At 44.8% G+C, this 71,624-nt stretch overlaps 2 protein-coding genes across 7 annotated transcripts; both read right to left on the bottom strand.

The window, feature by feature from the left end:
- Positions 1–20,816: 20,816 nt before the first annotated feature.
- LOC133150311 (uncharacterized protein K02A2.6-like) lies at positions 20,817–27,073 on the bottom strand. Of its 4 annotated transcripts, none has more exons than XM_061272761.1 (4): positions 26,448–27,073; positions 22,454–26,383; positions 22,248–22,377; positions 20,817–21,723 (listed from the first exon to the last, which is right to left on the bottom strand). In XM_061272761.1, the coding sequence occupies exon 2, from the start codon at positions 24,486–24,488 to the stop codon at positions 23,244–23,246; it is 1,245 nt and encodes a 414-aa protein (XP_061128745.1). In that variant the 5' UTR covers positions 24,489–26,383; positions 26,448–27,073; the 3' UTR covers positions 20,817–21,723; positions 22,248–22,377; positions 22,454–23,243. The 4 variants fall into 4 exon arrangements, with proteins under 4 accessions (XP_061128745.1, XP_061128747.1, XP_061128743.1 ...); XM_061272763.1 differs by having other exon boundaries at positions 22,191–22,377; positions 22,487–26,383; XM_061272759.1 differs by having other exon boundaries at positions 22,487–26,383.
- A 10,579-nt stretch (positions 27,074–37,652) lies between these two features.
- Positions 37,653–65,730, bottom strand: LOC133145506 (neural cell adhesion molecule 2-like). 3 transcript variants are annotated; one of them, XM_061269081.1, is made up of 18 exons: positions 64,881–65,079; positions 61,689–61,763; positions 59,815–60,021; positions 57,975–58,118; positions 57,525–57,662; positions 56,755–56,872; positions 53,358–53,527; positions 50,144–50,289; positions 47,681–47,831; positions 47,292–47,479; positions 47,085–47,181; positions 46,501–46,674; positions 44,585–44,704; positions 43,933–44,054; positions 43,670–43,844; positions 42,888–43,089; positions 42,602–42,641; positions 40,153–40,348 (listed from the first exon to the last, which is right to left on the bottom strand). In XM_061269081.1, exons 1-18 carry the CDS (start codon positions 65,062–65,064, stop codon positions 40,295–40,297), a joined length of 2,505 nt encoding a protein of 834 aa, XP_061125065.1. In that variant the 5' UTR covers positions 65,065–65,079; the 3' UTR covers positions 40,153–40,294. The 3 variants fall into 3 exon arrangements, with proteins under 3 accessions (XP_061125073.1, XP_061125082.1, XP_061125065.1); XM_061269089.1 differs by lacking the exons at positions 42,602–42,641; positions 64,881–65,079 and adding an exon at positions 65,572–65,730 and having other exon boundaries at positions 37,653–40,348; XM_061269098.1 differs by lacking the exons at positions 42,602–42,641; positions 64,881–65,079 and adding an exon at positions 62,323–62,471 and having other exon boundaries at positions 37,653–40,348.
- Positions 65,731–71,624: the final 5,894 nt, after the last annotated feature.

Genomic DNA, 71,624 nt, shown 5'->3' with positions numbered 1-71,624 from the left:
ATTGTCTCACTGCAAGCGCTGCCGCGCATACTGCTTGGACACAGTCTGGCAAGGATTGAGCCACTGGATCCAATTTTTTCGAATAAAATGCAATTGGTCGTAGTTTGCTGCCATGTCTCTGCAGCAACACTGAGGTCATAAAACCATTCCTGCAGTCCGCGGTTTGTACAAAGGTTTTACTGTAGTCCGGCAAGATAAGAGATGTGGTTTCCATCAGAGCCTGTTTCAGCACTACAAAAGCATCGTCTGCTTCTGGAGTCCACATTAATTTTTCTGTCATAGCCATGGGGACTCCATGCGCAATATCTAACAGCGGTTGCGCCTTTTCCGCATAATGTGGGATCCATGCTCTGCAGTAATTGCAGAGCCCCAAAAATGACATAATTTGTTTCTTCGTCTCCGGTTTTGGTGCATCTGCAATGATTTGCTTTCTGGTCTTCTGTATCTGTCTTCCAGAAGCTGTCAACGTGTGACCTAAATAGTTCACTTCCTGTCTGACCCATTGGAGTTTGTTCTTGTTCACTTTATTCCCTGTTTTGCAGAGATAGCGTAACAATGCTACGGAGTCTTCCCTGCAAGCAGCTTCAGTCTCAGAGGCCACCAGGAGATCATCTACATAAACTAGAAGTTGGCTTTTGTTTGACATCTGAACATCAGCCAAACAGGCCATGATAGCTTGCATAAAAATAGTTGGACTATCAGCAAATCCCTGTGGCAATCTGGTGTACGTATAACTTTGCCCTTTAAAGGTGAACGCAAACCAGAACTGTGAGTCTGGGTGAATTGGCACCGAGAAAAACGCATTGCTAAGATCAATTACCGTGAAAAACTTCTGGGTAGGTTTCAAAGTGTTCAGAAGTGTGTGTGGGTCAGGCACATTAGGTGCTCTTGTCTGTACTGCATCATTCACTGCTCGTAAATCTTGTATCATTCGCCAATCAATTTTATTGGCCTTTCGAACTGGAAAAATAGGGGTGTTGCAAGGAGAATCCGAGCACTTCCTAATGATTCCCCCTGACAAAAGATCATTTATAACAGGGGCAATCCCGTTTATTGCCTCCTGTTTTAAAGGATATTGCTTAACTCTTGGACGCCACTCTGATCTTGGTTTGATCTGCACTGGCGGAATGGATGTTAACTGTCCTACATCAGATGGTCCCTTTGTCCACAGCTCGTCAGGAAGCCCAGCCAATTCCCCCTCCTCCTTTTCATTCAAACAAATGTTAACTAGACAGGGACGCGCACACGCGCCTGCCCTACCAACACCTACTTCACACACAGTTTGCTTCCACATGTCACAACTGGTACTGTAGCTCCACCCATCACCTTTATCCTCATAATCAGTGACAGAATCAACAAGTTTAATCCGGCAACCCACATCTGCCCATGTTATACTGTGAGGTTTAAACAATGGAACGTGGGGTACAGCCGTCAACTTGTATTTGTCATCCTGAGGAGCGGGCAGAAGCACAGCAGCAGCCGCAAATGACCTGCGATCAGTGTACAGAGCAGTGATTGTTAAAGATACTTCTGTGTCACTGAGAAAGCTTTCAATATAGTCATCCTGTGGATCAGTGAGGATGTTCATGGTGACATGTAAGTCATCACAAGTCATTTCCGATTCAGGTCGTGTCAATTGTTTTCGGGCTTCACTCAGCAAATCGCCTGGTAGCTTGGGATTCTGTTCAGCCGAGACGTCATAAGAACAGCAAATCCGCTCACCTGCCTGTGCAGCATATGAGTCTACATCTCTCACTCTACATGCTCGCATGCCATCCTTTACTGGAATTATTGCAATTCCAAATCTAGTCATCAGATCCCGTCCCAGAAGGTTTATGGGACATTTTGGGGATAGCACAATGGAGACTGAAGCTATGACTCCCGTTTCATCATCTCTCACTACGACTGGATTGGAGATACTCTCCTTGTGTACCTGCCCATCAGCTGATTTTACCCAAATAGTATTTTGGGAGGCCTTTAGATTTGGGACTTTAGTTTTTATTACGGTCTTACACGCTCCGGTATCACACAAAAACTCTACTTCACTTCCTCCAATGTTTAAGGTGACACATGGTTTTTCTTTCAATGCATTCAAAATGTCCCATGCTGCATGGACATCTACTACCTCTTCCTCTGTAGGAGGACAAGAGATCACAGGGGGGCAATCTAGTCATGCTGAGAATCTGGCTTTTCCTCTGCCATTTCCTCTGCCATGTCCTCCACCCTTTGATTGTTTTGCAAAACGACACGATCTTGCCAAATGTCCTCGTCTACCACAGTTCCAACAGGTCTCTGAATCTGGTGGGGGTTTTGAATTATATGGAGGCCTGCGACCTTGTTGGCCTCTACCTCTTCCTCTTGCCTGCTGGGACCCATGAAAGAAGACTGTTGTATCTTCATCTAGGTCAACATCATCATCATCGCCTAGATGAAATACATCAGAACTTTTGCCTCTTTTGATCACTTTTTCAGCATGTCTGGCCCATTGCATAGTTGTTGTCACACTTGCAACATCTACTTCCACCAAATGTTTCCTCACCCAGTTGCCGATTTCAGGGCGGAAATTAGTAAGGAGCGCATTTTTAAGCTGTTGCTGATAAGCACTCTCAGCTGCATCATTGAATGGGATGCCACTATGCACCCTGAACTCTTTTTCAAATCTTAAGCGAAAATCATCAGTATCTTCCCCAGGCTTCTGTTTAATTCCTGCCAAATGACCATAATTCGCTCGTCTTCGAAATATAGTTCTCACTCTTTGCACAAGATCATTCCATTGTGCTGCATACTCCCCTACCAATTGATTTCCCCCACCGGGATAGGGAAAAGGCCCTTGATTATTTCTACCTGTATAATGACCTCTAACCTTTGCCCAGTCTTTTCCCAAAGAAGACATTGCAGCTTCTCCTGCCTCATGTCCATTCAGTCTATAAGAATGTATGATCCCAGCCATGTCTTCTGCCCATGTATCTGGGTCTTCGGCAACAGGGGTAACCCCTTCAACTGCTTTTCTTGCTTCTTCCAAAGTCCATGGCCGAAAAACATACGTATGTGGAGGTTGGCCTTCCCCTACAATAGGGTTTGGCACCTGTATCATTGGACACACATCAACATTGTCCAAATTTTGGGAAAACCTAGCAGCAGTGGTCAAACTTCTTGTTTGTACAGGACTTCTAGCAATGTGACACTGACTTTTCTTTCTGTTATATGGGGGAGGGTGCAGGTCTGTTAAATCTGGATACAAGTTTTGCATACGAGCGGAAGATCTCTCTTGCTCCGCTTGAGCTGCATTTCCAGCTGCGGCCGGAGCCGTGGCCGGGACAGTGCGCCTGCGCACTGTGGCCTCGTTGTCTTCCGGCCTGACAAACATAGATGCAGCCTCATCACTTCTTAACTTTCTATCTTTTGTCTTTTGGATTTGTTCTCTTCTCTCTTGTGAAGCACTCAACCACATTCTAGCACAAATCAATTCTTTCTCTTTACTACTCTTTTTCAGTCCCTTTGACTTCCTTTTCACGCTCTCCTCCAAGGCATCCACCACTACCTTCCAGACTTCCACTTTCAACTTTGCTTCTACTCCAAACTTTTTCTTCCACTTTGGCATGTATTGCATACAATTACGAAATCTACTCGCCATGTACTTCTCATCTCCTTCAAGAGCTAGGGATCTACCGTTCTTATTTCCCATCTTACTTCGGTTTTCTAGGTTTATACAATTTTTTATTTCTTTTTCTTCTTTTCTTTACTTTGAGGATCCTCAATGCAGGTTTAAATTGACCTCTGACCAAATTCTCTCTGCAGTCAATTTATCCTACCAGTCGCACACTCAACCACACAACTTTCATGCAAGCAGCTTGGAAAGACAGACAAAAAAAATGAGAATCTACGTCCTTCTTCAATTAAGTAAAAGAAACTCCTTTTTCTTAGCCCGTTCCTTCCACTGGGACTAGAATCCCAGCTGTTTCATAGCTTGGAAACACCAAAGCCGTATCTCATAACTCGGACAACCCGAAGATGTATCTCATAGCTCGGACAATCCAAAGCCGTATCTCATAGCTCGGACAAACCAAAGCTGTATCTCATAGCTCGGACAAACCAAAGCCGTATCTCATAGCTCGGACAAACCAAAGCTGTATCTCATAGCTCGGACAAACCAGAGCCGTATCTCATAGCTCGGACAAACCAAAGCTGTATCTCATAGCTCGGACAAACCAAAGCCGTATCTCATAGCTCGGACAAACCAAAGCTGTATCTGCGCTTTTGTCTATGACTTACTTGTCTCCCTTGGTCCGCTGCGCTGCCGGGTTCCCGTCAATCCACTTCTGACAGACGAAGGCAGACCTATGATGCTGGCCCAGCGAAGAACTTCCTTCCCAGGTCTTTCGTTACCAGGTCCTCCAATGGACGCTGGCTTGTCGACAATGCAGCACGTCCTCCTCCGTCAGCCAGATGGCGGGTATGAGGGTCCCGGGTTTCGGCACCAAAAAATGTTAGGGTGGTGTTCACTCTAACTTATTTTGCAAGGACCACACTGGAGACAAGTTAGTCGTTTTAGACACCTGCAGGCGGAGAGTTCACTCGTCGCTGTGCTCTCAGCGATAGTCGAATGAAATCTCTCACTCAGGCCTCGTCAGGCGCTTATTTATTGAGCGAAACAAAGTGGGGTTTGCAAGTGGGGGTTTGGGAATACACAGGTTGGGCTGGAGACACCCCCCCTGCTGATCAAGGCATAGCAGGGGGCCTTTTACGACTTTCTGTAAACAAAGCACCTTTGATTGCTTCCTCTGAGTTTAGTCAATCAGTGGTAAACTAATTTGTCTAGACAGGACAAACTAATTAACTTATTACAGGTTACATTCCAACATAATCATACGATGAAGATATTCTGCAAACCCTAACAACACATGGCTGATTGGGGAAAGATTTTATTCAACCGATGTCAGAGAGAAGTGCCTCGCGCCCTCGCCAAGATGTCGAGTCCCTTTGTCTACTCTCGTCCTAAACCTTATACTCTTGCGCTTCCCTCCACGCGGGAGCGCGCAGATGGGGCTGTTGGCTGACCTATGACCCCGCAGTTGCCTCCCTACCTCTACATGGTGGTATCTTAGCAGTTGTTAATGGAAGCCAGATGTGTCTGGCGCCAATGAGTCTACCTTCCTGGACCAAGCCCCAAACAATCCCACACGAACCTGCCCCGAACATGACCCGGTCACACTTAGGCTTACTAGTGAGATAAACATTGCATGATACCAGAATAAAAATACACTACATATTCCCCCCTGACGGGGCACAACAAGTGCCCCGGCAACAACTCAACACGAAAAGACAACAGTACATCCAAAAACCTTCCTCCAACCATTTTATGGTTTTCGTCTACAATTTGGACCTATTTGTCTCATCCTAAATCATGCACAACGCATGCTACTTAAGGTTACATTAACTAGGAAAGCTCAACCTAATTTAATACCAAATTCCTCCCTGACAGCAATCTGAGGCCCCTCAGGAACCACATTTGACCAAGATCGAATCCCCCAACCCCATTAACTGATTGACGCCGTCCGCACACCCCCCTTCGGTAATACATCACCGCCATCAATTTGGAGAGGAAAAGTTTGCTGTGGCCCGTTAGAAGCCCCAAAAAGCTGCCGGACCGCCGTCGAAAAAACCTCGCCAATCTAATGACGAGGAAAAAGAGGGAGGCCCATTCTACACCCCCGGAGGCGCCCCCACCTGGCGAGAGTCAGGTGAAGGGAGCTCCGGCACACACCACATTTCACAAAGCGTAGCATGAGCCCTAAACACAGCAACAAGCAGAACCATGACCCTCAAATACAAATCGCTCAACATGCAATGTCGTATCGTAAACATGCCACAGGGTAAGCAAATGAGGTCACATAACAAAGTAAATAACATGGCAAAAAACAACGAGGTAACACAGTGAGGTATATAAAAACGAATCGTCAAAGCATGCAAGAACATTAAACCCGTCGTTGCGCTGCCCCCCTTGCATGCACAAGTGCGTGCAGATATGAAATCCAGTCCACTGAGCCGTCAGTGGGGAATAGCACTAGTAGTAGACAGCACTGTCCCGGGCCGGCTGTCCGTTCAATGTCCTCCTGTTGCTCATGGCTGTTGAATCCCGTGCAAGGTCCCGGTCAGCAGCCAGGCGACCTATGACAAGCTAAAGCTACTGTCTGTATCAAGTGACGTTAACAGTGCAAACATGTGAAGTCATAATGGCAAAGGCCGCAGCCCAGGCCGGACGTCCTTCCGGCCCCGACGGCCACCGCTGGCGGGGCAACACAACCCGATAGCTCCAGTGTTTCCAGCCCCCTCAAATAATTATTTGGCGGTGATGGGGCAACGAGGAGAAAGCTGTGTCCATCGTCTCATCGAAATCTCATCAGAACGCCCGAGGGCTCCCGACACCTACCCCGCGTTTCCAGAGGCCCACGCGGTCCCTGAAACAAACAAACAAACAAACAAACTAACAAACAAACAAACAAGCAAACAAACACTCCAGGACTCATTCCCCTCATTTCTCGTCGTGCCGACAGCGTTGCTAGATCCCCCCAGTCACAATGTAAAGTCTACCTGTTCCTGGTAGCCTTTCCTGTCGCAGGTGTCACTGTCTCAATCACACTGTCATCTTTCTGAAGTCCCGTCAGTCATGTCACTTCAACCGCTCTTTTTACCGTCCAAATACTATTTGTCACCCCCAAATTCCTTCTTCAGTCTAAAGATGTGTAGCAATCTCAAACCGGTACCCCTCACAATACTGTAGTTTCCTAGATCTGTACCTTTATGTATCCGTGCCTTATGTTTGAGCCACCTCACTGTTCAAACCAGTCATCATTCTGAAACAACGCTCACGTAATCTTTCCAAAACGGTACAGCCACTCACATCCTTTCCGTATTCGTTATGCAAACTACTCGTCCTAAAATGTATAATTAAACATTTGCCCTGTAATAGCAGCTTTAATGCAGTCACGCGTTCAGAAATTTCCCCATTCCTTGTCTCTGGCCCCGTCTTCCTCCGACGTTCAATAACCTTCCAAACTTTCGTTGTGTATTGTGCCACTGTCCATTCCCTAATCACTGTATGATTTGTCCTTCGTACTTTGTCATTGAAAAACCTTAAACCTTATTGTCACTAAATTGTTACCACGCTTCGCATCCATTCCAGGTTGTTGTTTCCCGTTAACTCCCTTTCTTTCAAGATGCTTCTTCTTCTCCTTCCATCGCTGCTAGTTGAATTCTGGCGTGTCCTGTTAAAGCTTAAAAACAAGTGAATTTGGAAAAAAACTTTGTATATCACAATTACAAATTGAACCCTACTCACCCCCTTTCTGTTTTACCACTCCCCCCCTTTTGACACATTCACTTAATGTGTCATTACGTATCAAAAGGAACCTGCAAAGCGTCCCCTCTCATCACCACACTCATTGTAGCCAGGCCCGCGGAACCTCTAGCTCCAATCTGGGCCCCGGGACCGTCACCCCAAGTCTCTGAAACTTGACTGTCCACCACACACTCGGCAACACACACAAAAATCAGCGCACTCCTGTCAATGAGCTTATAGCCCTGCTGATAGCGGACATTTGTACACACAAAAACAGACATCAAGTATCAAAACAAAAACAGTCATAAAATGAATCCTGGCGCTCGGGGATCCTGTCCTGAAAACCATGTAATCAACAAGTTCATTATAAAAACCAAAAGGGCAAGGGTTAACATATTCTTGTAAATTCAACACAAACGTTCCACGAACGCAATCGACAACCTGCAAGAACGAAAACAAGTTACGCAAACAACGCGCAATCCGCTCCTTGGCTGGTGGCCGTTGCTGCTGCTGCTGCTGCAAAAAATCAAGTCACACTGAGAAACAAAGCAGAGCTCGCTCATGTCGCAAGCAAGCTCAAGCGTCAAACATTTGGTCACTGTCCACGTAGTCCGTCACCCTGTCGGGTGAGCTCAAAGTCGTCACACGTCAAATCGTCCAAAGTCTTGATGTTCAATACTAGTTCTGTCTTGTCTGACCATATCACTGAAACGGGCCTTCTCCATCGAACCGTTTTGTTGTTGATGGTGCCCCTGATTGATCACTGAACCATGGTTCCGGTCAGAGCTCATCACTTACCAGTTCCAGTCCCTCCGATCTGTACCACCCCTTCAGGTGAGAGGAATTTTATCCTCAATGGCAAACACATCACCCCAACTTCAGACCTCTCTGGCCAATCATACTGCGCACACACAGCCGTAGATGATCACATGCGCACTCACCCATCCACACACTCACAGACACACTCATCCGTCTCTATCACTCAGCTCTCCCCCCAAACCAAGCAAAGTTAGTATGTTAGTGTGCAGGCAAATATTGACTCCTAATAGTGACTCTTCACATTCGGACATACTCGTCAACATGACCTATTGTAAAATCTCCAATTCGATTTTCCATAAACTCGCCCATCAGATTCATTGCAAATTGTCATATATGTCTATCTGAGGGACTAACTGTGGGACCCGCGTTTTGAGGGAGCCTCCATACCCTCGTATTGGTCCTACAAACTCGATCTATATTACTTATCCTAATTAAATTCAACAAAGATGGGTCAGACTATTCTCTCTGGCTTTTTACGTCATCATTTGGCTCTCCACCTTTTTTCCCGTTGTCTTGCTCAAAACTGTTTCTCAGTCTGCTTCTCTTTATTGCCCCTCTTGGCGAGTCTCACTCCCCCCTTTTTTTTTTCTTCTTCTTCTTCCTAAAACTCCTGCCTGTCACACCATCCAACACCTCTCCCTACTTCCTTGTGGTCGCCTATCACCACTCCTTTCATCCACTCACTCGCGCGGTCTGCCCCCCCCTTCTGCAAAGCTGCAGCTCCACACAGGGAGCGCCGAGCCTTCTCCCTCGAATGAGAAGTTTTTAAAGTAATTTACGTCATTGCTGTCCAGATCTTCTATCCTCAATTTCCCTTGCTGTCAATCCCTGTTAAAATGCCAAAATACTCCCGTTCCTACTTGCACTAATCTGATCTCTGACAATGGAGTTTGCCCTTATCAAACCTTCGAATATCTATGTCCTCCTATTATCTTCGCCTCCACCTCTTAGTAGTTCTTTTGACAGAATCTCCTATTGGTAACCCTACAGCGGACTGTTTATCATATAATCCCTTACTCCGCTCTCCTGCTTCTACATTGCCATGTGGGTGCAGTTGAATTTGAGCCCTATCTCAGTCATTATCTTGTTACCTGTGGCCTTGTGCGACTCCTATGCATGAATGTGTGAAAGTCAAAAATTTAACGGATCCAACTTTCTGACTACCCAACCTCCACTATGGCGCAACAAACTTCTATCGTATTGAGTAGGTACATCGAGCGTCCTAGCTTCCTCTTGACTGAATCCACTTTAGTCTAGATGTGCTATTCTAAAATTTATCTAACTCGATTTCTACTTCTGATGTCTGGTGAGCCAAAACATCAGACCTCGCTCTTGTTTCTCACCGTTTTAGCCTATTTGTTTTATTCAAATCTGTTCAATCTCTGACCATGATGCTTCTCTCTGTAGCTCTACGCATTATTCAATTTTTTTATCAAATCTCCTCAGTTCTGTCAAACCCAGTGCACAATGAAGCTCCTGTCCACTTTAACCCAAGCCCCACGAAGTTTTAGCACCGCCACGGCACGGAGTGCGATTTGGCCGTCGGACATTTCAAGTCCATATCTTTTGCCGCACCTCACCCTCTCAAGATGGTGTTCTTTTGTTGTTGCTTCAGAGCCAACCCATCCATCATTCTCGAATGAGTCCATTGTTCAAATGTCCATTTTTTCTTCAACATTGTGAGTTCCTCCACTTCTCACTGTCTTTTCTCGTCTCCGAGGATGTTGTCTTTCCTCCGGACTGTACTTGCCCCCTCCAAGCACAACAACAGTCTTTCTTTGTCCTTGCCAAAGGTCAAAGGTGCCTCAAAGCCAGGCACCGTTTTGTAGTCGTCCACGGCTGCAGGCGGAGTCTCGGGATCGAGTTTTCAGGGATCCTGGCACTGGAGAGTGACAGACTGGGACATCAAACTTGTAAGACTATCTCCAAATGTAGCTGCTGCCATCCATTCACTAGTAACGTTTGTTTACCAAAAGTCGAATTCTCCTATTAACAGCAATGTCGTCTTTTTATTGTAAGTCCTGCAACTCATCCTATTGTCGAGCTACGTTTTGTCTATAGTTCCAATTTAATGGGACATTGTGTCAAAATTAACTCAGAGGTCTGCGTTCCACATCCAGCCCTAATCTACGTCTTGATCTCTCAAACTTTAGTACCTGTGTCATGCTTGCTCAAAAATGTGACTTAGAGTATGGTGCTGTAAATTTCCAATCTCCCCAATCAAAGTGGATCCCGCTTCTCAGCTCTCCTTTCTCATGCTCCTGTTAGCCTGCAATTGTCCAACTAAAAAATGTTATTTTCTTTTAACGCTCTTTCTGTTGAACCTCTAAATCTCTCGTGTTGCTAACCTATCTACTCCAGGAAATGATTTAAAGAAAGGACCAACAAATTAATCCCAATATCTCCTCATTATTGACGAGTTAGCCCCCCTTTCTTCTCTCACTCCCTCTTTCTATCTGTCTCTGAGTTTTGACTGCATCAGCACCTTATGGCATGTCTCGTGTGAGACCTCGACCACACAACCATCAGGAGAACACTTTATGGTGCAGTTCAATCTCCGCAGGGCATCTCTGCCTAGGAGGGCAGTGGGGGTACGGTCCGATACCAAAACTGGTATGTTTGTCATTTGATCTTTCCAGCAGAGCTGTACTGGTCTTGTGGAAGGGATCAGCTGTTTTATAATCTCGAACCCTATTGCCCGTACGAAATGACCGGACATGGGGGGATGAATAGCGTCTTCAGGCCGGACGCAAGTGAAAGTCGGTCCGCTGTCAACCATTGCCGTCAACGGTTGATTGTTTACTTTCACTGTTATTGTTGCCTCTCGTTCCGGACCTGACACTACCAGCTGACATCCCCCCTTGGGCCCACCGGGCACCTCTAGAATCAAGGTTCCGGGCCCCCGAAAGGGTTCATCGGGCCCTGGGGTCTTGGGGGATGGCGGCTGAACTCCCCTCCTAGGCCTCCTCTGGTGGGCATGCTGCAGTTGCGGGCCCAGTGTCCTACTTGGCCACAGTTATAGCAAGCGTCAGACCTCTGTCCCGGACCCCCTTTGGGTTTCGACTTTCCTGCCTTTCCCCTGGCTCCACGCACTCTGGTGCCCCGGAACTGCGTTTGGTTGCGCCCCCATTGGGGTGCTAAACTGACGGGCACTGCCATGGCCACCTGCGGTGGTTGGCCAGCAGTCAGCGGGGTTGCAATAAAATTTGTTGGGGTGGGGTTTGTCCCACTACCATCACTGGCAGAATTGTGGTTGCTCGGGTTGATCCTTGCTCCCGGCCAAACGGTGTCCCTGGCATTTTGGACGGCACTTTTTTCAACTCAAGCTTGGCCACCTCTAACTTTTGCAACTGTTCCTCTAGATCCTCTTGCTCTCTTGGTTCCACGCTCCATTCTAACTCCTCCAAGCATTGTTCTTTTCTGGCTTCGATGCTCCTTAAAGCGGTCCTTCTCCAGTCCTCCATGGCAACTAGGGTGGAGCGTGCAGTAGACACAGGGCATTCGTCTCCCCAGATGTCCTTGCCGCTTCCGCCCTCCGTACCGCTTACATCTTTCCTTGCTCTTGTCTTTTTCCCTGGGGTGCGTCCTTTTTTCTCTGTTCTTCTCGAAATGCTTTTGATTACGGGGTTGTAGCCCCCCGCTGCCCCTTCTGTGTCGCTCTGGCTATCATCCTGTAGCTCCCTCTTGGTGTGCCCTTGTCTCCCCTCTGTCGCATGTCGAGTTTTATTCTGCTTATGGGTCAGGCTAGGACGCATAACAATGGTGGTTCTAGCTCTTCTGGTTTCGACAATGCCTTTGTCTTCGGTCTCCGACTGATAGCTACCTTCTTGGTTAACTATCGGGAGTTGCGGATAGCCATTACGTTTATCATTCACATCGTACGCCGGGGGACTCTTACCCGGGGCGACATGTGAGAAAGGTGTATTAACTTTTTCCATTAGCTTCCTAGCTTCTTCCACATTCTTCAGTACATCAGCTGTGATTTCCTCTTTTTTCTGTTTAAGCTCCTGATCCAAATTTTGTCCCTGTTCGTCAAATATTTTCAACAATCCCAATTCATATTCCATCCATCCATCCATCCATCCATCCATCCATCTTCTTCCGCTTATCCGGGGTCGGGTCGCGGGGGCAGCAGCTTCAGGAGGGACTCCCAGACTTCCCTCTCCCCAGCCACTTCATCTAGCTCATCCCGGGGGATCCCAAGGCGTTCCCAGGCCAGCTGAGAGACATAGTCTCTCCAGCGCGTCCTGGGTCGTCCCCGGGGTCTCCTACCGGTGGGACATGCCCGGAACACCTCCCCAGGGAGGCGTCCAGGAGGCATCCTGATGATATGCCCGAGCCACCTCATCTGGCTCCTCTCTACGTGGAGGAGCAGCGGCTCTACTCCGAGTCTCTCCCGGATGACCGAACTTCTCACCCTATCTCTAAGGGAGAGCCCGGACATCCTGCGGAGAAAACTCATTTCGGCCGCTTGTATCCGGGATCTCGTTCTTTCGGTCACGACCCATAGCTCGTGACCATAGGTGAGGGTAGGAGCGTAAATCGACCGGTAAATTGAGAGCTTTGCCTTTTGGCTCAGCTCTCTCTTTACCACGACGGACCGGTACAAAGTCCGCATTACTGCCGACGCTGCACCGATCCGCCTGTCGATCTCGCGCTCCATCCTCCCCTCACTCGTGAACAAGACCCCAAGATACTTAAACTCCTCCACTTGGGGCAGGATCTCATCCCCGATCCGGAGAGGGCATTCCACCCTTTTCCGATCGAGGACCATGGACTCGGATTTGGAGGTGCTGACCCTCATCCCGACCGCTTCACACTCGGCTGCGAACCGCTCCAGTGAGAGCTGGAGATCACGGCCTGAAGAAGCCAACAGCACCACGTCGTCTGCAAAAAGCAGAGACGCGATGCTGAGGTCCCCAAACCGGACACCCTCAACGCCTCGGCTGCGCCTAGAAATTCTGTCCATAAAAACTATGAACAGAATCGGTGACAAAGGGCAGCCTTGGCGGAGTCCAACCCTCACTGAGAACGAATCCGACTTACTGCCGGAAATGCGGACCAAACTCTGGCATCGATGATACAGGGACCGAACCGCCCTTATCAGTTGGCTCGGTACCCCGTACTCCCGAAGCACCCCCCAGAGAACCTCCCGAGGGACACGGTCGAACACCTTCTCCAAGTCCACAAAACACATGTGGACTGGTTGGGCGAACTCCCATGCACCCTCGAGGATCCTGCTGAGGGTGAAGAGCTGGTCCACTGTTCCACGGCCAGGACGAAAGCCACACTGTTCCTCCTGAATCCGAGGTTCGACCTCCCGACGGACCCTCCTCTCCAGCACCCCTGAATAGACCTTCCCAGGGAGGCTGAGGAGTGTAATTCCCCTGTAATTGGAACACACCCTCCGGTCCCCCTTCTTAAAGAGGGGAACCACCACCCCAGTCTGCCAATCCAGAGGCACTGTCCCCGATGTCCACGCGATGCTGTAGAGACGTGTCAGCCATGACAGCCCCACAACATCCAGAGCCCTTAAGAAATCCGGGCGGATCTCATCCACCCCCGGGGCCTTGCCACCGAGGAGTTTTTTAACTACCTCAGTGACTTCAACCCCAGAGATTGGAGAGTCCGCCTCAGAGTCCCCAGGCCCTGCCTCCACAATGGAAGGCGTGTCGGTGGAATTGAGGAGGTCTTCGAAGTATTCTCCCCACCGACACACGACGTCCCTAGTCGAGGTCAGCAGCACGCCATCTCCACTGTAAACAGTGTTGACGTTGCACTGCTTCCCCCTCCTGAGACGCCGGATGGTGGACCAGAATTTCCTCGAAGCCGGCTCCTCGACTCAAAAAACCATGAGAACGTTGTAGAGACGCGTTAGTGTCTTTTCCCCCCACTTGAGAAAGACGGACGGCGCCTTTCCTTCATGAGCTCTCGGCTGTATTGTGATGGACCTCATTTGAACAATCTTGAATTGGCAGATTACCCCAAACTTGAAATTGGCATGATAAAGCATGTTTGAGAAGAGCCCGGTGCTAAATGACTTGCATACGACCTGATTCTGGGTCAGGGTCTCGTAAGTAGCAGAGCAGCTACCTCGCTGCGATCTAGTGAGAGCATTGACGATGAGCTGGGATTAGACCGTCGTGAGACAGGTTAGTTTTACCCTACTGATAATGTGTCGTCGCAATAGCAATCCTGCTCAGTACGAGAGGAACCGCAGGTTCAGACATTTGGTGCGTGTGTCATGTGTGGCCCAAACAGTAATCTATATTCCTAGAAAGAGTGAAGGCGCCTGCACGGTTAGGGTGAAGGCCGTCCTTCCTCAGCAGGTCGGGGCGGCCCCAGAAGGAAGGCCAGTTATCTAAAAAATACAGTCCCTGCTTCTTACAGAACCCAGCCATCCATCGATTAAGGGAGACTAATCTACTAAACCTCTCATCAGTGCCTCTCCCAGGCAGGGGGCCAGAGACAAATACTCGATGCCGACTTTCTGGCGAGATCACAAGTCCTCGCTATGTTTCTCTTTGTGATCTCCGATTGCCTCATCCTAACATCATTGGAGCCGACGTGTATCACTATGTCCGAGTAACTAGTGTTGATGGAACTACGCTGTTGACTAGACCTATTGCGAGTCAGCTCCCTAAGATTAGCTTCTATGTCGGGTGCTCTGCCCCCAGGAATACACATTACCGTGGCTGGATTTTTAAGCGTAATATTTCGGGTAATGGAGTCACCTATGACCAAAGTGCGAGGGCCAGTAGACCGAGATGGCTTTGGACGGCTATGCGTCTTACCTGGCTCATCGCGATTAGCAAGCCGCTTGGGGCTAATGCTAACTGGGCTAGCGGGCTGACTACAGCCCGCGTCTGTACCCGCCACATCTACAGTTATCGCGCAATTCTGCTCTAACTGGCGGACACGTCCCTCTAGCAGGGACAACCTCTCTAAGAGAAGGGTGCAGTTGGTGCACGAAGCCGCACAAACCTCTTGATCCGCAGCCATACTTTGCGTCCGATGATCGACGGCAGACAAACGGCCACGAAGCCTCCGCTCTCCCAGGCAGTCCGGCTGTGAAAAACAAGTTCGACAGTGTAATAAAAGATTCAAACTTACTTTAGAGCAGTGCTTCTCAAATAGTGGGGCGCGCCCCCCTTGGGGGGCGCGGTGCTATATCTGGGGGGGCGCGTGTGACCCTGGGGAACAGGCTTTTTTTTTTGGGCAGTACTAGAATAAAGTGTAATTGCGCCTTTACTACAGCAGGGGGCAGTGGCGCTCTCATTGTTACTTCTGTCACGTTTGCGACAGTGCAACATTTTACGACTTACAAGACAATTTAGGATAGTCACGGTGGGGAGGGGGGGCGCGAATAGTTTTCTTCTTGCTAGGGGGGGGGGGCGTAACAGAAAATAATTGAGAAGCACTGCTTTAGAGTCAGGGAGACGAGTTGCACGCTGGAGGAAACAAAATCGTCCAAGCCTGAAAAGTATTGGGAGCCTGGCTGAGAAGGAAGAGGGCGTCCGGCAGAGAACCCGGAAGTGGTTCCCGCCTTCTTGTTTTTAGTTTGTGTCGTGTACTATGTCTCGTCACCGTGGGATAGTAGAAACGTCATTTCGATTTCTTTGTGTGTCTTGGCATGTGAAGAGATTGACAATAAAGCAGACTTTGACTTTTTGACTTTGACATGCATTCACTCATCATTCAAATGCTCATTTCTTAGCCCCGCCAATAATTCATGTCAATTGCAGATTTCCGAGCAGCTCGATATCGAAGCCGCCGAATGATCTCGTCGCACCAAACGCTCCGTGGGGAGGACTTGACCACGTTGACCGGGCAGCACCGCCATTTCAATCAGTGTCCAAATAATGTTAGCAAAGCCAATGTGTTTCCAGCAAATTACTGACAAGGGACTTCATTAGCAAACGCACACGCGCGCACACACACGCACACACACATTAGTTGGTTGTGCGTAAAGATCCCGTCAGCTCTCGCAGCTAACTGGGGAGCAAAATAGGTGGCCTCTCACATTGTTAAACAGCAGTAATTAAATAAACACAGCTCCAATGAATTCATCATTAGCGTGTCGGTCACAGGAACATTGCCAATTACTGCTCGGTCTCCTTTTCCACAAAATGCATCAGCCGTGACGCTTGAAAGCTAGCTCTCCGTGACAAAGTTGGAGGCAGAACCGCCATTTGGTTTCCTCTTTTAAGATGTCTTTTAACCACCACAATGATTGGCGCACCCGCACTCTGGCCAGAATTCAATTAGGAGCTCACACCGACTTTAGATTTGAGTCCATCTGACGCATACGAGAAGAAAAACGAAAATGGCACTTAGAGTTCTACTCTAAGTGCCATTTTTGTTTTTCTGCCGAGGGCCGACAACCACAAAATGGATTTTTTTCCCTCTGTTTGCATTTAGAGATGAATTGAGAAAGAACACTTTCAAACCCCTTTCCAAGTTGTTGTTTTTTTTCTTCAAATTAGCCTCTTAATTTATAGGAATACGAATACTCGAAATAAAAAGGATTTACGTACTTCATACCAGAAATTTAAGCCCAAAACAACTTTTTGCTAAACTCAAAGAAAATACCAGCTGTTGAACTCTGCAACTCATCCACAAAGTTTTCAATTGCAAGAAAGTTAGTAAATAGAGGAATTTTGCATAATCCGACTCATGCAAATCAACTGGGGAAAAGAGAACACATGAAGATACAAAGGTGATCAAAACGACACCTCCTGCCCTGACGGCTTTGCCCTCAGCAGGAGGTCATAAAATGCTCAGAGTCCAACTTTGCAATCTTCAATGGCATCGCAACATTTCAGCGCTCGCTCGGCAGTTAGTTGTCAGAATTGACACAAATGAAGGGCCTAATATGACATGCGTCACGTTACGCTCCTCTGCAATTAAATCAATTAAGTCTTGACAAAAGAAAAGCGGCTCCTGCTATTCGAATCTAGCTGGGAGAGCAATTTTCACTTTTGCAGAAGTCGGAGAGCAATTTTCATTTTCCCAGAAGTCTGAGAGCAATTTTCACTTTCGCAGAAGACGGAGAGCAATTTTCACTTTCGCAGAAGTCACGCCCACATTTCTTTTCAAGGCGATCGACAGGAGCCTGCCAGCGTGTCAGGTCAGTGAATAGGAGTGGTGCGGACAATTTCAGCGCGCCACTTTTGACTGACTGATTGGTGCTGGAGAACTTGGCCACCATTCAAAACGCATGACACTCCAGCAATTTGTCCGTCAAATCAATTGTATTGTTTCCACCTTTATGGCGCCCATATGAGAACAGTGTACAAAAGAAATTGAAACACATCTTTTTCACACTGGGTGCTCTGACTATTTACAGAACTGCAAAGTTTCTTTCGGATCCAACCCTTGGAAAAGGCATTCGAAAACTTCTAATGGCTCAGCTAATGGGCTCACCACGACAATACTTTGAAAAGTCATGGCAAAACTCTCACAAAGTGCCTCAAGCATTGCAAACGCTGACAAACATTTCTGCACTTGCTAACAAAAAAAATAATATCTATATCTATCTTCACGTTTCTTACAAATTGTCTTCATGAAGATGATTTTTGTTTTGTTGTGCCTGCCCTCACGAACCAAAGAGTGCAGCTGGAAGTTGGCCCTCGCCAGTGCTGATTGAAAGTGGCGGAGGGAGGCTAATGATACTATTATTCAGGGGCTCCAATTGAATTACTCCATCCATTGAATTTGCTTAACATTTTCCCCATGGCTAGTTTAGCACCTGGTGTCATCTCCTGCTTTGTCATGCCAGGCAGGCGCTGGCTGGCTGGGCCTGTCTGGCTGTGTGTCCGGCTGTCTGTCAGAAGGCGTCCGGAGGCTTCCTAGGAAGCTGCCGCTGCAGTGAAAGCCATGTGGCCACAAACACTTGTAAAGGGAACACAGAGCTTCGTTCACACAGCTCGCCTTCTGAAATGATTATGCTTCTATCAGGCAGGAGCAAACCCACAGCACAGGAGGTGCTCATTAAATCAAGGTCCAAAAGAGTCCGGCATCAAGGGAAACCTATTTGGAGCCATGTCATTAACATTTCCGGACTGTCATCAATGTTTATTTGTTTTTACCTAGATTGTGTAAAGTGTATTTCATTTCAGCATGACCCCATTCTGTCAAACTCTGAGTTGATGTTTTGCTTGTTTTTGCCGGCTGATACGTATATGTTGTTTTAAGACGCAACGCCTCGACACCTGTGAACGCTATTTCTATTTTTGTCTTTGTTGTCCTGCCTTAGCACACGGTCTCTGGAAACTACTCTCGATTCTCGCGCAAGTTTTCAACACTTTTCAACTTCTTTTCACACATAACACTGGGTTGGTTGACATAAATCGCTACACTCAGGAAACCATTATGACTCTGTGCCAAACAGAGCTTGATAGTGGCATCAATTGGCAAAAAAAAAGAAAACATTTATTAATTTTATATATACATATATATGACTTAAATAGAAAATAGAAAACATGACTGTGTTTCTGTACAACGGTCTCAGTCACGTAATAGCGACGCAACGCCGCAAGCTATAGCAAAAATGAACAAAAATAAGAAAGTCAATCAATTTCTATTAGAGTTATCTTCCAAATGTAAAGAACACAAATCTGTTCCCAAATAATGTAACCTTTGAGCCATTGCTCCTTTGGTGCTGCTACTGTGGCATTGAAAGCCGTCACCACCAGAATTCCTTCCTTCTCTCTTTCTCTCTTTCTGCTCCCAAATGAGCATGGCTCGTCAGCCAATCCCGAAGCAATAACGTACGTGTCCACTTGTCTCTCGTGGCTTTCTCTCTGTTGGAAAGCAGTCAGCTCATGATCCCTTTTCTAGCTTTAGACAGACAACGTCGCGTGTCCTGTTACACTTGGAGAAGACAAAAGGCGATCAAGTCCTCATTCATCTCCATAAGCATGTGCTAAAAAGATGATCCGAGAATGGTCAAGCTTCAAAAACTGTAAAGGAAGCACAGCTTTGCACGACACAACTTTACACCCACTTCACAGTGTGTTCTCAAGTCGCTGTAGCAAACAGATGCGGCTTCAAACATTGACCTGCTTTAATGACATCATGGAGCAGAACCATCTGGGATGGGGTCTGTGGCTAAATGACCCAGACTCGCTCGTGTGGCTCACGTCACACACAATGTGAAACGCGCTCTTCTACCATCATTGTAAACTAGGATTTAGAATGTTTAACAGCTGGCTGGCTGGCTGGCTGGCCCTGGCTTGCTTTCTTGCTTGCTTTCTCTCATTGCTAATGTTGACAAATTTGCAGGATCGGCTCGGATCTCAAACACATCCAATCGGCAGCTTGAATGCTAATGAAGTGATTAATAACCAGTGATGTCATTCATATGAAATAAATGGAGATAATAATAATTCAATTGAAGTAGCTGAGGTTTATTGCAGCGTATGACTGTACCACCTTTGAATTGAAGCTGGAAGGGTAAAAAAGAACCAGACATAAGACACAACAATTGTCGCCGCAAACAGAAAGGTAAGTGATAGAAACTTGGATTACAGTTGTGTTGCCTGAAAAATCACACATCCTATTTCTGCTGTGATCCTGCAGCCACCGGAAACGTACACTTATGACATACGTACGGACGGATGGACGGACGAACACACACATATACACAGAGATAAACAATAAAGCAGACTTTGACTTTGAGACGCGAGGCCTTTCAAAAAACGCTTTTCTTGGCATTCATTAAAAATCATTAACGAGGGGCAGAAAAAAAAAAAAGCGCCATCTTTGGTGTCGCTGCACTGAAGGACAAAACAAGCAATCATCGAAAGAAAGTGTAACTTACAATGTGTTGTTCATTATGTGGAACATTTCTCACTCACCTTGCATTTGCTTGGTGTTATTCTCGCCGCTCCTTTATTTGTGGCATGAATCAAAAAGTCAAGCTGCTCTCTGAATGGCAATGCATCATGGGGCAACGCTCACTCACGCTACACAAGAAAAGAATCCGATCTTCCAGCCGATATAGGCGGCACTACTTTCTCCATACGTATGCCGTGTCAACCAAAAGACTACGTGCCATTTTTTAAATGCCACATTTTGGTGACGCCCCCCCCCCAAAAAAAAAAACTCAGCACAATAAATCCCTTGAAAACTTTTCCCAACATCAACATGACCTTTAACTGTATGTGTATAACTTCATTACAAAAAATAGGTCTTTTTTTCAAGAGGGGAAGAAAAATAAAAGTGAGGAAATGTCTCCTAACACATGCCATTGAAAGTCCTGTTCAATTGGAGTCGGCATCCGCCGCCTACCTGCCACCAATCATTAAAAGTGCCTCTGATTAATCCCAAAATCAAGTTCAGATGGGAAATGACTTTTCCTGACATTTGTATGGGCACAAAATAATTGCCAAGGCATTTGATATCCAATGGAGCACAACAAAACTGTGCTCATCAGTGAGTGATCACACGAGTCAGACTCAAGGTAGCATATCACTCATTGAGACTTCAGCAGGAACTTGCGCACCTTCATCAAGCTGGAGGGGAATGAACATTTCCAAATTGCGCAAAGGCTTCAAGTTACTGCTAGAAAGATAAGAAAAGCCGACGAGAACCGCAGAACTTTACATGGGCTTAATGTCAACAACGGAGTGGAAGATGGAGCAGGGCGACCACGTGCAGCTTGGAAAAGGGTTTATTGCAGGAACTTACAGACTCGGTAAACAGACATGACTTGCAACCAAACCAACAACAGAAGCTGACCGAGATGTGAGACAAAGGGACCGGGTGACATTAGCAATGAACCGACAGGGGAGTGACACAGAGACAGGACTTAAATACAAGACTGGAAATGAGAGGCAGGTGAGAATGATCACACTGATTGAGGGAACACAGGAGGGGAGGGGCGACGCGAACAGAAACCATGGCAACCTAGCAAAACTGGGGACCAATCATGTCACTTAAGTCATTACATTTGAGTACAGATAATGGCTGGATAAGGTGTAGGGGTTCATTTCATATGCTCATTTCATTACAAAGTCTGCCATTGAAACCAGGGTGTGCAGATTTGATATACCCACTTCCCACATGTAACGGTCACTTGTGTCAATAAACTTCTATGGCCAAACAATACGCAGAACCCAGAGAAAATCATTGCAAAGGGACCCACTGTTGGAGCAGTCATTTTACTGCTGAGTGGCAGCAGAAAAAAAGGCTCACTCGCTCGCTCTCTCGCTCGCTCACTCAGACTATAAAATATCTCCAGAGAATTGCGCTCCCCTCGGAGTGGCATGTACTCCTCGGGGAGCAATCGCTCTTAGGTATCTTCGCATTTTCCATGCATCGCCCGTCAACATCAGAGGTGTTCTTCTCTCCTCCTGCCAATAATTCTGAAGCTTCATCAGCCGGAGCATCAAGTGATCACACGTGCACAATATTGACTTCCTATCCGTGTTGGGATTTACAGTCCGACTTGTGGCGTCGGTGAATCAGAAGATGTGACGTATACGTATTTCTCTCGTTGCTTCTCCCTTGCGAAATGGACATTTGTCATGGCACGAGGTGCTTGTGGAACTGATGTAAATCTGTAAAAAAATGTGCTAATAATTAAATACACACAGCTAAACAGGAAGAGCGCTTACAAAATACAAAAAAAACACATTCTGGGAAACACGATAGATTATTGTCAAGCCGCAAAATATTAGTTGGACCACACGTAGACAAAGACTTTTGACATTTGACTGTGGCTTCTCTCGCTCTCTTTCTCTCAAGTTGTGCTGAGGCAGCGCCATGCCACACAGCATCATCATACTTTTGAACCTTTATCTCACGTCACTCCCTCCCTCCTTTTCCTCCTAACACGCACGCACGCACGTCACTCCCTCCCTCCCTCCCTCCCTCTTTTTCCGTGAAGACCTCATTATCCCTTATCTGCTTTCCTTTTTCTCTCAGCGATCCCTCCTTGCCTTTTGCAGCCTAATCTTCCTCTTTGTCCTGCCTTTCTAGATTAGCCCGCCGCCACCCACCTCAAAGTTGGCAGTGTGCCCATCACCTGTGCTCGAGCAAATACTAATGTTGCAATTCCGTTCATTTTTGTGCCGTATCTCACTCTTTTCGGACGAGTAAAGACCGTCGCTGTGTGAACACCGTCCGTCATCATGGTCGCGGCGCTGCAGCTCGACGGAATGAAACCAGAGCGAACAGCATCCACTACAGCTCTTTCACTCAATAGATGGAATCTGAGAAAGAAAGAAAAAAAACCACACTCAATACATAGCAGCAGCATACAGCAACACTTGAACTGAAATGTGCCACTTTTGAATTTCTTTGCAAGAAAAAGATCCTCACTCCGGTCCAAAAAGTCAATAAACTTGGCAACAAAGTCATATGGACGCATTGGGCAGCAGAATTGCAGCCAAGTTGCTCTCGCTCTCTCTACCAATTCGATGACACCAATGTAGTGGGCCTGCATTGAAGAAGTCGGAGGGAAAAGCGACCACTCACAGCCGAGCGAGAGAGGCCGGACCTTGTGGAACAAGTACAAAGCAGCTTTTGATTAGCAGAGGGAGGGAATCCATGTTTCAGGATCATTCAAGCGTTTCCTGCTCATTTGACTTGTTGTCCATGTAAAGTTCTTATGCTCCTTAAATAAGGCTTCAGTTGAACTTTATACTAGCTTCAGCTAGTTGTTTATTTTAATCACTCACGTAGTCTCCTGCTAACATTCTTCTTCTACTCCCTGTACATACATTCCGTCATACAGAGTTCCCTTGAGGCTATACAGCCCTCTGTGGGTGATCGTCTGCAATCACATATCATTACATCCCCCTTCCAAACAGGCAAACACAACATGAACATATCGTGTAACACAAAATGTCGTTTAACCCATATACTCGATATGATGACAACATACCATTAACTTTTATGGATCAAATCCAATGAATATCAAACACTGAATTGTTCTTCACATTTACACAACTGTAAAAGTCAATAACACATTTAACATACCAAATACAGCATAAGTATGAACCTTTTTTTTTTTTTTTCTTAATGTAACAGTGCCTAGTGCCAACAACTTTCTTTCACTTTATATTAGTTGAACAGTTCACTCTTGTTCTATGAGCCTCCCAGGGGGCTTTCTAGGTCTAGTAGACCTTCTGAGTGTCACGGTCATTGAGGGAGGTGAAGGAGGCTCACTGTGGTGCACATCTGGAGTAGCACCTTCTGGCTGTTCAGCTCCAACCTCCTCAGCTCGATTCTCAATGTCCCGAGTCTTTAACAGACTCCTTCTGTTTCTCCTTAATACCTGTCCATTCTCTGTCTCGACCACAAAAGACCTGGGACCTACTTCACTGGGGACTCTGGCTTTTCTGTCCCAGGACTCAGGACCCTCAATCCTCACAACATCCCTTTCCTGAAGAGGTTCCAGTTGTGTTGCGGTTTTATCATCGTTCATTTTCTGTCTGTACTTGAGTCTCATTCGTTTGTCAGTCAGTCCATCTGTGTCTCTGTTATCATTGTGTCTTGAAATGTGTGGAAGTGTGGTGCGCAGCTTGCGATGCATGAGTAGCTCAGCAGGTGATGCACCACACTCCAGAGCTGCAGACCTGTAGCTTAGCAAAGCCAGGTAAGGGTCAGCTTTACAGTCTTTTGCTTTTTTCAACAGTCTCTTTACAATCTGCACCCCTTTTCCAGCTTGTCCATTAGCCTGTGGATACAACGGGCTAGAGGTGACATGTTGAAATCCATATACCTGTGCAAACTCACTGAATTCCCCACAGTCATATTGTGGACCATTGTCACTGACAACACATCGCGGGATTCCATGTCTGGCAAAAAACCCTTTCATGTGTGTGATGACAGACTGTGCTGATGTACTGGATAATTGTGCAACTTCTGGATAGTTAGAATAATAGTCTATCACCAGAAGATAGTCCTTGCCATGCAGATGAAACAAATCTGTTCCCACTTTTTGCCATGGTGCAGTGGGTGGGTCTACGATTAGCATCGGCTCTTTTGTTTGTTTGTAATGATGTTTGAGACACGTTTCGCACTGCTGTATCATCTCCTCAATGTCTTTGTTGATGCCCGGCCAATAAACTGCTCCTCTTGCTCTCCTTTTGCATTTCTCCACGCCCAGATGTCCTTCATGTATACGCTGAAGCATGTCCTGGCGCATGGATTGCGGAATGACAATCCTGTTTTGTCGCAGTAGCAGCCCATCCGCCACACACAAGTAGGTAAAACCCTGGGCAGACTCCTCTCGACCATCCATTCTGTAGATGGTGTGAAACTTTCTGCAGCAGAGGATCTTTTGCTGTCTCCTGAACAATTTTCTGTAGCATACCATCTGATGTTGGGAGTGAAGCAGTCACCATGTTTATGTGTGTTTCCGACTCATCAGTCACCGGGGTGACCAGCATGCCACTGTTTGGTGCCGGTGCTCGAGATAAAGCATCTGCCAGTACAATATATTTTCCAGGTGTGTAAATAAGCTCAAAGTCGTAGCGCTGCAATGCCATCATCATGCGCTGAATTCTGGGTGACATGTCGTTAAGGTTCTTTTTTCTGATTGTGATGAGCGGTTTGTGGTCGGTCTCTACTGTAAAGGTTGGCAGTCCATACACATAAGTGTGAAACTTTCCACATCCAAACACTAACCCCAAAGTCTCTTTCGCTGCTCGGTCTCTGTCATTGATCTAGACGCATATGCTACAGGTTGCCATTTGTCCTCATTCATTTGTAGCAGTGCTGCTCCCAAACCATCCTTTGAGGCATCAGTGGAGATCTTTGTGGGTTTTGATGGGTCAAAGAATGGGAGGACTGGCTCTGTAGTTACAGTTTCCTTTAATTTTTTCCACTCCCTCTCATGTCGATGAGTCCATTCAAATACTGTGTTGTGCTCTAGTAACTCCCTGAGGCATGCCGTCTTAGAGGTAAGATTAGGGATGAACTTGCCCAGGAAGTTGATCATCCCCATGGCTCTCAGGACACCTTTTTTGTCAGTGGGGGCAGGCATATCCAATATGGCTTGCACTTTTGACTGGTCAGGTTCCACACCTTCACTTGTGACTTTGTCTCCCAAAAAAGTCATCTCTTTGACACCAAAGAGACACTTGTCTCTATTCAGTTTTAGTCCATGCTTTTTGACTCTCTGAAAGAGTTTCTCCAGTCTTTCATCATGTTGTTGTTGTGTTTTCCCCCAGACGACCAAGTCATCTATGTAGACTCTGGTGCCGTCCAGACCCTCTATCATGGACTCCATTGCTCTGTGGAAGATCTCTGGCGCTGATTTAATGCCAAATGGGAGTCTTAAGAAACAGTAACGTCCAAATGGTGTGTTAAAGGTGGTGTACTTGCTGCTTTCCGGGTCAAGCCTCAGTTGCCAGAATCCGTGAGAGGCATCTAGTTTACTAAAAAAACTTAGCACCAGTCATTTCACTAAGGATCTCTTCCCGTTTTGGGATCTGATAATGCTCTCTCTTTATGTTTTCGTTTAAATCTTCGGGATCAAGGCAAACTCTTAAGGCACCTGTGTTCTTCTTTTTGACACACGTGATTGAGTTGACCCAATCTGTGGGTTCTTCCACTCGCTCAATGACCGCCATTTGAGTCATTCTTTCAAGTTCTTTTTTCAAGCCAGCTCTGAGTGGTGCTGGCACTCTCCTTGGGGCGTGCACAACAGGCTTGGCATCATCTTTGAGTTGTATTTTGTAAGTGTAAGGTAAAGTCCCATGTCCTTTGAAGACAGAAGAAAACTTCTCCACTATGTTTGCACTTCCCTCACACTGTTTTTGTTCCTGTCCTTTGTCTTGCATGACTACTTTAATGTTGTCAGTATTAATCTGATAGATCCTCTTTACTAGACCTAGATCCTCAGAGGCTTTGTCTCCTAAAAGAGACTCGTGTCCATTTGGCACAATGGTGAATAACAGGTTATGCTGTTTGCCTTTTGCCATTATTTTAAGTCTGCATCCACCTTTTGTCTTTATTGGCTGATTATTATAAGCCTTCAGGGGTGTGACTCTTTCTGTGAATTTTTTTAGGCTTCTCAGTCAGTGCATTTAAATCTTTCTCACTGATCAAATTAGCTTTAGGATTCAGTTGAACTTTATACTAGCTTCAGCTAGTTGTTTATTTAATCACTCTGGTAGTCTCATGCTAACTCTCTTCTTCCACTGCCTGTGCATACATTCCGTCCTACCGAGTTCCCTTGAGGCTATACAGCCCTCTGTCGGTGATCGTCTGCAACCACATATCAATACAGTCAACACTGAATGAAAAGTGACGTTTGTAGGAGAAAACAAACCTGGAACAATGTTGCACTCTTGCTGCTCCAAAAGCGCGCACACGCCGCGCAGTTGACCACCCGGTGCGATGACGTCAGAGAAAAGTGGCGTAGTGCATTGTGGGTCTTGTAGTCTGTGCGTCCTCATTTAGTAAACAATGGTACGGGTTGAATCGTTCCTGTTATTAAAAACAATTTTCTATCTTAAATGGACGGAAAGGTCAACAAACAAAGATAAATTTTTTCCTTTGTCCTTTTAATAAGGACTTTTCTAGATGTATTATGATGCTGGTATCCCCGCCTTGGCCACTGAGAGGCAGTATTATAATGCAAACAAACGTAAAAGAACATTGGAAAGTGAATCGGCCTCTTCTCCATAATCGATCGTTTTCCATCTTTATCGTCTTTTCTTTCTTTCACCGTCAACTGGCTTTGTAACCCCATTTGCTTAACTCTTCGGTGATCATTCTTTCTCCCCCACCCTCCCCTTTTCACTCTGAAATAAAAACTTCCCTTTTCCCTTCCATATTTTCCTCGCTGTCACTTTTATGATGATTGTTAGTCGATGTGTTTTCTCACACACTCCTTCATCCTCTTCCTCCGCCATTGCTCTCATTTCTGGCCACGTGTCCAGCCTCATGGGTCATATATTTACAAACATTTTGTAAGACTTTAATCTCTCAAATGTGATCTTGCCGCACTGACGCCAGCATTTAAGTCTTGAAGCAGAATTTGAGCTTTAAATCTCACATGCAACAACATGATGCCACCAATTATCCCACTGGAAAGAAACCTGATTGTTTACAAATAACGCTAAGAGAAACTCGGACGGAATGTAGTATTGGAAAGTGAGGGACGCTATCACAATATAGATTTTTACACCGACGTTCCACTAGGGGGTGCTACATATGAGCTTGTCAGTGCAGTGGCGTCTTTAACAGTAATGAATGAATTAAGCATGTTCTGTTTTGCATTGCAACCAATCTCATGACATCAAATCCTGCCTCGAATTCAAGTGCCATCTAAAGGGTGAGAATTTGGTGGTTGGGGAGGGGGGGCACCAAAGAAAGGTCTCTGTGTCCCTGTGCCCCCCGACCTTGTACAATTTTTTTTCCATTCCACTGATGCCATGAGTCTATCACGGGATGACTTGATAAACCTTGATGGTGTACGGTATAGAAAGAGCACCCTTGTTAGGGAGCTATTTCACACTCATTACATGCTTGTTGCCATTCATTACGTCCAAAAGGGCAAAAAGTCACTCCACAAAGCAAAAACAGGACTAACGCAAACGTTGATGAATTCATTTTGTGACATCCTCACAAAAAGCTCCACATTCCAACCCAGAACGTTTTGTGCTTTCCTGGATGGGTGACATATCTGAAAATGATCCACTAGTTACTTTTCCCTCGTTTATTCAAAGTCAAAGTCAAAGTCAGCTTTATTGTCAAATCTCTCCACATGTCACAACACACAAAGAGACCGAAATTGCGTTTTTCTCTATCCCACGGTGATGAGACACATAACACGATAGACATACAAGTACGCGACACAATATAAAAACAAGAAGGCAAAAATTCAAAGAATCAATAGTAAGAGTGATGAATACCGTTTTTTTCCGTGTATAGTGCGCAAAATTTAACTAATTTATTGTCCTAAAATCTGGGGTGCGCACTTTACATGGGTACAAAAAAAAAGTAATTTTTTTATTTGTATTTATTTTTTTAAGTCCCAATGATCGTCACACACGCAAGGAGGCAATGGGTCCCATTTTTATAGTCTTTGGTATGGTCTTAACTAGGCTGGATGTAATTTTTTTTGTTGGCGTTGATTTCTCCGACTGCCCGTAAACGCACCACCGCGCTCCGTGCGCGCACGGGACAGCAAACGAGCAGGTGATCGAGCAAGCGTCTGATACGAGAGCTAGGGATGGGCGATACCAATGATTTCGGAATTGATCCGATACCAAGTATTTCCTACCCAAAATACCCGATATTCGATCCGATATTGATACCGGAAGTGTAATTTCCCGCCAAAAAAACAATTTAAATGCAGTGGCATTCTTGCTCTTGGAGAGTCATCTATTGAATTTTGTAGAAAAAAGTATTACGTCATGTACATGAATTATTAACTGTGTGTCTCTCTGTGTGTCTCTCTGTGTGTCTCTCTGTGTGTCTCTCTCTCTCTGTGTCTCTCTCTCTCTCTGTGTCTCTCTCTCTCTGTGTCTCTGTGTCTCTCTCTCTGTGTGTCTCTCTCTCTGTGTGTCTCTCTCTCTGTGTCTCTGTGTCTCTCTCTCTGTGTCTCTCTCTCTGTGTCTCTCTCTCTCTCTCTCTCTGTGTCTCTCTGTGTGTCTCTCTCTCTCTCTGTGTCTCTCTGTGTCTCTCTCTCTCGCTCTCTCGCTCTCTCTCTGTCTCTCTCTCGCTCTCTCTCTGTCTCTCTCTCTGTCTCTCTCTCTCTCTCTGTGTCTCTCTGTGTCTCTCTCTCTCTCTGTGTCTCTCTCTGTGTCTCTCTCTCTCTGTGTCTCTCTCTCTCTGTGTCTCTCTCTCTCTGTGTCTCTCTCTCTCTGTGTCTCTCTCTCTCTCTCTCTCTCTGTCTCTCTCTCTCTCTCTGTGTCTCTCTGTGTGTCTCTCTCTGTGTCTCTCTCTCTCTCTGTGTCTCTCTCTGTGTCTCTCTCTCTCTGTGTCTCTCTCTCTCTCTCTCTCTCTCGTTGGGAAAAAGTTTTGTCTGCTAGTATAATCTAAAAAGAGACATGGCTTAATCGATTTATAACTATCAATTTATAAAGCCACTGGATACTTACATTTAATATTGTAATACTTTAGTGTTAGGAAGTGGAGTTACAAATAAAACGTATGGCTTTCGACCACAAATTGAAAAGGGGAAAACTTTATTTATAAATGACTGACTAAAGCGTAGTAATTATTGCTTCAAATAGCACATCAACCACAAATGCTTACGATTTTTGGTTAGCACCCGATACCTGGATATTAGGGGTGTAAATCGCGGGTTTTTTCACGATACGATATAATATCGATATAAAGAACTACGATACGATATTTGCCGATATCTTAAAGCCTGCTGCGATTCATTCACGATATATCGCGATATAGTGCTCTACGATCGATTTTTTTTTTTTTAATAAAAAATATAGAACAATATCCTGATTTATAACAATTCATACGCAAAATCAACAAGGTACTGCAAACTCTTTATTTAGGAAATGACAAGAGTATTGTAGTATACAAAGTGCTTATTTTAACACTGAACTTTGATGTCGTGTTTTTTCTTTAAATGTGCGGCGAGATTTGTGCTCCCTGTATATTTGATCACCGCATGGCAGGATTTACAAACTGCACGTGTCTTGTCCGTTGAGCCATCTTTTCTTTGGAATCCAAAGTGCTTCCAAACGAATGACTTGAAGCCTAAAGGGGAGCAAATTTCCTCGTCTCTTTGGACACTAGCCATAGCACCAGCCCAGGAGCCGCGTACTAGTTGTCGCCTCCCCTTTCACGTGCCTGCTCTGCTCACAACACTGCTCCCGGAAAGAGGAAGCAAGCAACAATGAACTGGATTTCAAAATAAAGTCGCCTCTAATGTCCGAGGTCAAACACGGCGATATAAATCGATGTTTACCTTTAGCATCGATGCCAATAAATCGTAGAGCATTATATCGATTAATCGATGTGTATCGATGTATTGTTACACCCCTAGTTGAGACTGCACGGGACGTCTTTGAAAAAGTCTCCCTGCCCAGTTCGAATTGATTCCCCGCAGGCTTACGCAGCATGCTAGTACCATGAACGAATGAAAAGGAAGAACAAGCGGCACTCTACTTTTTCAAAAGGTTCAAAGCTTGGCTGCAAGAAAGCAAAACCATTGTGTTCAAAAGGGCATTTTTCAAAGGAGCATTAACAACAGAATGACTGGCTGGCTGGCTGGCTGGCTGGCTGGCTGGCTTTTGAATGGTCATCCTTACAGGTTGAGGGCGACCGACCGACCGTCCAGCAAGCAGGTGGATTCAACCTGATAACAGCAACAGGCCAGATTAGAAGTTACTGCATGCTTGCTTGCTTGCTTGCTTGCATGCGCGACTTCCAAAAGTCACGGCTGTTAGCAAGGCAAACAGAAGATGTCCTAACTAGCAACCAGCAGACCTGAGGTGAAGTGTACGCTCTCTAGAAGTCGACTCTCTTTCCTTAACCTGCCGCTCCGTGCTTCTTCTTCACATCATATCGCACCGCACCACACCACCCGTGTGCGCAGTGCGCCTCAAAGCACCGTTGAGAGCGGCCGAGCTGTGGGGAAATGGACTCCGTCCGGAGGGTCAGTGGGCAAAGGAGACGAAGGGAGGGAGGGAGGTCTGGATGGGAAATCCTTCCAAGTCCTGTCTGGCCGGGCCCGGTGAGATTACTCGAGCGGTAATAGGATCGTTGGCCCTTTTCCCTAATAGAACACAGAAAGGCTGAGCTCGCAAAGAAAGAAAGAAAGAAAGAAAGAAAGAAAGAAAGAAAGAAAGAAAGAAAGAAAGAAAGAAAGAAAGAAAGAAAGAAAGAAAGAAAGAAAGAAAGAAAGAAAGAAAGAAAGAAAGAAAGAAAGAAAGACGCTTGCTCTCTCCGTCAGTCCGTCCGTCCGCCAAGGGTTGCTATGGTGACTGCATTTCATCCTACAAACACAATATGGCCAAGCCTGTCCCTGAGGAAAAAACTCTGGGCTGGAAGGAGTTTGGCAAGGCCATGGAAAACAACTGGCCGAGGGAGTAAAATGCTCTCAGGTCGGGCTCAAGGCCAACTGGAAATAAACTAACGACTGTCTGTGTGTGCGCTAGCGTGTGTGTGTGTGGCGGGGATTACGTTTGAATTTGAATTCAGCTAAGCAAAACAGAAACATTCTTAACCTCTATGTGTATCCAACAGTGGTTTGCCACTTACTAGGTCAAGGAACTAAATTTGGGCTCTTCAAAACGGACATAATTAGAATCATAAAATGACAAGTTATTTGTTAAACCCCAAGTCAAAACCATTCTCTGGGGTTTTGTCAACACGATTTTTTTTTTTTTTTTGGACTGATTGACAACTTTGATTCGGAACATTCAAATACACAAACAATAGCGAGCTTCCCCTTTGCTATCAGACAAAATCCCTCCATAAAACCAAATGAAATTGAGGAAGCAAAATAAACACTGAGAAAAGAGAGAAAATGTACAACTATGTACAACTATGACTGAAGGCCAGAAAATACAGTCTCATTTTAGTATACCGTTTTTTTCCGTGTATAGTGCGCAAAATTTAACTAATTTATTGTCCTAAAATCTGGGGTGCGCATTATACATGGGTACAAAATAAAATATATATATATATTTTTTTTAAGTCCCAATGATCGTCACACACGTAGGGAGGCAATGGGTCCCATTTTTATACATAGTCTTTGGTATGGTCTTAACTAGGCTGGATGTAATTTTTTTTGTTGGCGTTGATTTCTCCGACTGCCCGTAAACGCACCACCGCGCTCCGTGCGCACACGGGACAGCAAACGAGCAGGTGATCGAGCAAGCCTTGTCTGATACGAGAGCATTGCGGTTGCATGGAGCGTGTTTGAAGTGAACAGCAGAGAAGAAAGGAACAAGATACACCTGTCACCATTTTAAGCTTGTCTGAGAAACAACTCTGTACACATCTACTAGCTGGTAGTAGATAGATAGATAGATTTATCTAAAGAGAAAATCTGCTAGTTACTAGCAGATTTGCTCTTTGGATAAATAGATACATGGACGGACGGACAGACAAGCTAGCTCAAAAAAGATAAGCTAACTCGCTAGATCAAATAAAAAATGAATAAATGACTAGATGTGGCTCTCTTCCAACACACCTATTTGGAATGATGAGCTCATCAAATAACGAGCAACGTAAACAGGCAGAACATTGCTAGCGATAGCATCAAGGGAGCGGCTGATGGGGTGGAGGGCTGGCTACACTTGCCCGTCTTGTGTGCCGCCGACACCGCGCGTTTGATTCCCACCTTGTGAATGTGTGTGCGCGCGTGTGACAATGTCAAGTTCTGTCAATGTTTCACCCAGTTCTTGCTTCAACTTGAAAAAAGCCTGCTCTGAAGAATGCAAAGGGACAAGTCCAATCTTCATTTCGTTTTCCTTTCATTGGGTTCCAGTTTACATTCCATTTAGGTCCCAATGAAGGTTGTCATGTAGATTGTACTTCAGGTTGATAACCTTTAAACAAATAAACATTTGTCTCATTGTAATTCAAACAAAACCTACTTCAACTTTGAAACAAGTACTCAAATTTCCCATTTCAACTTCATTTGACCATTCCAATAGCTCAGGTTCCTCAACAATCGATACAAATGTCCATTTTCATACCAGTTGCGTGTTGACCGTGAGCGGAGCGGTTTGGTTGTTTGTTCCAGTGCTCCCAAACATTGTTGATTGCTCTCCATGCCATGCAGGCTACAGGAAGTATATAGATACGTAGGTAGGTAGGTAGGTAGTTTAGTTCCAGGGCTCATTGGCTTGGGCTCCTGCTTTTGGCTGACACTTTCCTCTTTCTCTGCCCCCTGCAGGTTAGGAGGTTTGGAGCTGATTGCAAGTTGCCTGTGGCTTGCACCTCTGACTTGACATGACAGACAAAAGAAAGAAAAACAAGTGACGGCATCAAGTTCTTGCTAGCTGCTGGATGCCAAGTCACTGCTAGCTGGATACCGCTGAATGTCTTGTCTTGGAGTGAGCCATTTGGGAACTAAAAAGTCGGTTCGTGTTGTTTTTTTAGCGTGCTAAAGTCAGGCCAGCGAACCGAGCGGGCCGGACACGGACCGCAGCTGGCGAGGGAGGCAGAGGAGAGCATCTGGCTCTGTCACATCACTGGTTAGCGTACGCGACCTCAGGTCCACGCGGGGGAGAGAGGCGACTGGAATACGTTGCCCTCGCACATTTGACATTCGACACAAAATCCGTACGGCCGTAAGGCATCCATCCCTGGGAACATGTGGGAACAGAGGAATTCTGCGAGCTGGAAGCTTGCTCTTTGATAGGCGTCCGCATATCCGTTAGCAGTGACATCGGGCAGAAGGTTATTATCCGTAAATGTCACTTTCGAATGAAGGAATGGTGTCGGCCGGTGGCTCCCCTTTCCTGGATAATGAGCCGAGTCAAGCTGATTGTATTCACGCTACGCTCATGTGTCCAAACATACAAGCCCCCCTTTGCCAGGATAGTTCGTTTCATCAGCCGACGAGAGCGCCGCTGGGCCTTGCCTTAGCAGCCTCCACTTTGTTTGGCCTAATGAGGGCCGCCGCGGCCGCGCGGCGCGGTCAAAAGCAAAGCCAAGTCTTGGCTGAGAGCAAAGTTGACTCACACTTTGGTAGCAATCACCTTTGACTGGTGAGGAGCTCCACACTCCGCAGAGGCAATTATGGGGGCAATTTTGAGCTGTTTAGCAAATTGATTTTGAACGCTCCCCCAGGGGCACATCCATTACTATTGGGTTGAATTTGAACAAAAATCCAATATGAATTTGCACCAAGCCGGGAGGAGTAACTCCGGCATATTTGGCTAATAGAGAAGAATACTGTGGCGCCGAATGGCCCCGCAAATAGTTTGACATTTAGCCTGCCATGCGCTCGCTCAATTATTGGGAGCCTTTTTTCTTTTGCCACAGGCTCTGTGCACTTATGCATGGTGCTTTCTGCAAATGACTGTAATCCATACAGGCTTGAAAGGACTCTGGCTGTGATGATGCATGGCTTCATAATTGCCAGCTTGCATTTCAAATGAGCGACATTGGCCACTCAACATCTGCCGCTTGTCACATCCCACCTGATACATGAATGTGGGCTTCCGTTGTGTGCCTTGAGCATTCTTTCTGCTTTACCACTAGACGGTGGGAGTGAATTCATTAGGCCTTACAAGCAATTCATTACAAGCTGCAGCAAAATGAAGTGATTACCGTGATTCTAATTGGCTGCTGCGCTGTAAAGGTCTACCGCATTATATTGTACGTACGATGAGCGTTTCAGAGTTCTTTCATTGGAAGCAACTGGAAAGTAGGATTATTCCCACCAGCGCCTTTCCGAATATGCCGGTAACGCCAAACGTTTGAATCTCAAATCCACTTTTGCCTTTAAAACGAATGAGAATGCCATCGATCGTGGAACGGATCGCAACAAAGTGTGACAGATAATGACACGTCAGTCCTACTACAGTAATTCAAATGAAGGAAAGTACCTTCGCGACGCCTTTCCGATCTCATCTGTGGTCGGCACAAATGGACTGCCTGCCAAAGAGCCTTTGGCACTTCTGACGCGGCCACATGGGAACCATGGTGTCAGGTTACCACCTGAATCTGAGGTCAAGCTCCTCCGCTCTGATTAGCGTCAACATTCAGTTGAAGCCGCTCGGATACCTTGTGTGCTTCTGGTCTGGTCTGATAATGGTCTGAATTTGTGTGCGGCTGTCACTGCGGAATTGTGCGGAGAAGTGGTGTCTTAAGTGCACGCTTGCTTTTACGCATAAGGGAGTCCAAACTTCCAACAATGGCTTGGGTGTTGTCTCAAACTTTCTTGAGTAGTTGGGATTAAGGTGCTGTCTGTCAGTATCATGGGGGACTCTGCAAAGCCTAAGATTAGGGGGAAAATATTACCTGGAGGCTTATTGTGCTCTCTTTCTTTTTCTTCCGCTTTATGACTTCCTGCCAGTCAGCTCAAAACAATGTTTGAATTGATGTGGCCCAACCAAGACAGCTGAGCATGACAAGTTGAACAACGGAGGGAGGGAGCGGCCGGCTATCCATCCGCGTGCTATCCTTTTGGATCGCCGGCTATGATTGAGGGCCAGCTCATCTCCGTCAGGCCTTTTGTTTCAGATGAGGTTCTTTCAAAAGTGCTCTAGCAATAAACCGGAGTGGAGTATTTTTACAAACTGCCATGATCTGTGCTTTTGTTGACTTTGTTTGGATGTATATTTTGTTTTCTTTCATCAGAATCAGCTTGATTGGCTTTCAGTCCACCTTTGGCCTCCGCAGCACCAAATGTTGACAAAAGCCTTTATGACTTTCCAATAGATTTCTCTGGGTCTCTGTCTGGAAACAAAAGCAGTTAAATGAGCCGCCAGTGGCATATTCATACAAGCTCCATTTATTTGCAGTCTGGATGCTTAGGGGCTCAAAAATGGAGGGAGTTTAATCAGTGCTAATAACAACCCAGAAAGATTTGGAACTGGTCATTAAATTGCTAGAGTGGTCACGTCAAGTCAAGTCAAGTCAAGTCAAGTTTATTTGTATAGCCCTAAATCACAAGCAGTCTCAAAGGGCTTCACATAGACAGAAATTGACAATTATTCTCAAAGCATCCCCTGATCTTAAGCTGGAAAATCTCCTCCACCTTCAGTGCAGGCTGGCAGAGCTTTCGAAATGAATTTGTGTGCGGCTGTCACTGCGGAATTGTGCGGAGAAGTGGTGTCTTAAGTGCACCCTTGCTTTTACGCATAAGGCTCACGAATTCAGGAAAAGAAAAAAAAAAGGGGTATAATTTCGAGATAAAAAGGAGTAATTTTATGAGAAGGCCTTGATTGTTGGTTATGGAGGAAAAAAGGCGATATACTAAAAATATTACTATTATGTACTATATACTAAGTATTTTTCAGAGAGAATTACATGAGCAATTTGCTGCCTGTCTAAAATTGCGCACTAAACAAATGTTTCCCGCTCACTGCATCAAAAGCAGTTTGGAATTGAAATTGTAGTTGATGGCACTCAAACGTGTGAAGTGAAAAGCACGCCCCATTAAAATCTTCATTTCATTTCACCTTGCACGCACAATTCTCTTGGTTTTCTCGTCCTGGAGTGGAGGATGGATTTCAATGCAACACAGCTTCCATTTGAAATAATGCTGGCTTGGAAATGACCCTGACGGAAAAAAGCACTTTGCCCTCTATTGGGAAAGACAAAAAAGCCCACCCAATTGTCCATTGAAGGGCAAAAAAAAAAATCGATGTTTGTGTAAGAATGTGATTTCACCGACAGTTTGTCACAACGGCCGGCCGGGATAATGACAAGGACTGCCGTCCGTGCGTCCGTGCGTCCGTGCGTCCGTGCGTCCGTGCGTCCGTGCATGCGTGCGTGTCGCCCGCCCGCCCGCCCGCCGCTTGCCCGTCGACGTCCTTGAAGCAACGAAAAGAAAGCCACATCGGGAACCAGGGCCTCTTCTACCAGGACATGTTTATTTACATATGACACAAGTGTTGCACATGTACGTACAGAGAGACATCGATATTCCCACGTCCTGCCTGCACAAAGCACATTCCGCGAGGGGTTAGGGTTGAAGGTCCAAACGGGCGCAAAGAAATTTGGGGCACGAGGACGACGCGCACTGTACACTGAGATCACACGCACCCGTTTGGACGGAGGAGTGTCGGACGGAGGAGTGTCGTACGGATACAGTTTGGGGGAATTCGTCTGTCCTTGCTGTGTTTTTCGTGCTCTACTTTAATATCCGTTTTTTCCACGCTGTGCATGCCTTTATTGTCTATCTTTGTAGTCATAGCCATTTCACATTGTTCACGTGCAGCATTGTGGCAAGCGAGAGGATCGGCTCGTGACGTGAATCCTTCATGGCAAATGTCTGCGTTGCTAAATATACTCTGCTGTGCGTTGCATTGGATTAGCAGGTGGTTCTACAAACACATGACTCAGTTCAGTCTTTGAGAGACCCTCCTCTCCTTCATAAACAGCAGCCTCTGCTTCGGCAACTGCAACAGCTTTTTGACTACTCAAAACATGTAAACTAGCCTCAAGTTCAGTTTTCTGTTTCATTATGGCTGCTTCTTTTAATGAATACTCCAGCTGTGCTCGTGCAGCAACTGCTTGTGCACGTGCTTTTAGCGCTGCAGAACTTACGGATGAACGTTTGGATGTATGCGAGCGTGAAGACTTCATCTTTGTGTCTGTGTAGCTTGCGTTACCCTTGTTCTCCGTGCTGTCCACATCGTCTGTGTTGTGCACTTGTCCTGGTTCTGTAGGGTCTGGCATTAGATCTTCTTCTGGTAGACCTGGGTGATACCGCTTTCCTGATGGTAGGCTCATGGTTATCTTGCTGGATGTAGCTCCTCGTGGTTGTGCCCGCCGCGCTAGTGTCCTTTTACTGTGCTGTCCTCACTCTGAAGCATCTAGTTTTTCACCAGCTAGACAGCGAGTTAACGACGCTCCAAATAATCAGACTTGGTTTCTTTTAGCTGATTTATTTGTAGAATGGCCTCAAAACATTGCCCTGTTAAGACCGTCGTAAAACTAGGAAAATATACAAGTAAAATTGTGCGTTAGCTCAACACATACAAGCTACATCACATTTACGGTGAATAGGTTTGCATTAAACATCACATGTAACCAAAATAAAATATTGTTTCAAAATTCGAATAATACTCACGGACAAATCTTGTCCAAGGCACAACATAAAAGCTTTAAACATCTGCTTTTAACAGATGCACACGAGTCGACATTGCTTGCTGCCATTCGGTATTTGCTCCACAAGTGCATAAATCAACGAGTCACATTCATGGGAGGTCATGATCATCTCACACAGCATCAAATGAAAAATACAGCAGAAAAATAAAATAAAATCGGAGTTGCCAAAGACAAAGTTGACAAAGCTCGACATGGTATGTCAGAAAGGTTCTAGGGCTGGTGTCACAAAAGAAACCAAATGGTCCTTCTGTGGAGCTCAGGCGATCAAGCAGCACCTCCACAAAGAGATCCTGTAGCAAATGTTGTGCTTTCAACTCGCACCTGCTCTCAATACCCTGAGCATCTGACACTTCCTGCCAGAGAACATCATTGCCGTCCGTGCTGGAGCAACGTTCTCGAGCACTCATGATTTTGCCCCTCCTTCCCTAGCTCAAGGAGATCCGAAGGCATCACAGCGTGGACTGAAAAAGTGTGTTGAAAGATATGGATTGCGCCGCCGGTCCTGGAATCTTTCTGACAGACCTGTTATGTCAGCATCAGTAGTCATCCCACCACTCATACTAATGTTCTCTTCAGTGTTTACTACATTTCCCAGCGCATATAAACATTCATGTCTCAACAAATAGAATGACCTCCTCAATTCAGATGAACGCGATTGCTGCACATTTGACAAAACAATCAAAAGTTGGACGAGCACTAAGCCTTGGACCAAATACAACATGACAAAAGAAGAATCTGCCTTTTGCGAAAGAAAAAAAAAGTCACATCTTTTATAGTGTTTTTACATAAAAGCTCTGCAAAATATTTTTTTCTTCTTCTTGTACAACACGTGACAATGTCAGCGAGCAAAAGGAGAAAGGGGGGGGGGGGGGGGACTTTGAGGAGACATCAAAGGCACAGAGCGCATAGAGATCAAGGTAAATGTTGACGATTGGTCGGTTGGTTCCCTCCGACAAAGCGCTCGGTCGGATCGATCAAAACGTTCACAGTTCAAGCTCACAGGAGGAGACCGAAATAGCAAAAACATCCATTGCGTGATGACAGATGACAACAGTGGCAACAATACTCAGCGTCAATACTTTAGAAAAAGACTTTTGAAAACAACTCAACCCACATATACTACTTGCCACGACATCATTCTTTTTTGTCTTTTTTATTTGACGAGTCCCTTTTTGTTTGTTCTCTGGCAACACAGAATGAAACGATTCTTTCCCCCTGTTCTGTAGAAAATAGTTTGTCCATACTGAAGCTTGCCCAAATGTTGGAATAATTTAAGTAAAGCCTTGTCATTTACGAGTTTATGGCTTTCCTTTTCATCTAGGTCCTTTCTCTTTAGTGACAGGGATTCCTTTTGATCCCTGTCAGCCATATGTATCCTTCCTGTCCTTATGTTATCTGTGTGTTTTTGTTTCTGTAAGAGGCCTTCACTAACAATGAGCAGATCTTATTTGCATAGGCGAAATGTTCTTATTTGGTTGAAAGAAACTTCATTCCTTTTAGTTAACTGTAGGTTTGGTTCATAGATGGTTACAAGTTATCCCATATTCACTCAATGTTTGTTAAAGTGTTTAGGACAAGTCACTCATTCTTATTGCGTGTTAATTTACTAAGTAGATAAAGTCTAGCCAAGGTTTAGTTGCATTGTTCCACAGGAAAGCGGCAATTGAAGTTATCTGATCTCACTCGCGGACTACTCGGCCAACAACTGGAGAAGAACAGATGGACAAACTCTGCGGGGGTCACGGGCCGACAATGAAGTGCTAATTCACACCACACTACATTCTTTTGCTAATCAGCGTTGCTACAGGCACAATCTCCCCTCCCTTTAGTGTAGCAACGCCTCTGTAACCAGGGAAACCAAAACATTAAATAGAGGAGCACGTGGAGGGAGAACTCAGAATTGATGGAGATTGTAACCGAGTTTCCTCTCTCTATCGTTCTCCTCGCGAGTAAACCTGTTCTGGTTCTTTTCTCCTCTTCCTTCCAGCGTGTGGTTAAATGTCTGATGGTATTTAGACCTGACACCAATCACGCCAGGGAAACTAAGAAGGTTGACATCATCGGCGTATCGTTGAGCTTCTCTTGCTAGAATGGCCCGCAAGCGTGATGATGCTGAGCGAGAGAGAGCTCAGCGGGGGAGCAATGACTCAACTGTGAATACTTTTGAAATGAAAAGGGGGGGGGGGGGGGGGGTCAAATAAAAGCATCATAACCGGACACAACAAAACAAGAAATATACAATCATTTTTCCTTCCATCGCAGTATGTTTGTTAGGGTTTTGGTCTGGTGATCCGAATTTTCTTGCGGGAAAGCTGCCGCCGCCGCCGGCCCCCCTCCCCATCCCTTCTATGCTTTGTTGTCGTCCGGTTGGCGTAGATGCGGCGGTCGCCCTGCAGTTTGATTTCAATAGTATCCTTGAGAGACTCTTTGCCAATTTCTTCCTTCATCGTCAGTTTCCTGCAATTTTCAGAGCACAGCGTGCATGTGAGAGAGAGAGAGAGAGAGAGAGAGAGAGAGAGAGAGAGAGAGAGAGAGAGAGAGAGAGAGAGAGAGAGAGAGAGAAGAGAGAGAGAGAGAAAGAGAGAGAGAGCGAGAGAGCGAGAGAGCGAGAGAGAGATATGATCGGAGCAGGCAAGGAGGATGTCCATGAGACGTGGGTCACAGAACGGAAGGACTCGAATGAAAAGGCAGCAGTGATGGAAGCTTGCGAGAAATGTTTGCATTCATTCTTTGGACGGACGGAGCTGTCAGTCATCATGGCCATCACGTGCGAATGCGGAGCTAGCCTGAACCTTTCGCTAGCTTTCCCAAGCCCAACGCTTCAATGAAGGTCACTGTCTAAAAGAAATTGATACGTGGATCAACCGACACTTCCTTCCACTCAATCCAAACACGACAGTTTCAGTTGGAATCCACACACTTGGAATGCTTCCTTAATTCCACTTTCTGCCTCAGGTCGCTCATGAGACAATACCAACAAGCTCAAACAAACGCGGAAACAGAAAACCATCACGATAGCGGACGCCAACGCTCCAGGCGAAAGCGCCACAAAAAACGACCACTTGAGACTCTGCCTCCCTTGAAATCGAATATTGAGCGCCGCCGCCGCCGCGCGTCTAGGCGGATCCTTTAGCTTAGCGGTTAGCATTCTGCGCTCCAAGCCAGAGATGTCGGGAGAATGGTTTTCTCCCGCAAGTGTGAGATGAAAGGGTCTTTTCTAAATCTTCTCAAATTCTTTCGATGAAGACAGCGAAAGCAAGACGCCTTCGTGTACTGCTGTCAGTAAGCTGATTCCCGCTTGATATCCAGCCTCAAGAAGGATTTGTTCAGGAAATGGGATCATTTTTCTCTAAATCGCACTATTTACTTGATGATCAGTGTGAATGATTCAATCTTTGCTCTATTCACACAGTAACTGGTAACTGGTCACTTCAACGGTCAAATCATTGTAATCGATTTCAAAAAGCCTCGTGTTCAAGTCAGAGTACGCGGAGAGACTGACTAGCTTTGGCCCACCGAATGAGCCCAAAGATGAGGCACAAGCGACAGAAACATCCAGCGTCCTTTCATGATGAAAATCCATTGAAATGGGACACAAATTCTCTCGCAACAAGACAAGTGAGATTATAGGAGAGTGAAATCCAGCCAAATAAGCACAATAAGTGCTTGATTGGAGGACGTTAAGCAATTTCATGTTTCATGAGCTCATGCAAACCCAGATTGGACTAGCGCCGGCACCTTTGCGACCATGCTTTGCATGGATTCATTCGGGATGAATCCGGCGGCATATTGACATCCCTCAATCAAGTTGGGCCAGAACGACTGATAACGCCGCTTAGCTGCTTATTACGTACGTTGTCACTGTAACAAGCCCAAAGCGGAAACACAAGCTTAAGTGCCATTTAGTAGTGGTTGCATGAAGCTACACTGAAAACATGTTTATTTCCTCAAGTGGTTGCACAAAATCAAATCATCTAAATCCAGAAATACTTTTCAAGTACCGTCATTTTTGGACTATAAGTCGCACCGGAGTATAAGTCGCACCAGCCATAAAATGCCCCAAAAAGTGAAAAAAAACCCCATATATATGTATATAAGTTGCTCCTGACTATAAGTCGCCCCCCCACCCAAACTATGAAAAAAAACGCGATTTATAGTCCGAAAATTACGGTAGATGTCTAGTGTATTCGATCAGGGATTGTCAACAGGGCAAATTGGAAAATGAGGAAGATTCTCAAAGTCAAATGGATCTTCCAATTCATTTTGGGCCTCATTTACCCATCCAAATGGAGTTGAATTTTCCCGAAATAGACCTGCAGATGGAAATAAATGGCCTGCATCCAACCTTGGGTGGAAAATAAAGGCATATTCCACCCAAAGCCCTTGCTTCGTGCTTATAATAGTGGTCCCTTGTTTGAGATGATAGTCGAAGATTTCATTTGACCTCTCGATGAACCAAATTTCAATCAAGCCATCAAAAACTTTTTTCCGTGTACTGCTGCAACCTAATTTCATGTCCATGAAATGAGGAAGTGAATGACAAGCTGAATTTGTGTTTGACGTGCACAATTCCAAGTGTGTTTGAATCATGAACGCTTCAATGGATTGCGGTCAAATACGGAGACAACCACTTGATCCGTGTGAACGTCTACATGCAAACGAGACACGCAGGATGAGATGTTTGTGAAGAAGACATTATCGGAGACATACTGTGGTTGAAAAGGTGGTCGGGCTGCTGTTGTAGGTGCACCTAGACGGCAAAGAGAAGGTTTCTTTTCTCATTCTCCAATAAAAAGCTAGCTAGATTTGAGTCTTTCACAGGTTTGGTTTAACTTTTGCCACACAGGTCACTCAACACGTGTGCACATTAGCTTGAAAGAAAAAAATAATAATAATAATGTAGTCGTGACCCAAAGGCCGTGACACCCACAGCAGATGCTCCCTGGGCAAGCATGAAAGTCATTCATGTTGACATTGACAAGAAAAGGACACTCACAGGTAGGAGGCGGCCTTGCCCTCTTCCATTTCTTTGCCGCCGGTGGCTGTCTTTTTGCTGCGCAGCTTGCGCGTGATGCACATCAGCAGACCACAGTGGCGCAGGAAGAAGCAGCTGACATCCACAAGGACAAGAAGCAGGAGGAGCGCTCCCAGGCCCAGGCCCACCACCGCCCCGAGGCTCAGCCCGTTGAAGAGGGATTCTGCTCACACAGAAGAAGAGGTCCAGTGATGACCATTTAGCTGAGCTTTGCAAATTCATTTGTTCAGTCATGGCAGTCGCAGCGCCAGCACCTTTCGAAACTGAAAAGAAAACTAATAACAAACACTTGAGAGCACTGTGGGTTAGGTATGTTGCTCCCGCACACAGAAATAGCTCTTGAAAAAAATGTACTATTACAAAAAGAATCAAAAGGAACTGTTAGGATGGGATTAGCCAAGTCAAAGGTATTTTCTGTGATTAAATAACTCTATTTAAATTGGATATTTTTTGGACCAATGAAAAATAAAACTACTGCTTAAATTCAGATTTTTTTTTCATTAGCGCACAAACATCAAAACGACAAAACTATCAAATAAGAATGTCCAGATTGCCTCACAATATAATTGTAACTAAAACAATAATACTATTGGAAAAAAACAAAAACAGATCAAGTCACATTCAGCCATGTCACATGAAAAACAAGTCCAATAAAATGTTAGATCTAGCAAAATCCATATTGTGTTTTTTTCCAATATGTTTGAGCCCTAATGAGAACCGTCCCTCCCTTAAAATGCGCTTACCTGTGATTTCCGGTTTCTGTGGCATGAAGAACTGATAGAAGGTGGGCTCCGACAAGCCTTTAACATTGCGGGCCGTAATCTCCACCTCGTATCGGGTGTTCCACTGCAGCGGCTGCAAAGTGGCAAAGTCATTGGAGCCCGGAACCAGCTTGGTCATCCATTGCTCTTCTTTATCCTGCAATCGAGTCGGATGGATGGATGGATGGATGGATGGATGGATGAGAGGTTTGTGATCACAACGGACAACCTTTGTTGTCACTCACTGTCTTGTACTTGACGATATATTCCACGATGGGCATGCCGCCATTATCCTGCTTGACCAAGCCCAGCTTGTAGGCTTTGCCCAGTCCTCTCTGCCCGTGGACTGCCGGTGGGCTCGGTTCTCCTGACAAATGGAGCCTTTTGAATTTCTATTGATATTCCATTCCATTCCATTCATTCCAATGCTATTGACTGATTAACGTATCAGAAGAGTAAGTCATAGTTTTATGGCACAACTACAACGCCTTGCATTTATATTGACACAGGCTCGGAAAGAAGATCAGCACCCAAATGGGAATGTGTGAACGAATGAATAATGCAATTATTGTGTCTGGAAAAGCACTATACCCATTTTTTTTTTTTTTTGGGACACTCCCAAGCTAGTGGGTGTTGTTGAATTGCCTCTATTCTTAAGGGTGAAATGGCACCATTTAAAGGCAGTCGATAAGATAAAATGATCCGTAGAAAACAACAAAGCAGGTGACTGACGACTCCATCTCTTAGTTAATGTAAATGAAACCACCGCGCCTGAGGGAAAACAACCTGTCCCAAACAGAAGGCCTACTGTGCCTTGAACACAATGAACTGACTGAAATCAATAAGGACTAAGGAATCCTGAATTCCATCAAGAAATATGCCAAATGAGAGACTTACGGACGGGTAAAGTCTGGAAAGTCTCCATGTGACTGAACTCGCCCTGACCCATCTCATTGACGGCCGCCACTCGAACCTCGTACGTCGTATTGGGCTCCAGGCCGCTCAGCACCACCGTCGCTGGTGAGACAGAAAGCCATGGATCACAGGGCCAGCGCAAACAGGAGCGTACAACTTTTCCTGTTGAGAACAAGTTGCCTCCCTCATAAATATTTCTTTCTTTATTTACCAGCTTGATTGGGATTCACTCAATTGCTCAATACCTGCTCATTTGTTGCTCATCTCCCGGCGCGCGTACCGCATATTAAAAATGGAGTGTAAACACAGAGGACCTCAAGATCAGCACCCAATTTTTATGAATTCTAAAAAAAATTTTTTTTTTTTTTTTTTTTAAGTCCCAATGATCGTCACACACGCAGGGAGGCAATGGGTCCCATTTTTATAGTCTTTGGTATGGTCTTAACTAGGCTGGATGTCATTTTTTTTGTTGGCGTTGATTTCTCCGACTGCCCGTAAACGCACCACCGCGCTCCGTGCGCGCACGGGAAAGAGGCGGCTCTGTATGGGAGAGACGTTGAAGAGGAATAAAAACACCCTTGGAAACCAAAACTTGCCCCTCGTCGTGACTCGGAGCCGCAACAAATGTTTCGGATTTGTGTAGGGTACATTGTGACAGACAGCAAACGAGCAGGTGATGGAGCAAGCCTTGTCTGATACGAGAGCATTGCGCTCGTATGGAGCGTGTTTGAAGTGAACAGCAGAGACGAAAGGAACAAGGCAAAGTGTTGTGAAATAAAATATGACCGACCTGTAATACGCATTTTGTTATTTGCTGATTGAAACTGCTAATTAAACTGTGAATTGAAACTAATAGGTGGAGAACTGAACTCTCGTTCTTTATATAACTGACGTGTCTTGCGCAACCGTTCTGCGCATCTGTAATGGCGGCCTCCGTATGACGTCCGGTCCGCGATGGAGATTAAAAAACAAACAATATTTGACAATAACACACCATCAAGGATTGCACCATCGCATCAAACGATGTGTCGTCAATTATGAATTTTACTAAGTGTGTTGGGCAGGATGGCTGAATGCGTTGCGCGATTGACAACAAACAAGAAGAAAGGTGATTTCAAGTTTTATTTCGAGGGAGATTTGTCATGTCTCGTCCCCAGTTTTGCTATGTGTTGCCATAGTTTCTGTTCGCGTCGCGTCGCCCCTCTCTTCCTGTGTCACCTCAATCGATGTAACGTGTTTTTTATTTAAGTCCTGTCTGCCCCTCGCTCACCGTCGGATCATTGCATGTGTTACTGTCATGATGTGGTTTATGTTCCTGTCTTTGGTAATGTCACCCTGTCTTTTTGTTCCACGACTTTGTCGGTCAGTCCTGTTGTTGGATTTGTTGTACCATGACTTTCTTAAAAAAATAAAAAATAAAAAAAAATAAAAAAAAAAGAAATTAATTTTTTTGTACCCATGTATAATGCGCACCCCGGATTTTAGGACAATAAATTAGTTAAATTTTGCGCACTATACACGGAAAAAACTGTATTTGTGGTCTCTGAAAGAAGAGAGACTAATAGAAGAAATACTACATTCAACTGGACCAGCTTATTCATCCGCTTTCATTCTGTAGTCGAATTTGCCTGAGTTACAACGTGCCATTCATTTACTGTAAAGGATGAAAACGAGCGATAGCCTAACGATTTCGCAAAGCGCAGCTCGGTCGATCGATGAACCGGATGAGCTTGGCGAGAAAATGAAAAAGTTGGAGGAAGTCTGTTTTTAGAGGGTTTTGACCTCTGACCTTGTGTCTTCTTGATGAATACGGCCAACGGCGTCTCTTCTTCCATGACGCGTCGTTTCGATTGCGCCTCCCGATACTTTTGTCATTCAGTGCTCCGTGGAATACTCACTGTGCACACTATGCGATCGGACGTCCTTCCAGTCTTGTGGGCCCAACTCCTTGTACTGCACCAGGTAATAGCCGATGGGCACGCCGCCGTGGGAATCCGGCTTCACGAACGTGACGGCGGCCAAACGCCGGGAGATGGCTGACAGGCGTAGCGAGTGCGGGTTGGACGGCACATCTGGACATGGGATCAAAAGTCGGTGGCAGTATGCGGGGGGGGGATCCCGAAAGACCCCCAATTTGAATAGGGGCGCCTATCTTGTCTCTTATTGGATGTAATCATGCGAGGTCAGCTTTTATTCCTTACTTTGGTTACCATTCAATCCGCACTGAAGATAATTGGAATGCGCAATCATGTATTGGCCTGCACTGCAGTCAATTAGAGGCCACTTCTGCAAATAGCCGAGGGAATGGTAAATCAGACGGCTTTGTTTGAGATTAAGATAGGGAGAATACAAGTGGACGTGGAACTTTGCCATAATTACAAATAGGCTCATTAGCATTTGAATGTCCAACAAAGTCCTTGTACAGTCAAGTCCCTGACGCGGGTCGGCTAACTTTGCCAACTTGCTCGGAAGTCACACTCACCTGCCTGGGCCAGAATAAATTCCTGGTAGCGAATGCCGACGTTATTGCCGGCGGTGCAGTTGTAACGACCAAAGTCCCTGTCGGACATCGGCGTAACCTACAAGTATAACAAGCCGTCAACTTTCATACCGGAAGAAATACAAAGCAAACGTGACAAGACAACAAGTAGGTCGGTCATGCATCCGTGTGCTCATGCTTCTGCCACACCTCTAGTAGAGACTTGCCCATGGCGTTGTGCACCCGAGTGTTGCTGGTCCCTTCCGGCGAGATGGCAAAGTGTTCCCTCCCCCACAGCAAAGTGGCGGGCGGGTTGGACATCACATCACAGCTGATGTTCACTGGGTTGCCCTCCCAAGAATAGTAGATGGTGTGGTTGCTCAAGAACTTTGGTACGTCTGTCCGAGACACATCGCGGAGGTGTTAATAAGAGAGGGCGCTCTTAATTGGAGCCTCGTCCTACGGCGAGTAGCAGATGCAAATTGGGCCAAATGGCGGCGGCCAACATATTTCCCCGCAGCCGAGGTATTCTACGACACTTGTGCATGCGATGCTGGGAGGACAAAAGTCACGAGAAGCATCCTGGAATGGCCACTTACACTCAATGTCAAGGAACATGCTCTTCTGATGCCCTCCGATCCTGCTGAGCGCCTCACAGTCGAAGCGGCCCAGGTCGGCAAGCCTCACGCCGCTGACGGTCAGCACCGATTTGCCGTGGTGAGCGCGCACCTCGAAGCGTCCGTCCTGGCTCTGAGGACATCAAATGTTCAGGAGGCCCACCTTTTCATTTCCAATAAGCCTATGACGTCTATATGGCAGTGCACGAGTTCAGTTCATTCAGCTGCTGTTGAGATGAAAATAGTTTGGGAGGTGAAACACTGGACTCGTGCATATTTCACAAAGTAACTGCACCTGAGAGGAAATATTACATCATGACAGGCATCATTAATCTGATTCCCAAGTCAGCTTTTGCTACGCTCTTACCTTTGAGATCGTCAAATTGCTTTAGATTGCTCCATTTATTCAGTTATTTCTTGACTTAATCATTGATTAGAGTCAACGAGGGGGCACTTCAGGGAGGGAGAGTGTGTACTTATATAGTATGTGTGTAGCTATATATATATATATATAAATCTCAGGACAAGAAAGTGCAAAAACACCTCATAGTGATCAGCTGATGACTCCAGGTTGCTTCTTATTTAAGACAAATTCAGTTGAAAACAAATCTAAACTGGACCATTGTTGGTGTAAATGTGGCTTTGGTCATGCTATTTATTCCCTGCAGTGTGCATCTTCCCTTGCACATTTTGCTCTTGTAATGTAACCCCCAGTTCACCAACACACTCTTTGTTGTCTCAGCTTGATCCTATTTAGCTTATCGGCACTCTTATCACAGCAGCGCTCGCTCTCTATCTATCTATATCTATCAGCCAATGACTTCCAGTGGCTCACCACTTCACACGTTGACTGTTTACTTTGCCAGCTGGGCTCAATGGGATTGGAGGAGCACGCAACACTTTGAATGCTGAGGATGGACGGAGCAGCCAGGAGGAGGAGGAGGAAGAGAGAGAGAGGACACCTTCCAGGGGAGGAGCTTCTGAGTCAGGAAACGCCCCCTCCCTCGCATGCATCCCATCCCATTCCTCTCTGCCAACTGGCGGGGTGTGTGAGCAGAGACCAGGGCGGCCAAAGCACAGCCTGTTTGATATGCAGCTCAGTGGAAGGTGAGTGGCCAGCACACAACAGGGAAGCGCAGAAATGGTGCGTCGGTTTGAAGGCTTGATGAAGAGGAGTAGGTAGAAGAGATCTTACAGAATGCATCAATAATACAAGCAAGCATCTGACTCTCAGATGGGGGGGCTGGCATGTGCGAGGGACGTATTCGAAATGGCAGCTGGAAATGGCAGCATGGTTTGAAAGTGTCGTTAGTTTTTGTCTTCTTTTCCTAGTGCTGTTGTCTTGTTTCATAAAATCCAGATGATTATAGCTGCTTATATGTATCATTACTGACGATATCAAAAAAGATCAATATAACTGAGTGATGGCAATGTTTTGTGGTGACCTTTTTCCAGCAAAAAAACCCAAAACAGCGCTGTTGTTATTGTTGTCCCTCCGCCGTCCGTCAATGATTCCATTCCCAAAGTAGCCTAGCTGTTCCTCATTCAATTTCAAATCATTCCTTGTGGTCAATTTAAGTACAAGGTCATTGCCATCCTGAGTTGCGGCATGTGCGTGAAAAATAAACAACGTTATTATGAATATTAAAAGCATCTGATTATGGACTGGTCACGGGCAGCACTTGTAGGCCGACAGGCTGACACTAATTTCACCCATTCAGACATGGCGAGTGGGAAGGATTATGACTCGACATTTATGAAGACATATAGCAGTGATGACCTGTAAATGTTGGCTTTTAGCATTCAACTAGACCAGGCAAACACAGGCACTCGATTACTTTGCATCGACGTCAAATGCATTTTACTGGGCTCGATTCAAAAAAATGCAGATGACTTGTATTGAAAGACGGTGAATAAAAGATGGCAAAATTCAACATTCACAGCTATGGCCAATTTCGAGGATTCAAATAGCCTAGGGTGAATGTTTCCAAATACATTTTGGTTTGCTTCGTTATTGTCTTGGGGGAAGGGAGGCTACACGGTGAATAGCAGTTTGCAGGATACACAAGCAGTTTGCAGCGTAAAGCCGCAAAGGCTGAGTTATAACAATTGCTATTGGGGTTTTTTGGGGGGAACAAATTTCACCTTTAATCTAAAAATCTTCTCCAGTTGAAAATGTGTAGGTGTGGAGTCTCTCCATTTGCAGCTCAGCGGGTGTGACCTGGACAACGGAGAATCTACGCAAGCAATTTGTAGCAGAATCTTTGGGATCGTTTGTTTTATGACGTGCTTGTGTTTTGAGCGAGGCTCTGAAAGGAAAAATGCACCGGGACGGGACGGGGTCTGAGCATTACCAAATCAACACATTTGTGTTCCCACCAGAAGACACTGTGCACAATTCCAATGGCAGATGGGTCTTTTGGCGCTCGGTCGGTCGCTAGCTACCTTGTCTCCGTCCACAAAGGTCCGCCCATCGCTGGCTCGTCTCCAGGAGATGTCCGGCAACGGCTCGCCCTCAGCCATGCAGAGAATCATGGCGCCGTTGCCCTCCACCGCTGTCACATTCTTCAGGTGTGTGATGTGGGGCTGGACTGCAGGCCACGTCGAATGTATTTGGAGGGTGGAGACAGTCACCAGAAAAATAAGAGAAGATGAGAGCGCCAGTCAGAAAGAGAAGATGAAGGCTGCGCCGCCGGCAGGTTTAAACACACACAGATGATGCATGACCGAGGTGCTGATCATTTCTAAATCACTGGCTTCTGCTTCTGTCAAGACGAGGAGGAAACCCTCTGGCCCACTCTCAGCAGATTTACAGATGAAACGTCTTTCTCAAATATCCAGCCTGCCTCTGCTGCCATGCACATTCTGCCTTCCCTGATTTTCTTTTTTTTCTGGGGGGGGGAGAAGAACCGGGTGTTTTCATTCTGACACAAACGTTAGAAGTGTGCTAAGGGCGATTGCTTGCTCCAGATAAGGAACTCAAAGCTAGCTTGAAAACGCCGCATGTGTGTGTGTGTGTGTGTGGGGGGGGGGGGGGGGGGGGGCATGGTTTCTAAATGTTGCATAACACATTTTCACCATCTTTCCAACAACGTCGCTACATGGGTTCTCAACGAACGAGCCCACACGGTTGGATGGAAGCTTTTAACCTTGTCGAGAGTGCACTTGAGGGAGTGTGAGGCTTGCTCAAAACAGCGCAAGCGTATGTATATGTGAAGGAACATCAGATCCCACAGTGATGGCCTTTGAAAGACGGAATGACATAACATCTGTGATTGCACCGGCGGGAGGAAAGCTTTCATTGCTGTCATGTCAAAATGACACTGGGAAGACGTTCGAATTTATGTTTGACCTGTAGGGATGTGAATTTGTTTCGATTCCGAACAACAGATTTGAAGGTCTTTTGCTTGCTCTTTTGACAAAATGGTTTTCAAGATTTTTGTGCACAAGGCGCAAAGTCGCAAGAGAAACGGACCCAAATAAATGTTCACATACAGCAGTGCTTCTCAATTATTTTCTGTTACGCCCCCCCCCCCTAGCAAGAAGAAAACTACCGTTTTTTTCCGTGTATAGTGCGCCCCCATGTATAGTACGCACCCCTAACAATGGCATGCTGATGCTGGAAAAAAGCTTGTACCCATGTATAATACGCACCCAATTTTTATGAATTTTTTTAAAAAAAAATTTAATTTTTTTTTTTTTTTTTTTTAAGTCCCAAAGATCGTCACACACGCAGGGAGGCAATGGGTCCCATTTTTAAAGTCTTTGGTATGGTCTTAACTAGGCTGGATGTCATTTTTTTTGTTGGAGATGATTTCTCCGACTGCCCCTAAACGCACCACCGCGCTCCGTGCGCAGGGGAAGAGGCGGCTCTGTATGGGAGAGACGTTGAAGAGGAATAAAAACAACCTTGGAAACCAAAACTTGCCCCTCGTCGTGACTCGGAGCCGCAACAAATGTTTCGGATTTGTGTAGGGTACATTGTGACAGACGGCAAACTCGCAGGTGATCGAGCGAGCGTCTGATACAAGAGCATTGCGGTCGTATGGAGCGTGTTTGAAATGAACAGCAAAGACGAAAGGAACAAGGCAAAGTGTTGTGAAATAAAATATTACCTGTAATACGCATTTTGTTATTTGCTGATTGAAACTGCTAATTAAACTGTGAATTGAAACTAATAGGTGGAGAACTGAACTCTCGCTCTTTATATAGCTGACGTGTCTTGCGCAACCGTTCTGCGCATCTGTAATGGCGGCCTCCGTATGACGTCCGGTCCGCGATGGAGATTAAAAAACAAACAATATTTGACAATAACACACCATCGAGGATTGCACCATCGCATCAAACGATGTGTCGTCAATTATGAATTTTACTAAGTGTGTTGGGCAGGATGGCTGAATGCGATGCGCGATTGACAACAAACAAGAAGAAAGGTGAGTTTTATTTCGGGGGAGATTTGTCATGTCTCGTCCCCAGTTTTGCTATGTGTCTAGGTTGCCATAGTTTCTGTTCGTGTCACCCCGCTCTTCCTGTGTCACCTCAATCGATGTAACGTGTTTTGTATTTAAGTCCTGTCTGCCCCTCGCTCACCGTTGGATCATTGCATGTGTTACTGTCATTCTGTTCCTGTCTTTGGTAATGTCACCCTGTCTTTTTGTTCCATGACTTTGAATTAAATTTAAAAAAAAAAATTAAAACTTTTTTTCTTTGTACCCATGTATAATACGCACCCCAGATTTTAGGACAATAAATTAGTAAAATATTGCGCACTATACACGGAAAAAAACGGTATTCGCGCCCCCCCCCCTCCCCACCGTGACTATCCTAACTTGTCTTGTAAGTCGTAAAATGTTGCACTGTCGCAAACGTGACAGAAGTAACAATGAGAGCGCCACTGCCCCCTGCTGTAGTAAACGCGCAATTACACTTTATTCTAGTACTGCCAAAAAAAAAGCCTGTTCCCCAGGGTCACACGCGGGGGGCGCCCCACTATTTGAGAAGCACTGACATACAGGAAACTCAAAATTAAAAGTCAATATAAAAAAAACGAAAAGTAAAAAAAATTGAAAATAAATAAATAATAATAAATGAAATGATCCAGGGTTGATCAATGCCAGCAGCAACGATCATTTGGAATTGCGTAAAAAATAAAGACAGTTCAAATGGAGCTGATGGAGGAAAACCAAGTTTTTTTTTTTAAAGAATAGGCTCTTGTCAAATTGGAATATTTTTAAGCAGCTTGGGACAGACAGTAAGAGAATATGCAATGTTTTTTTCTTTGCTTCCACCCCAAAGGCTAAATTTAGATTGGAAGCAAACAAATGTCTACACAGTCTGACCTAATATCTGCTTACACAATGCCACTTTGTATTCGTGGCTATTTGTTTTATTCCGATTCAAATTCAAACATTGCCTTCCCTTTACGCGTAAGCTCTTCATTTCATGTCTGTATTCTGAAGAATGAGCCAAGTTGATTCCGATCATTTGGATCATGTAGCAGAGCCGACATTTGAAACACCGCAGATACTTCAGTCGGTGACCCCTCCAAAAATGAATACATCACCTTGATACGCCGGCGAAATAGGATTCAATATAAACTTGATGTTATACGATGTACACGCAACGCAACCTTGGGAGCTACGGGCATTTTCCCACTCACCAAATACTTTGAGGAAGAGCTCCATCTCCTGAGAGCCGGCCTTGTTGGCAGACTTGCAGTAGTAGAAGCCTCCGTCAACCTGACGGATGTTGCGGATGGTGAGCATGTTCCGCCCCCCTTCCAGTTGACTTAGAATGTACTGATCCGATGGCTCCAGTCGCTGGCCTTTCCTATGCAAAGACAGAGCACATGTTTTTTTTCAATGAATCTTTCATTAGTGAATGGTTAAATCAACACCCCCTCCTGCATCCAAATTCTCCACACGTGCTACAACTTCTCAAACTGTGTCACCCGGAGAGCTCTTCCTCCTCTGCTCAGGGAATGTGTTGTCTGTCAAGGCTGACGTGTATTGGCTACACTCGGCTGCCGGCGGCCCTCGGCTGTGGCGTGGAATACGCTCATCCCGGGCACGAGCAGCATGGGACAGGTGGCTCGGTGGATGTCATTACGCTGACTGACAGGAGCTCCATTACTCAAGATGCATGGGTGCGAGGCCGCACATCCCGCAGACAAGAAATGCAACTGGGCTTGCTTACTTAAAGGTTCAATTCATAAGTTTGTGAGGGCAGGCAGGGGAGTCGCTATGACTTGACTTCCAACGGTGTGCCAAATGGAAGAGAGTTAAAAGGGAGACCTACCTGTAAAAGTGGATCTTTGCTAATGCCCATTCAAAGTCAAAGTCAAAGTCAGCTTTATTGTCAATCTCTCCACATGTCACAACACACAAAGTCAAAGTCAAAGTCAGCTTTATTGTCAATCTCTCCACATGTGCATGTCACAACACACAAAGAGACCGAAATTACGTTTTTCTCTATCCCACGGTGACGAGACACAAAACACGATAGACATACAAGTACGCGACACAATATAAAAACAAGAAGGCAAAACTTCAAACAATCAATAGTAAGAGTGATGAATAAATACTAAATAAACAGATAACACAATAAATAAGAGGAGCAAAACGGAGCCAGCAAGCATAGCGCAAAAGTAAAAACATAAACAATAATAACAATAAATAGTAAGTAATAAGAGTAATAATAAATAATAAATAAACAGATAACACAACAAATAAGAGCCAGTGTGCATACAGACAGTACAGACAGTAAAAGTACAGGACGCTACGCAGAACGGGGGAGCGAGTTCAGGATCCTAACAGCCTGGAGTATGAAGCTGTTTGAGAGCCTGGTGGTGCGGGAGCGCAGGCTTCTGTACCTCTTCCCAGAGGGCAGAAGCTCGAACAAGGAGTGAGCGGGGTGACTCACATCACTCACAATCGTGGTCGCCTTGCGGGTGAGACGGGAGGTGTAAATGTCCTTCAAGGAGGGGAGCGAAGCACCAGCAATCTTACCAGCCGTGTTCACTATGCGCTGCAGGGCCTTCAAGTTGTAGTCAGTGCAGCCGCCACCCCAAACAGCAATACAGCTGGAGAGGACACGCTCAATGGTGTCGATTCAATTACATTCGATAGTCCTTTATTTGTCCCTATATGGGGGAATTCCAGTATAAAGTAGATCTCTCTCTTTTAAGAATATGACAAAGAACAAAATGGAGAAAAACAACGGCCATGCTGCTTACAGCAGGGTTGCTGTACATCCCAATATGATGAGTTCCGTTTTTGTTGTTGTTTTTCAAACAAACCGATTGAATGATTGTTCTTTCCCCACATCGTCTGCTATTACTTGCTATTATAATAATGGACATAATAATGATCGTACAATAATTGTTGACAAGACATGTCCAAAATGAAAGCCCGGATGTTTTTTTCAGACCATTTCTTTCGAGTGGAAATAGTTCGGGTCGACATATGTATGTATACGAGCGAGCCTGACTTGTTAATAATGAACGGCTGTAATGTAATCGGTCCGCAAGGAGCTGGTCAGCCCAAGTTTGCTGAGGCAGCGCACCGTTTTATTCAACCAATCAGTCCAAGACCCCCCCAAAACAAAACAGAAATTGGAAGACGTAGGCACAGCTGGCAGCGGCAGCACAATTGTCTTCATCCCATTCAATCCTGATGCATAATATTTGAACATTCATGAATGACAAAATGCAAGGCTAGCATAAGTATGGAATGCAGACGTCAACGTGTTACCATTGTCAATCCTTGACCGTTTGCGCCAATCAGTCTTTGGAGGAAGACATTTTTGACTTTTAAACAGTGCCGTCCATGCCTGACGACGTATTGCAAGCATGACATTGACACGCTGCAGCATAGACATGTGGAACAATTAGCAATGCTAAGCCAGCTCGGATGAATCCGCCGCATCAAAGAATTAAGCACTAGGGGTTTAACGATACATTGATACACATCGATTAATCGATATAATGCTCTACGATTTATTGGCATCGATGCTAAAGGTAAACATCGATTTATATCGCCGTGTTTGACCTCGGACATTAGACGCGACTTTATTTTGAAATCCAGTTCATTGTTGCTTGCTTCCTCTTTCCGGGTGCGCGGCGTTGTTGTGTTGTGAGCAGAGCAGGCACGTGAAAAGGGAGGCGACAACTAGTACGCGGCTCCTGGGCTGGTGCTATGGCTAGTGTCCAAAAAGACGTGGAAATTTGCTCCCCTTTAGGCTTCAAGTCATTCGTTTGGAAGCACTTTGGATTCCAAAGAAAAGATGGCTCAACGGACAAGACACGTGCAGTTTGTAAATCCTGCCATGCGCTGAACAAATATTCAGGGAGCACAAATCTCGCCGCACATTTAAAGAAAAAACACCACATCAAAGTTCAGTGTTAAAGTAAGCAATTTGTATACTACAATACTCTTGTCATTTCCTAAATAAAGAGTTTGCAGTACCTTGTTGATTTTGCGTATGAATTGTTATAAATCAGGATATTGTTCTATATTTTTTAGTTAAAAAAAAAAAAAAAAAAAAACGATCGTAGAGCACTATATCGCGATACATCGTGAATGAATCGCAGCAGGCTTTAAGATATCGGCAAATATCGTATCGTAGTTCTTTATATCGATATTATATCGTATCGTGACAAAACCCGCGATTTACACCCCTATTAAGCAGGCCACAGGAAACAAGCACCTTTATCAATAGACCCTCATGTGGAAATGGCTGCTTTTCTATGAGCTCATTTTCGGAGCACTAGGTGCAAAGCTGACAGCGCGGTGTCAAAGGCTCTCCAGGCGCTCATTTTTACACACCCGCTCCCAAAGTAGCGTGTGCTATTACTAGACGGCTGGGGGAAGGCTTGTGCGCGAGGACGGAATATCAATTCAAAGGTTTATCGACTTGATCTATAACCAGCGTGCCGTGCCGCAGCTCCTTGTTTTACCTGCAGGAAGTATTGACGCAGTTGGGAACACAAATTCAAGAGCTGCTGTGAGATTTCCGTGAATGGGACGCAAAATGTTTTTCTGGAGAGTGGAACATACCTGTGCCATGTTACCACAGGGTCGGGCGATCCGGAGGTGATGCAAGTAAAGGTGACGGACTCCTGGTAGTCGGCGGTGGCGTTGAATGACTGTTGGGTAACGGACAGAACCGGGGGAACTGTGGACACAATGGGAAAAGAATCGCATCAGAAAAAGAAGGCAACCCAAAACTGCGCACAACTGGACACAAAATTAGCAAATGTGCAATTTGCGATTGATCCTGCTGAAACGTGAGTCCATATTTCCAATTAACCTTCATTAACATTTTCTTCAACAAAAATTTGGACCATATTTGAACATTTGAGGTTTCTGGCCGACATCAAGCAACGGCAAGCACGTTGCTCGCTTGAAAGCAAAGTTGGTTAATCCATTACAATCCGTTACAGAATCCATTTTGTCTCAGCCCAACACTGCACCGATTGTTGCAGGTAGCCATGTCGCAAATCAATGAGCAAGCTTCGCCTCGTATAAATGGCGAGTAATATCCAACACAGCTTTTTTTGGGGGGGGTGGCGGCTCAAGGGACAATTTGATATTACTACATGAGGCACAGACAGGATTGGAGCAGCTCAACCATTACAAGACAGGAATGGTGCCGCTAGATGAATACAAATTTGGAAATCAAAATTCCATCCTCCTTTTTTTCTTTTTTTTTTGAAACCTCCAAGCCATTTTGGACATTTCCAATCGCATGGAAGCAATAACAGGAGACTCGGGATGGAAACATAACCGTTGCCAAACGCTACGTCATTGACATTCATCCAACTCACCGTTGACCACCACGGCGATATCCACATGGTCGATCTCGCCGCGAGCCTCCACGCTGGCCTCGCAGCGGTACACTCCCTCGTCCGCTTTGGTCACGCGGTGGATCTGCAGGCTGTTGTTTGTCAGCATTTTGAACCTGCCTGAATCGGGGGAAAGAAAAAAAAAACTTTTCAAAAACAAGGCAGGGGAAAAAATTGACAGACAAGAGAAGCATGTTTAACAAAATGACAAAAGAAGATTGTCAGTCAATCTTTGGCAGATCAAATGGACACAGATTCTTTCTTTCTTTCTTTCTTTCTTTCTTTCTTTCTTTCTTTCTTTCTTTCTTTCTTTCTTTCTTTCTTTCTTTCTTTCTTTCTTTCTTTCTTTCTTTCTTTCTTTCTTTCTTTCTTTCTTTCTTTCTTTCTTTCTTTCTTTCTTTCTTTCTTTCTTTCTTTCTGATTTCCACTTACTGTGGCGTTCCTCAGTGATCTCCCTCCCCTGGTAGGACCACACGACCTGCGGCACCGGCGAGCTGATGACATCACACAGCACCTCCGCCGTATCACCGTAGCGGAATTCCTGCGGCGACTGGATGTCTCGAAAAGTCAGCCTCTCTGCGAGATCAAACAAGATTGTCGACTTTTTTGCCCGAGTGGCAACGTTCGTTACACACTCAAGTATTTACTTATCGTGCAAAAGTTTGCTTTGTTTTCAGTCCAAATAAATACCAGTCTGCATTATTCACCTTGGACATTTTGGACATTTGTGTGGTTGAATGTGTTGTCTTTTCTGGTCACGAAGGCACACGAGTTTTTGTGTTAAGGACCCAAGACCCAGGCGCCTGTATTAGCTTGCTTTGACAAGATTAAACAATTGGTAAATTCGGTCTGATTGATCTACTGGTCTTCTCTTTGACAGAACGAACTCGCAAAATTGTTAGGTGCGCCAGTGTGTGGATTAGAACATAGCAATTCTTGTGTTAAGTGTTGATCACAATTTGGAGTCAGATCAATATCTAAAATCCATATCCTAACACAGTGCATATGACAGAGCAGACGCCTGCCTCCTTAAATAACAGCAATTACAATCAACAGTTCAAAAAAGAATCGGAGGACATTTTGGTGAGAAAATAGTGGGGTTGGGAGATTATGGAAAAAAAATAATCACACTTCTTTTGATGATCAAAATCACAATGACTGAAAAATATTTGTATTTCTTGACCTGTCAATGCATAGTGCCTGCATGGTCATTCATCCAATGTCCTTTCCTCCTTGTACATTGGACATCTTGAGCACTGTGTTCTTTTTGTCAAGCAGAAAATGATCTTGTGTATTTGAGTTCTCTATGTCCACTTTTGTTGCATTCCATCTTTGCACACGTTCAAAACGGCAAATAAGCATCCCCTTTAATTCTGTACTCTTTTGATTTGATTTTGCTCTCCTGTCTTTATTTTCACAAGTCTCGCAACGGACGTCTTGGGCTAACCTCTGGAAGATTTTGTGCAAATGGGTGCTAGCAAAACAAGAATTCGAGAAACTTACTTGGCCATCACAAAAGGCAACCGCTGACTTACAGTACATGAAACATGGATGCTATCACTCTTGAGAGCAATCCTACTGCAATTCTGAGTTTGTTTTAACCATGCCATCCTCACAATGGAATTGTCTGTGTAAATACTGAACAACAAACGCTCCGCGTCCCCCCCCCTTCCTTTGTGCCTCATAACATTGGGTTTTATCCTTGCTGGGTCAGCAAGGAAGGCTGGCCTCAGTGGCATATCCCTCCCTCATCATGCCTGGCAGGATCAGAGTCCCATGGCGTGGCTCCAAGTCATTCGACTTTAATTACAAGACAAAGAGGGAACATAGACACCCATAATCCTACACATGGACATAAAACGGTTTCCGAATCACCCAATGATGCGGATTCATTGAGCTGCGACGTGATTATTAGCTCGCGTGGCACGCTCGGAGCAGTAAATAGAGCAGTGCTTCTCAAATAGTGGGGCGCGCCCCCCTTGGGGGGCGCGGTGCTATTCCTGGGGGGGCGCGTGTGACCCTGGGGAACAGGCTTTTTTTTTGGCAGTACTAGAATAAAGTGTAATTGCGCGTTTACTACAGCAGGGGGCAGTGGCGCTCTCATTGTTACTTCTGTCACGTTTATGACAGTGCAACATTTTACGACTTACAAGACAAGTTAGGATAGTCACGGTGGGGAGGGGGGGCGCGATTAGTTTTCTTCTTGCTAGGGGGGGGCGTAACAGAAAATAATTGAGACGCACTGAAATAGAGAAAGGTGTGTGGAGCTTACGGTAAATCTCCAGCACCACTGATGCCTCCGCCATGCGACCACTGGCTTCAGTGGCCCGGCAGCGGTAGATGCCGGCGTCCTCCACACTGGCGTTGTAGATTATGAGCCGGGATCGCGATGCCTCCGTGTGAAACGCCATTCGCTTGGAGGCCACGATGCGCTCGCCCTGAGGATTGTACCACTCCAGCCTCACCGGCTCGCCAATGGCTGCAAAAAAGCAAAAGTCGGAACGGCGTCAAGATGGCTACAAGATGATGATTAGACAGCGACCATTCTACTGTATGTATATCCTTCGTCCAACTGGCGGAAGTAACATACAAGGCGTTGGTTGAACCCATGTCACATGGTTTCTGGATCCCAAATTGTTTCCACCATTCAGCCAATGCCTTGCATTTTGGGGTCTCCTGGTGGCGAAGAAGGTGGTGGTGGTGGTGGTGGTGGTCATGCACCACACGTTCTATATTTGCCAATGGCCAAGTGATAGTGGAAGAAGAAATGATAGCAGAAGAAATACTCCCGGAGGGTTGCATGCTAGCTACTTGTGCAGTCCCATGCTAAATCCTGCTTCAGTTCTTCCAAAGCACAGGCAAACAAACATGGCGCCGCCTGTGATGTGTTTGAGCAGCTGACGCTTGTTTTGGCGTGATGCCACTGCGTTAATTGGAGAGGTTACATCATGTCAGTTGAGTCCCTCCCTCCATATCTGTCACGCTTGGCTGGAGCCGCTTAAATGCTCTTTAGTGTCAGCCAGTCAAGCGCAATGATTTGATTTGATTTGATGATTGGCGCCTCTTCTTCTCTGGTAGCCATTGTTTTTATTTGAAATCCTTACCCACGCAGATCGAACTTTTATCAGTGTGTCCATTTTTTTAACCCTTCTGTTTTACTCTCCCACCCGCTGCTGTCCATGCAGGAGAGCTGGAAGGAAAGTTGATGTTTGCTTGTCACCATCGTCACCTTTGTGCTTGTTTCGCCAGCTTCTCGTCTTGCCAGGAAATCCTTTTTCTGTTTGCTTTTAAGCACGACTGAGGATTTCAATTTTTCACCTTCTGTGCTATTCGCTTTTTAGCTGTGAGTTTTGGTTTGGACCAGTTCTATTTCTATTTGTTTTATTCCTGTCTCGTACGGTTAACCTTTTCTTATTTGCATTTAACTCATGCTTGCATTGAATTCTTGTTTAAATCCTGTAAAACCTTTTCAACTGTCTTTGCTTTGGAATACACCGTCAGCATTTCTCCGCAGTTTTTTTTTTTTTTTTTTTTTACATGGTCAAACTGATTTCTGCTCATACGCACTTGTAAAAATGCCCAAAATATTTGGATTATGTACTAATTCCAGGCTGGATTCATTGAACGTATCGCTCTCTGCTTTTTCAAATAGGTTGTTTAGAATTTGATAGAATAGAATATTGTCATTGTCACACATGTCCATGATGATTGTCATTAGGACAGGCCAATGTTATGCAAGCAAGGCCATTATTAAGCCAATATTGCATTTAAATAGAGCAAGGCCGAGGATGAGCGAGCGAGACAGCCTGCGGTGTCAAGAAGAGCTTCTTGACACACCTCCAACGCTCTTTTCAGGCTACGCTTGTTTGTGAGCTGGCTGGCAGAAGTGAAGAGGCAAACAGCGGGAGGTGGCTTGGACCTGCCAGCGCTGAACTCGCTTGATGACCATTTAGAAGGGGAACAATGGGGGGGGGGGTTAATGTCACTCACCATATGGGGAGCATGGAGCTGCTGTTTACTGTCATTAAAAGAACAAACAGTCCCCCCACTGTGCCGATACAACCAGTCTCCAAACATATGATGCATGGAAACACACACACACACACACACACACACACACACACACACAGCAGCGGCGTTTTCTACCTGAGCAGATGAAGAACTTGGACTCTCCAACTCTTAACTCCCCCTTGCTCAAAGAAATGGAAACCTGCAGGATAGCTGTGACAAACAGACAGAAAAGAAGAGGGGGTGGGGGGGACGGAAATACTTAGTTACGGCTGAGCTGATCATATGTTGTATAACAGTTTAACACATTTGCCGAGAACGATTTTCCAGCGGGAATGCAAACCTTCAAGGGTTTTTGAGTCATCCGTTAGCCTTCTAACCCAATTAGCGGGAAGTTAGGAATGCTATTACTTTTCAAAAGACTTAAACGACAACCTTGAGATGCTTGAATAAGACAAAGACAGCCTTTGTGGGACTGACTGAGTGACTGAGTGCAGCCGCTACAAGCTTCTTTGCCGACGCAATGCATTTTGGGAGGTTTCCTTCAACTGGGTTAATAAACTATTCTGGTAAAAAAAAAAAAAAGAAAAAAAAAGGTAACAAACGCTGAGCTTGTGTCCAACACAGCGGTCAACAATGTGCATTATGAAGAGACTAACGATCAATGAAGAAAAAACGAATCCCCCACATTTCATCCAAGTTTCTGAAAAAGTCGTCTCCATGATCATCTTTCAAGCTATCATGGCCGTCCGTGCATCAAACATACTCTCACCAAAATTTGACTTTGACTACATTGTGCTGGATGAGCTGACCCCGCTGAGTACGACAGCTCCTAGTGGGGCCGAATAAAGCTGCTCCACGCTCTGTTGTCCTTCACTGAGCCCAGCGTGCAGTCAGTCAGTCAGTCAGTCAGTCAGCAGTCTGAGCAACCGACGTTGCCCTCCATCAAAGACAATCATTGCAGCCGGGAGGGAGCGAGGGAATTACAAGCGACGGATGCACGCAATAGGAAACTAGATTTCTGAAGACTGGCCTGATAAAAGGTCATGTTTGCAAAAACTTACATACTGATTGTCTGATTGAAAAAGAAAAGGATATATATCTAATAAAATAAAAACAAGAATTAAAAATGGACCACACTTATATTAGATCATCGTATCCAATCGAGGGGAAAGCCACAAGTATGTTTTCAACACAAACAAAGACACCCTAGCAAAACTCAAGCAAATATATCTCTCGCGTTTTTTTCGAAGAGTGAAGGAAAAAGCAGACGTGCGCAAAAGTGAAACGAAATAAAGCTTTTGTGTTCATCTCAGGCTGGAACGCTGACAGATAAGCAGTCCTCAAAGGCTTCTGTCGGTGGTGAATTTAAAGTAATATGAAGTGAGGCAGATGGCGCATAATGCAGAGACTAGTAATTGGCCTTTATATGCGTTCGGTGCGGACTGACCGCTCGCTCGGTGATTAAATCTCTTTTGCGCCTTACGTATCATTTATGATAAATGGAGACGCGGACATTTCTACAAAAGCGTGTGACATTGCTCACGATTGCGAATAAAAGCTTGCCCAATATCCTGACAGGCCACACTGAGGTTGACAACACCCATGCAGAATGGAACCTCTTGAAAAGGAACATTGAAAAAAGTGAGCAGCAGTATGAGCCTTACTATATGCTGGAATTGTGCATACAGACAAAGAAATACTATTTGACAGAATGATTTATTCATATTATTGAATTGTAATTCCGATCGACGTTTTTTCCATTCTTAAAATGAGCCCTTTGCAAATATTCATTCAGTTCACAGCATTGATTTGTGATTACCCTTGTTGAACTTTCCATCAACCCTCTTTGCAGTACCGTCATTTTGCGCACTCGGCAAAGCTGGAGCAAAATCCTCAATCAACGAGCTGAAATGACCATGGTTGCTTCAAAATCGAATAGCCAGTTGAGAAGCTTGCATGTCAATGTGAAGAAGAAGAGATGCAGAGGATAAGAGGCAATCTTGCAAAGATCCAAGACGAAAAATGTCAGAAACATGCTCCAGATTCTCGCCGAGTGCATTTTGTACTATTGATTTCTTTCTCTAGACGGTTGATCTCCTCGCAGAGAAAGACACTTGCAAACACAAGTGGTTCCATTGTCTTTCACTCGGAAATGACACAAATACAAGCGGCTGCAAACGATGAGTTCACCAAACAATCTGTTCAAATGGCGCATAGACAGACTTAAAGCTAGATTTGCCTCTTGACAGAAAATCCCTGATTGCATTTGCATGCGGTTTCTGGGAGGTGGAAACCGAAAAAAAAGATCATTTACTCACAATTCCAAGAGTGTTTGAAGCAGTTTGTTGATGCGGGGTTTTTTTTCTTTCTGTCTGTCTGTCTTTCTTTCTTTCTTTCTTTTCACCAAAACATGCTCAAATTGAATACGCTGCGAGAAGTCATGCACACTCTGGAAATGTTTATTTAACCAAATATTTTGAAGAAATGACACATTTTGGAGCAATACCGTGCCTCATATGGCAATATTTTGACCAAACACTGACACTGTGCCTGCCACAAGCGAACATCTCAAACTGGCAAATATGTTTTAAAGTGCAGCAGGTGAAATGGTGTGTAAAAGTAAATTAATAAATAAACAAAAATCATGTGAAAAGGAGATGCTCCTAATAGATCTGAAGAGGTTGCTTGAAGTGAAAAGTCGGAAAGAGACACCCTGAGCTGCACCGTTGTCAGATAAAAAGCACATAGTGGACGGGATTAAGCTTGCGTCACGTAACCAAATGGATTTTTCGAATCTCAGCTCCATTTGACATCATTCGGATGGCTAAATTATTCTCAAAGAAATCAAGTGCAACACTAGATAAATAAAGCAATTTCATTTTTCCAATTTGGCGGGCCACCTGCAATACCGCCCGCCACGGACCACCAGTTGACAATCCCTGATCTCATCAACAAACGTCATGATCTCTATTTAAAGACACAAGGTTTTGGTATACTGTCGATTTCTGTGCATGCGACCATTTTTCCATAATTGCCGATTATTTGGTGCTTTATTGTAATAACAGTATCGCTAGGTTGCCTACATGTTAAATGAGCTGTGACAAAATGTTTGCTTTGCAAATAGAATACCATGACTCGGTCAGAGAGGAATATATTTGACACTATTTTCGTTGTCGTGGTTGCAGTGGCGCACCGCGTCATGCTGCTTTTTTTTTTCTTTTTCATTTGATATCCAACACAAGCAATAACAAACAAACAAACAAACAAACAGCTCTCTGTGTGATACCGTGCGCCACCAATATTATAAAAGGGAAAACAATCACCTACCATGAAAGTCTGACAGAAGAAATGAAAATTGGACCTTTTCATTATTACAATGATCCTGACTGTGGGTGGTTATTGATGGATTTGTTAAACACAAGCTGCCAGATCCTATGTGCGTTCCCGAACGACACTCAGTTGTGACAATCATGAGGCTGCTCATCGGATGTGCAAGCGCAGACACAGGCATCGTCTCCACTTGTGCACACACATCAATACACAAGACACAGACGCAACAATGCAGCTTGTGCAAACTTCTCAAAGGCATCACTGACTACAAGTGCAAATGCCTCACTTTGGATCGACTGGACAGAAGAAGTGGGGGGTCATGCATGCACGATTCACAATACGGAACACAAATCTTTCTTTTGCGACTTAAAGTTCCAAGTATCTGGATGTACATGTAGGACATTTCAAAGAACCTAAACAGAAAACAGTGACCAGAAAAGTGTTTTTGCTCAATAAAAAAGAAAAAAAAAAAAGGCTCCCTCAACCGCCCCCTCCTTTCAAAGCCCCCTGGCTCCTGCAAAGATGTGCTGCAACTACCAAACAAGGTCCAGTCCAACAATCCAGCCCCTCTCTCCGTCCGTCCACAGCATCTCAAAACGCCCAAATAAAGTTGTGCACTAAGTCATAAAGCTCGGGTATTCCGCGCGCACATACACACACCACGCACGCACACGCGCGCACGTTTTACCTTGGCTGCCGCACACCAACAACGCCACGAGATGCACGAGTTGGAGCATCACTGTAGAGCAGCTCCTTCGCAGCTATAGAAAGACGCCGTACAAGGAAAAAGGTCGGATCCGTTCATCCACTTCGCCTTGGACTCGGCGGGCAACTGTGGTCCACTGGTTTTTATCGACTCCCTCCCTCCCTCCCTCCCTCCCTTCCTTCCTTCCTTCCTTCCTTCCTTCCTTCCTTCCTTCCTTCCTTCCTTCCTTCCTTCCTTCCTTCCTTCCTTCCTTCCTTCCTTCCTTCCTTCCTTCCTTCCTTCCTTCCTTCCTTCCTTCCTTCCTTCCTTCCTTCCTTCCTTCCTTCCTTCCTCCCTCCCTCCCTCCCTTCCTTCCTTCCTTCCTTCCTTCCCTCCTTCCTTCCTTCCTTCCCTCCTTCCTTCCTTCCTCCGCCCCTGCCTTTACGCTCGCTCCCGCTGCCACGCTCGTTCACCGAGCTGGCGCTGGCTGCAACCTCCCTCCCTCCCTCCCCGGCAGCTTTTTGCCCAGCCAATATCTCAGTTAGCCAGAGGTGGCAAAAAAACAACAACAAGGAACGCCAGTGAAGAAAAAAAAAACGAAGGGTGACAGGATTCTGACTTTTTTTCTCAGAATTCTGACTTTATTCTCAGAATTCTGACTTTAAAGTGGGAATTCTGACTTTAAAGTCAGATTTCTGAGAATAAAGTCAGAATTCTGAGTGTGCTGTCCTCACTCTGAAGCATCTAGTTTTTCACCAGCTAGACAGCGAGTTAACGACGCTCCAAATAATCAGACTTGGTTTCTTTTAGCTGATTTATTTGTAGAATGGCCTCAAACCATTGCCCTCTTAAGACCGTCTTAAAACTAGGAGTAAAATTGTGCGTTAGCTAAACACATACAAGCTACATCACATTTACGGTGAATAGGTTTGCATTAAACATCACATGTAACCAAAATAAAATATTGTTTCAAAATTCGAATAATACTCACGGACAAATCTTGTCCAAGGCACAACATAAAAGGTTTCCACATCAGCCTTTAACAGCAACCGTTAGAGGGAGGTAAAGCGCTACATGTAAACGTGTTTCTACTTAAACTTATAACAAAGGGCAGAATACTGAGAATAAAGTCAGAATTCTGACTTTAAAGTCAGAATTCCCACTTTAAAGTCAGAATTCTGAGAATAAAGTCAGAATTCTGACTATTCCCAATTTCTGACGTGGGGTGGCGGAGGGAAAGTCATTGTGGTGTGGTTTTGACCAGAGAGGTTTTGTACATTGCTGACAGCTATGAAAATTTCCCAGACTTCCGATCAGAATTCAATGCCGTTCTCGAAAGCAATATCTGGGTCATGGATATTGTTTAATTCTGTCAATAACCATAACTCCGTTAATTATCCGTTGTAAGTTGCATCAACACAACTGTTCGTATTGGTCAAATAGAAACAAACTTTGTATTCGTTCCTTCACTGTTTTTAGAATTTTATAGAAACAGCTTGCATTTGGCATTGTGTTCCAGTTATATAAAAGTTCTAGGGCTTTATTAAAATGACCCAAGATGTTACGCATAACCATTGGATGGTTGTTTTCAGCAGCTACATAGTATTAAGTGAATGCTTCTGTAATGAAGAGTGGTAATATTTTATTGCATTCAATAAACTCACTCTTCATCCACTATGTATTTCCTGACTGCACCTGAATGTTGGTATATAAAAATAAAGTATTATGTTGTACAGATGCCTTCTATGAAAAGACACAATTTTTAATATACAAGTAATACATTAATACTTAATACATATTTAAGCAGTCAAGTTCAGGACATTTCAAGCAAAATGTAACATCTTGGTTTTTGTTAGTCACAAATGGAAAAGAATAACCATAGATCAGGTAAGCATAGTTAAAAAAAATTCAATTTTGCAATGAATTATTCTGTTTAATTTGGGTCATTAAGGAATATTTAAAGGTCAAGAAGGCATTGTAGGACTAAAAAAACATAGTAACTGAGTATACAGACTACTGAATAAAAAAAAAAAATCTGAAAAATTATTTTCTGAGGAGTTTATATGTATTACATCAATACGCTTGTCAAACAATCTTCAGTAATTCCTCTCTCGTTGTTGTCTCACAAGATACAATAAGACAAATTATAAAATCGGTTGACCCAGTCGGCGTGGAATTAAGAAGAGCACGACGCCTTAGAAGACGCCAGTACAGCTGCAGAGGCCCAAATGCTCTTTGGCACATGGATGGCTATGATAAATAATCTTGTGCAGGTAAAATATTTTGTCTCTCCCATCATGCCAGTCGGCCAGACGTCATGTATTCATTCCCTGCCATGCACAGTGCCGAGGATCGACTGAAACCCACTGGAATGCAAGATATCACTGCGTGTATGGAAGAGTGCACTCCAAAATGCCAGTTTCCTTGCGATGAAACTGTATTTGAACTGTGTTGTCTGCTAATGGAGGAAAATGAATGGCACGCTCCATCAGATCCATTGCATGCAAGTGACTTGTATCTTATGTTGAGAGAGGAATTACTGAAGATTGTTTGACAAGCGTATTGATGTAATACATATAAACTCCTCAGAAAATAATTTTTCTGATTTTTTTTAATCAGTAGTCTGTATGCTCAGTTACTATGTTTTTTTAGTCCTACAATGCCTTCTTGAATATATAGAGATAAGAGAAATAAAGATAGTATTGCCAAAATACAGTGATCAATAGCAAAGCCTCGCCAAGGCTCCCTTCAAGACCAGCGGTAGAAGGGAAAGAAAATCCCAGATTTTGATCAGGCTCTTGTTACCAACCTCGGTAGAGACCAGAGTTAAACGCGCGCGCGCGCGCACGCACGCACGCACACGCACACACCACAAATACATGTTGGCACAAATGAGCAGCCGGCAAAGAATAGCGTCGATCATCTCTAAAGGCGAGAAAAAAAACCACAATGTTCTTTTCCTACAAAAGCAGTTTTGCAAAGAGGATTTATTACGTTAGCTGTCAAGTGCAGCAGATCATTTGAAATTAAGGCGCAACTCATTTCAATAGCAATGAAAAGTCGGAGTGCTCAGCAACGCAACGCAACGCAACGCAACCCTTATCGAGTTGACGGTTGGATTTGAAACTTCTGCTAGTAACGACGGAAAAGTTTTTCTTTTTTGTTTAAAATGTCCGACTTAAACTAAAATGCTGCGTCGCATTGTGGCCGAAGGAAGAATCCTGGTCAGTAATCGTGCTTTTGTAAATACCGTTTTTTCCCATGTATAATGCGCAAAATTTAACTAATTTATAGTCCTAAAATCCGGGGTGCGCATTATACATGGGTACAATTTTTTTTTATATATATATTTTTAAGAAAATCTCCTTCGAAATAAAACGAGAAATCACCTTTCTTCTTGTTTGTTGTCAATCGCGCGTCGCATTCAGCCATCCTGTCAGTAAAATTCATAATTGACGACACATGGTTTGATGCGATGGTGCAAATCCTTGAAGGTGTGTTATTGTCAAATATTGTTTGTTTTTTAATCTCCATCGAAGACCGGATATCATACGGAGGCCGCCATGACAGTATGCGCAGAACAGATGCGCAAGACACGTCCGCTATATAAAGAGCGAGAGTTCAGTTCTCCACCTATTAGTTTCAATTCACAGTTTAATCAGCAGTTTCAATCAGAAGCAAAATGCAAAATGAATGAAGCCTTACTGGACTGAGTAGAGTATCGCACATTTTCTTCCCTGCTGAAAACAAAATTGGCCTGCACTGAGAAGTTGGTCATGATTGCACTTTATGTGATTGGAATAGCTTTAATAAACAACTTCTATCATCATCATCATCATCATCATCATCATCATCATCATCGTCGCAATTGAACCAATTAGACGCTATTGGATAAGTTTTCTATTTCTTTTTTTCACCCAGGTAGAGTAGCATGGCAAATTGGCAACACACAAAGGTGTGCTTGCGCACAGACTAATGGAGCCTTAATTGCCAAGGTTCTTTCAGTAGGTTCTTTTCAGACGGGTAGAAAAAAGTTCTTTTTAAAAAGCTCAACAAGATTGACACCATCATAGAAAAGATGTGAACATCTAAAGGTGCGAGAATAAAAGGACCGTAGTACAGAAAGTACACAAGTGAGGACTACTGAGTATCAAGTGGCATCATACCGCGGATAAGTGGAGCTCCTGGGGCTCCAGCAGGTCCATGGCAAAGCAAAATCATTATAAGGCTGCAACAGTAAAACATGCTTGAATAGGCGGCGGCGGCGTCACCCGCGCCCTCGAGATTTAAACAGTCAAGTTGTATTATTATGTGTTTATTATGAAAATGGTAGACGTTGCTTAGGAAGTCCTTCAGTGTCAAGACCCTACTGAATACTTTTTGAGGAAAAACTGAGAAGCAAATTAGATCTGGGAAAATAAAAAGGTTTCAGGTAAAATAGTTGACAGATTATATCTAGATTCATATATTATTATATATTTTTTAGAGAACTAAATCAACGAGCTATGTATGCCCTGATTTTTTTCCCCTCCATAGTTTGTTTGAAGTACAGGAGGAACACTCATTTACAAAGTCTGAAGTGCAGAAAAGAGCCATACGCATATATTCAGAGATCATAATAATTAATGCATGCTTTCTTGAGTGAAAAACTCTGAAACTACTGCATCGAATCCGTACCATTCATATATATATGAATATATATACACATATATTCATATAAATATATATATATGTATGTATGTATGTATGTATGTATGTATGTATGTATGTATGTATGTATGTATGTATGTATGTATGTATGTATGTATGTATGTATGTATATATGTATATATTTATATATATATATACCGTTTTTTTCCGTGTATAGTGCGCAAATTTTAACTAATTTATTGTCCTAAAATCTGGGGTGCGCATTATACATGGGTACAAATTTTTTTTAATTTTCTTTTTTTCTTTTTTTTTTTAAGTCCCAATGATCGTCACACACGCAGGGAGGCAATGGGTCCCATTTTTATAGTCTTTGGTATGGTCTTAACTAGGCTGGATGTAATTTTTTTTGTTGGCGTTGATTTCTCCGACTGCCCGTAAACGCACCACCGCGCTCCGTGCGCGCACGGGAAAGAGGCGTGCGGACGTGAAAAAGGCGGCTCTGTATGGGAGAGACGTTGAAGAGGAATAAAAACACCCTTGGAAACCAAAACTTGCCCCTCGTCGTGACTCGGAGCCGCAACGAATGTTTCGGATTTGTGTAGGGTACATTGTGACAGACAGCAAACGAGCAGGTGATCGAGCAAGCCTTGTCTGATACGAGAGCATTGCGGTCGCATGGAGCGTGTCATTAAATTTCACTCTAAAGTGCTTTATTGTCCTCCCCATTGTGGTTTCAAAACTCCAGAACCAATTTTCACCCAGGTATAGCATGGCAAAATGGCAACACACAAAGCTGTGCTTGCGCACAGACTAATGGAGCCTTAATTGCCAAGGTTCTTTCAGTAGGAAAAAGTTCTTTTTAAAAAGCTCAACAAGATTGACGCCATCATAGAAAACGTTTGGATTCATTGCCACAAAGAAATGGAAGATGAATCATGTATTTTAATCTCCGTCTAGTGATGCAGATCAATAAGTGTGACGTGAAATGTCCCGGCAGCGACGATGACAATTGGTGCTTGCAACTGTATATTCGTTGGCTAATTCATTTAGACTGTTACTGTGTTTTTATTAGTTTCAATTGACTTTTCTTTTTACTGTCTTACTGTGCTTGTCCCCTTGCTATAAGATAAGCGCTTTGTTACAGCAATGCATTCTATAAATAAAGTTGGATTGAGTATATAGAGATATTGATCTAGATACGTCGTATACATAGATATATAGTCAGTCAGGATCCTGAACTTGCTTCCCCGTTCTGCGTAGCGTCCTGTACTTTTACTGTCTGTATGCACACTGGCTTTTATTCGTTGTGTTATCTATTTATTTATTATTTATTGTTACTCTTATTTATTGTTTGTGCCTTCTTGTTTTTTATATTGCGTTGTTTACTTGCGTGTCTATCGTGTAAT

The sequence above is a fragment of the Syngnathus typhle genome, linkage group LG2, assembly GCF_033458585.1.
Source record: "Syngnathus typhle isolate RoL2023-S1 ecotype Sweden linkage group LG2, RoL_Styp_1.0, whole genome shotgun sequence".
NCBI classification, from domain to species: domain Eukaryota; kingdom Metazoa; phylum Chordata; class Actinopteri; order Syngnathiformes; family Syngnathidae; genus Syngnathus; species Syngnathus typhle.
Note: the sequence above shows the minus strand (reverse complement) of the source record. Positions and strands in the feature narration are given on the sequence as shown.

Bases quoted from the DNA above. Each gene is read 5' to 3' on its own strand.
- LOC133145506 (XM_061269081.1), bottom strand. From the start codon at position 65,064: ATGCCTGTGTCTGCGCTTGCACATCCGATGAGCAGCCTCATGATTGTC. The intron at 47,832-50,143 runs GTAGCTAGCGAC...TGATGTCCTCAG, and splicing joins CCTTTGTGGACGGAGACAAG to AGCCAGGACGGACGCTTCGA. The intron at 44,055-44,584 runs GTAAGTCTCTCA...TCCATTTGTCAG, and splicing joins TTTCCAGACTTTACCCGTCC to GAGAACCGAGCCCACCGGCA.
- LOC133150311 (XM_061272761.1), bottom strand. From the start codon at position 24,488: ATGGTATGCTACAGAAAATTGTTCAGGAGACAGCAAAAGATCCTCTGC.